Source organism: Canis aureus, chromosome 1 (assembly GCF_053574225.1).
Source record: "Canis aureus isolate CA01 chromosome 1, VMU_Caureus_v.1.0, whole genome shotgun sequence".
In the NCBI taxonomy this organism is placed as follows: Eukaryota; Metazoa; Chordata; class Mammalia; order Carnivora; family Canidae; genus Canis; species Canis aureus.
In genome coordinates, this window is record NC_135611.1 from 103,582,452 (window position 1) to 103,651,343 (window position 68,892).

A 68,892-nucleotide genomic window follows, 5' to 3' on the forward strand; every position below is an offset into this window, starting at 1 on the left:
TTAAGCCTGGAGGGCCTTTTCCTTATTTCTGCCTCTCTCTGCCTTCCAATCTGCAAGCACATGCAATAGCTGGAGCTCTGGCAGCCACCTTGCATCAAAAGGTAACCCCGGTGCTGGTGGCCCTGCACCAAAGCTATGGAGCAGAGAAGGGAGCCTGCAGGCCTGGTGACCTGCTGTGGCCACCGCAAGACCACTGACAGCACCATGAGACTGCTACCAGACTCCACAGAGAACACATTTCTGTGAGACAGAAACAGACCACCAAAATACTCTCTATCGGGTGCAGCAGTTTGGGGAGGTGACATGGAGTAAGGGAAAAGGCCTGGACGCCAGACAGACCTATGGCGAGGTCCCTGCACTCTTTATAAAGAGACCTTCCTCAGTGTCAGATGAGGACAAGATGTTTGAGAGACGAGCAAAAATTACCTCATGGCAGGCAAGGGAGCCGGGTGCTGGAGGTGGAGACCCTGCATGGGAGAGGGTACTGTCTGCAGGGTGAGTGTGGCATGTCTGAAAGACAGAAAGAGAACGAAGGGTCTGGAGATAAGAGAGTTGGACAGAGCAGGGCAGATTAGAGATAGATGTGGTCATGAAAGATTTTGATATGGGATCCCCTGCACCTTTATTCAGTCTGGAAGGGCGTGGCTGGGAGGTAAAACCATCCTATGGGTGTTCTCTAAACCCACCTGCAGGGAGAGAGTGGAGGATGGGCAGATCCTGGCCGGAGAGACAAGAGTAGAAGTGCAGCAGCCCCTGCAGTGCCCCACGCTGCTGGAGAGGCAGGGACAGGTGGAACGGTGGGGACTGTGGGGACAGGTGGGATGGTGGGAATGGTAGGGACTGTGAGGATGGTGGGATCGCTGAGGACTGTGGGGACAGATGGGACGGTGGGGAGTGTGGGGATGGTGGGGAGTTGGGGATGGTGGGGACAGGTGGGACAGTGTGGATGGTGGGGACAGGTGGGGATGGTTGGGAGTGTGGGGACGGTGATGACGGTGGGGATGGTGGGGACAAGTAGGATGGTGGGGACAGGTGGGACAGTGGGGATGGTGGTGACGGTGCAAGTGTGGGGAGTATGGGGACGGTGGGGATGGTGGGGACAGGTGGGACAGTGAGGATGGTGGGGACAGGAGGGACAGTGGGGATGATGGGGATGGTGGGGACAGGTGGGACGGTGGGCACGGTGGGGACAGGTGGGATGGTGGGGACGGTGGGGATGGTGGGGAGTGTGGGGAGTGTGGGGATGCGGGGACGGTAGAGACACCAGGACTTTGACTGTGGAGCAGTCTAGCATGGCTGGAGCCCACAGGAGGTGCAGGCTGACCTGAGACATGAGGGCAGGACCCACAGGGCTTTGAGCTCCGAGAATCCAGGACAACTGTGTTCTCTGGTCCTGGCCAGTGGCTCCCAGGAGAGGGGAGTGAGGGGTCAGTTCAAGGGGATGAGAGTCTGTGTCCACGGTCTCTGTGGGACTTGAGCAGCTGGAAGCTCTTCAGGGATTTGCAGGTGTTTGCGGGGGCTGTTGGGGGGCTCTCCTCTGTGGACCTCAGAGTCTGGGTCCCTCCCAGAAGAAACAGGATTCCCGTGCAGGGCTGCCCTGGGGTGAGAGGGACAGGAAGCAGGTGCAGAGGACTCACCCTCCTGGGTGGGGATCACATGGCCCAGGCAGAGCACTGCAGGAGAAGCCCCAGTGAGAAACAAGCTGCCCAGCTCCTTCCAGGGGGTCAGTGTGCTGAGGGCCTGCAAACCTCCCCTCAGCCACGTGAACTCCCTGACACAGTTCCTCCCCTGTAGCCAGTTCAGGACCATTCCCAGGTGACTCCAAGCAGTCACCGTCCCCCCTCATGGCCTTGTTAATGTCTGACCCACCCCATCCCAACCTCTGGGACACACGTCAGAGGCTCTGGTCCCTGTAACTGTTGGCTTAGGCCCCAGGCACAGAGCCTCACGACCTGCAAGGAGAGTCCTCCCATGGGACCCGCAGGTCCTCAGAGGGGCTACCTGAGAGAAGCCTGGTCCCCACTGGAGTCTCCCCCCACCGTTCCCCACCTTCCCTCCTCACCAAGACCCAGCACACAGGTGGGATTGAGGGACATGGCCGGCCTGTCCAGGTCTGTTCTGTCCTCGTTCTAGGGTGGCAGGACAGGCCCTGTGGGTCAGGCAGTGAGCAGGAAAGGAGAGTGGAGGGTCCTATCTGTGGTCTCACAGGAAGGAAGTGGGCAGGGGCTCAGGCTCAACTGTACCCTCCTCCATTGGATCATAGAGAAGCCTTGGTTTCTGAAAGGCATTTCTAGTGAGGTATTACATAACCAGGTGGAACCCGTGCCCACATGGAACCCACCTAGTATTAAGGGGTGATTATAGAGACAGAGAAATGATAGGTAGATAGAGAAGAGATAGACAGATGATGATAAAGTCATGGATGGTACATACGTACGTACATGTATATGGATACAAACATAAGGATGATGGGTAGCAGGTAACAAATAGGCAAATGCACAGAGGGAGATGATGGGACGGTGGAGAATGACAGATGCATCCACGGGGGATGAGCAGATGCATAAACGGATACCTAGGGACACATGATGGTAGATATGCACACACGTATGACAGATACGACACAGATATCTCATTACAGAGATGGTGTGGGACACAGAAGGTGGAAGTTTCCGGCTCTGCTTCTGGTCCCAACAGGCTGACTATTCTCAAACTATACATTTCCCAAATGCAAAAGGGGATCTGAAATTCTCCGATGACTTCATGTCATTCTGGGGGGCAGAGGGTGCACAGAGAAGCAGGTGGCACATCAGAAGAACACTCAGGCCAGGTCTTCCTCATGCCCTCCAGTCTGTTGGCTCCTGCTCAGGTACGATGCTCTCGCCTCTGCACCCCTCTGCATCCTGTGCCTCTGGGCTGTGCTCTGCACACTCACCCCTGCCTCCCAGCTGGTCAGGTTAGGCTCTGGTTAGGGGGCACTGACGGGGCTGCAGGACAGCAAGAAGATGCAGGACAGGAGGACTTTCCTGCTGTCAAACATCCCATTCTAGGCGGCCTGGTGCCTCAGTCAGTAGAACATGTGACTCCTGATCTCAGGGTTATAATTCAGGCCCCACATTAGGCGTGGATATTAAAACATGACAAAGACTCATAGCATCATCAAAACATGACACAGACTCATAGCATCATCATCAGGGATGGGGCTCTGGAGCACCTCCCTTAGTCACAGTGCTGTGTTCTGTGCCATGAGAGGGTGCTGTGGAAGCTGACGTGTGCAAGCATGCCTCTGCTGGGTTTAAGTGACAAAGCAGTTGGAGGAGGGCCTCTAGATTATTACCCATGCTGGAAAGAAAAATAGATATATATGCGGAAAACTGTGGAGCACTTTGTAACAATAGCACAGAGGCTGCTTTATTCCATCAAGGGTGTTCGTTAGGAAATTCCAACCTGGAGAAATTACAGAGTACTGTGTGTCAGTGTACGTACCGTGGGTGTGTTAGGGGATGTGTGTGTGTGCACTTGTGTGCTTGCATATGTGTGTGCACATGTGTGTGTGTGTTTGTGTGTGGCAGAGCAGGATGCAATGCAGTTCAGCAGAAAAAAATAAAATGTCATTGTCCCTCAGTGATTTGGTCTCTCAGGAGCTGCCCTCACTAAAGCAGGGAACACACACACACACACACACTTACACTCACACACAGTCCCTCCCAATCATTGCAAATACTCCCATATCATATCTTTTGCCCACCTCCATGCTTGTTCCCAGGATGGTGTCCCAGGAGATGCTCTGCATCCTCCTGCTGGTCTCTGGATCTGAGCTGACTGGGATCTGTGGGGTTTGCTGGAGGCCCAGCTGATGTCTATGCTCAGGGGTCACAGGGTCCAGCCTTTCTCTGCTCCCTACGGACCTGGGGACCCTTCTGGTCATCTCAATGTCCCTTTTATCCCAGGGGTTCAGTGGATGTGTGTGGACACCTGCTTCTGCCCCATGTGGCCCACAGGGGATCTCTCCTCTCACTATGAGGGGCTCACCAGGGCCTCCTGGAGTTCACCCCCCTACGCACATCTCAGGGGAATTGGAGGCAGTCCCAGGGCAAGACACATCCTCCCTCCCTGCCTGGGACCCTGACCCACCAGGAATGCTAAATGTGGCTCGCCCTCCAGGCCACGGAGCATGAGGGACATCCATCCTGTGGGACTGTCCCTACTCCAATGTCCCTGAGTCTTGACCCACATGTCGTGGCTGGAGGGTCAAGAAGGAAAGACTAGTCCACAGCTTCTAGCAGAAAGGTTCTCTCCTCCTCTTCCTACCAAGCCCCCAAGATGGAAGAGCCTTGAGCTTCATTTTGCTTTTATTTTCCAGTTTCCCCTAAACTGTGTCTGCTCCCCGCTGTGGTCTCACTGCCTGGACTCATGGAACTCCTTTCCACCAGAGCAGATGCCTGACATGGTCAGCCATTCTTCCTCTGGCAGGAGTAGACTACTCAGGAGTCCTCTGTCTCCCAACACCAGGCTCTCTACCCTTACCTTGCTAAGAATCTGCCTCAGTGCCCGTCTGCCAGAGTCAGGAGTCTCTCATGTTCTGTCACCCTCTCTGATATTTCCCATTTGTTTTCCTTCCTTTCCTCAATAATCCCTTTCACTATTTTTTATATTCCACATATGAATGAAACCATATGATGTTTGTCCTTCTTCAATTGACTTACTTCACTCAGCATAATACCCTCCGGTTCTATCCACCTCAAAGCAAATTGTGGGTATTCATCATTTCTAATCACTGAGTAATACTCCATTGTATATATAGACCACCACATCTTCTTTACCCATTCATCTTTTGATGAACATCAAGGTTCCTTTCACAGTTTGGCTATTGTGGACATTGCTGCTATAAACATTGGGGTGCAAGTTATCCGGCGTTTCACTGCATCTGTATCTTTGGGGTAAATCTCCAGTAGTGCAATTGCTGGGTCATAGGGTAGCTCTATTTTTAACTCTGAGGAACCTCCATACAGTTTTCCAGAGTGGTTGTACCAGTTCACATTCCCACCAACAGTGCAAGAGGGTTCCCCTTTTTCCACATCCCCTCCAACATTTGTTGTTTCCTGTCTTGTTAATTTTCACCATTTTAATTGTGGTTTTGATTTGTATTTCCCTGATGGTAATTGATGCGGAACATTTTCTCATATGCTTGTTGGCCATGTCTATGTCTTCCTCTGTGAGATTTCTGTTCATGTCTTTTGCCCATTTCATGATTGGATTGTTTGTTTCTTTGCTGTTGAGTTTCATAAATTCTCTATAGATCTTGGATACTAACCCTTTATCTGTTATGTCATTTGCAAATATCTTCTCCCATTCCGTAGTTTGTCTTTTAGGTTTGTTGACTGTTTCTTTTGCTGTGCAGAATCTTTTTAACTTGAAGAAGTCCCAAGAGTTCATTTTTGGTTTTGTTTCCCTTGCCTTCATGGATTTATCTTGCAAGAAGTTGCTGTGGCCAAGTTCAACAAGGGTGTTGCCGGTGTTCTCCTCTAGCATTTAGGGGGACACTTGATGGGATGAACATAGGGTGTTATACTATATGTTGGCAAATCAAACTCCAATAAAAAGGTATACAGAAAAATTAAAAGGAATCTGGCTCAGGTCAGAGTTGAACAAGCCAGATTTTAAGGGAGAAACAACCATTCTGACGGTGATGGTTATTTTTAGGGGTCAACCCAACTGGGCTAAGGCATGTCCAGAGAGCTGGGAAAATATAACTAGTGGGTCAGTCTGTAGGTTTCTGAAAGATGAGCATTTGATTCAGTCCCTGAGTGAAGAGATCCACCCTCCCCATTTGGGTGGGTATCCTCCATCCCCTGAGGGCCCAGATAGAACAGAAAGGGGAAGGAGGGCATGAAAGACACAAAAATATAAAGATAAGCTCAGAATACTGGAAAATATTTCATAAACTGAAATTTTAAAAAGGATATTGTCATTAACATTTTTTAATTTTTTCACTTTTCCTGAAATATGTAATATTATGAGCGCTATTTACAGTGGTAGAATGCTATTAGCACAGGAATTTGTTTAAACAACCATTAGGCCAAATTCTCTTTAATTCTCAAAAACACAGTGTTAACAATGGCTTAGGAAGTTATTTTCAAAATAACACCCCTATTTTAAAAATACACTTTAACTTACTATGACACCTGATAATGTGTCATCTATTTAAATTACAAGTACCATTATTGAACAACAGATAACAATAAATTGGCACTTTAAAATTTCACTGTTATGTCAATAATACTTTTTATAAGTTAATACCTTTGACATAGGTTTTAGTTGTTTGCAATCTGTTACTTTCTTTGTTTTATTATGATATACTAGTTTATTAAAAATATATGTAGGGGATCCTTGGGTGGCTCAGTGGTTAAGCGCTGCCTGCAGCCCAGGGCGTGATCCTGGAGTCCCGGGATCAAGTCCCACATCGGGCTCCCTGCATGGAGCCTGCTTCTCCCTCTGCCTGTGTCTCTGCCTCTCTCTGTGTGTGTCTCTCATGAATAAATAAATAAAATCTTTTAAAAAATTAAAAAAATAAAAATAAAAATATATGTAACCTATCAATTCTTGTGCCATTTAGTTTTTGTTATATTTCATAGTATATTAAGGATTGACTCAGTTGACTTAGTCTTTGTTTATAGTACAGTTATTTAATTAGTCATACAAAAAGAAGCTCAATTTGAAGATCAATAGCTTAATTTTGAATCACCTTGCGAGAATCAAAGCAGACTCAGGTCCCAACCAAGAATCCAAAACTTGACTGTTCAGAGAAGATATCCTCTATTCTTCGGAGTCAATTAACATGACTACAACTCTAGAAATATATCAAAGTAATATCACAAAACCTTTAAAAGGTATGAAAATAGCTATAGTCATGATACTTGAAAGACATGCAGAGAACTAATGAAAATTGATTAACTCACAGAATTGGTACAATGGAATATTACTCAGCCATTAGAAACGACAAATACCCACCATTTGCTTCAACGTGGATGGAACTGGAGGGTATTATGCTGAGTGAAGTAAGTCAATTGTAGAACAAACATTACATGGTCTCATTCATTTGGGGAATATAAAAATTAGTGAAAGGGAATAAAGGGAAAGGAGAGAAAATGAATGGGAAATATCAGTGAGGGTGACAAAACATGAGAGACACCTAACTCTGGGAAATGAACAAGGGGTAGTGGAAGGAAAGGTGGGCGGGGGGTTGGGGTGACTGGGTGATGGGCACTGAGGGGAGCACTTGGCGAGATGAGCACTGGGTGTTATGCTATATGTTGGCAAATTGAACTCCAATAATTTTTTTTTAAAAAAAGGAAGCAAATCTGGCATTAGGCATATAAACTGTGAGCTAATTTAAAGGAAAATTACAGTTACTATTTTATGGTCATATAAATATAAAGGGCTACTTATACATCATTCAAATTGAGGCTTATAAACAAAAGCCAATTTTGTAAATTGCTGTAAAATGTATATTTTACCTAAAAGGTAGATATAACTCTGCATTTCCCAAGTCTTCAGAATGAATAATAATTCCAAAAAGTTCAAAATTTGAATTTCTTCAAAATGAGGGTTGATACTATGGGCTATTAAAATACATATAAGTCCTATGAATAAAATGCCACATAAAGCTTTGTAACTGAGGGGATCCCTGGATAGCTCACCTGCCTTAGCACCTGCCTTTGGCCCGGGGCGTGATCCTGGAATCCCAGGATCAAGTCCCACATCAGGCTTTCTGCATGGAGCCTGTTTCTCCCCCTGTCTGTGTCTCTGCCTCTCTCTCTGTGTGTCTCTCATGAATAAATAAATAAAATCTTAAAAAAAAAGAAATAAAAGAAAATCTTTAAAAAATTTTTTAAAAGCTTTGTAACTGGTAATGTAACAGATGGCCTACTGTAGGTACCCATTCTGTAATTTTTTTTAATTTAAATTCAATTTGCCAACATATAATATAACACCCAGTGCTCATCCCATCAAGTGCCTTTCTTAGTGCTCATCACCCAGTTGCCCCATCCCCCCACCCACCTCCCCTGTCATTAACATTTTAAATATTCAAGGTAAACAGCTAAAGAAAGCAGTATGTGTTTTCTAAGCAGGAAAATTGTACAGATAAGCATTTCTGAGGACAAAAAAATGAGAAATATTTCTCTGTGTTTAGTTTCAAATGTAGGGAGAGAAGAAACTGTACATCCACATCATATTTTTTTGTAAAGTTTCCAAAGACACATTCTATTTCTCTAAGAATATGTCTTTCTATCTAAAAGAAAATGCACTTACCAAATGTGATTTCTTGCCAGGACAATAGCTCCTATGATCACAGTCTGTAAAGGTGTGCAATGAGAGCATCTCATCCCTGAGACAAAGGTTTGGTACAGCCACCTCCTTGCTAGTAAGTGATTATCACTTCATCTGTAAATACAGTTATAGTGTCTCCATGGGAGTTCGACATAATCTCAGAAAAATATTTGCGAAATGTTCAAATTACTGAAAGCTGTTAGTGGCTATTGATAGTGATGGATTGAGAGAGAGAAAGGGAAAAGAGAGAGGGATGGTCAAACAGACCCCACAGGTGGAGCAAGTTACATGAAGAAGTGGCCCAAATTTACACAGTCACCACACCTTCCACCCTACCTCTTTCTCACAGTCTTCCCTGATGGCCTCATGGGGTGCTCCATATGATCAGTTTATAGAGGAAGGGAAATCTTGGACATGTTAAATGATGGTCTTGCAGATATGCAGGCAGCCTCTGAAAGCACACACTGCAACACTGTAGCCCCTCCCTGGGACATCCCTGAAGGACGTTGTGAAGGGAAATCCTCACAGTGGGCAGTGCACATAGTTGTTCACTGTGCTTGGAAGGAGAAATGACCAGACATGAGATCATACTGGTGTTCATGGGCTGTGGCCAATGGTTTGGCTGGATGGTCAGGGACTTGGAAAAAACATGATTAGGAAATTGGTGACAAGGAGCCTGGGGAAGAAGTATATGGCTAGACCTCTCTGAATGGGCAAAAAACATGAAGATGTTTGTGAATGCTCACAAAAGGATGACCTGAACAAAGGAGAATTTTGATAATCAAGTGGATAAGAGGCCCAGTTCTGTGGATTCCAATCACTCCTGTCATTGGGTGCATGAACGGCAGGAATGGAGGTTGTGCATGGGTCAGGAACATAGACTTCCACTCAACAAGACTGACTTGGTTATGGTCACTGTCTAGTGCCCAATCTGCCAGCAGCCGAGACCAACACTGATAGGGCATCATTCTCCAGTGGGATCAGCCAGCCACCTGGTGGCAGGATGATTACATTGAACTTCTTCCATATAGAAGGGGCAGCATTTTGTCCTTATTTGAGCAGACACTTACTCTGGATACAAATTTGCCTTCCATGCACATAATGCTTCTGCCAAAACTACCATGGGTGCACTTACAGAATGCTATGACTACTATCATGGTGTTCCACACAACATTCCATCTGACCAAAGAACTCAATGCACAGGCAAAGAGGTGTGGCAGTAGGCTCACGCTCAAGGAATGCACTGGTCTTCCATGTTCCTCACCATCCTGAAGCACTTGGCTTGATAGAATGGTGGAAAGGCCTTTGAAGATTAAGTTACAGCATTAGCTAGATGTCAATACCTCATAGGACTGGGGCATTATTTTCTAGGCTGTATATGCTCTGAATCAGCATCTAATATATAGTTCTGTTCCTCCAATAGCCAGGACTCAAGACTCCACCAATCGAGGGCTGGAAAAGGGGATGGCTCACCACTCACTAATATTCCTAGTGACATACTAGCAAAATGTTTTTTCTTGTCCCTGTGACCTTTTGATTTACTGACCTAGAGCTCTTATTTCAAATGCTTCTACTGGGGGACAGAACAATGATTCTATTGACTCCTCCAGGCCACTTCAGGTTCTTCCTGCCTGGAAACCACAGGCACAGAAAGGAATTACTGATTACCAAGGAATTCGGTAAGGGGAGGAGACTGGACACGGTATGTTGTGACAGAGGTGAGGAAGGGCATGTCTGCAACAGAGGAGATCCCCTAGGACATCTCTCAGCTCTGGCATGCCCTGTGTTAGGATAAATGAAAAACCACAACAATCCATTCCAGGCAGGACTACTAATGACCCAAACCCCTCAGCAGTGTAGATTTGAATCATCACACCAGGTTAAGAACCACAATCAACTGAAGTGCTTACTGAAGGCAAAGAGAATATGGAATGATGGGTGGGAAAAAGGTAGTTATAAATACCAGCTGTGACCATGTAACCAGTTAGAGACATGAAGGCTGTAATCATCATTAGTATTTCCTCTTTATTTTGTTAACAATGTGTTGCTAATCACTATCTATCTATCTATCTATCTATCTATCTATCTATCTATATCTTTGTTTTCTTCCCTCTCCTGTCTTATCATCTAAGATAGATGTGTCAGTTTATATTATTGAGTTTGTTCAAGTATTAAACAAATTACTTGAAAAGTTAAATATTGTTAACTTTATACCATAGTAATGAGTTATGAGATACCAAGAAAAAGAGTGAACATCACCTAAGGACTTTGCCTCCTCTTGTGAGGAAAGGGTTGGTGTATTTCCAGTTATACAGGATGATTGTATCATGTCAGTTGGAAGTATGGCCTCATCATCATATTTATCTGAAGATTAAATATTGTTTAAGAAGCATATGGATGGTAGGCTGACAAAGGTGGACTTATGATGGTTAATTTTATGTGTCAATTTGGCTGGGCCCACGGTCAGATGTGTCATAAAACATTGCTCTGTATGTTTCTCTGAGAGTGTTTTGGATGGGATTAACATTTATTTATTTATTGAACTTTGAGTAAAGCAGATTGTTCTCCATAATGTGAGTGGGTCTCATCCAATCAATTGAAGGCCTGAATAGAACAAAAACTGATCTCCTCTGAGCAACAAGGAATTCTACCAGCAGATGGCCTTTGGACTTGAATTGCAGCATCAGCACCCCTGAGTCTCCAGCTTGCCAGCACAGCCTTCAAATTGTGGACTTGCCAGCCTCCATAATTGCATGAGTCAATTCTTTACAAGAAGTCTCTTGATAGATAGATGATAGATAGATAGATAGATAGATAGATAGATAGATAGATAGATGATAGATAGATAGATATAGAGATATAGAGATAAAGATACAGATAGAGATCGAGATAGAGATTCACACATCTTGTTTGGTTCTGTTTCTGGAACAAACCCTGACTGATACAATGGGCACAGGTTTTCCTTGTGGGATGATGAATATACCCTGGAATTAGTTAGAGGTGATGGTTGCACAAGACTGCGAATGTGCCAGATGCCATTGAATTGTATACTTATAAATTAGTGAATGGTCAATTTTTACATTATCTGAACTTTACTACAATGGGTTGGGGGGAAGCAATGAATGATGTAATATTTGTTTGTAAAGCAGGCGGCATAGCCCTGACATTTTATGGGTGCATTTGTAATCGCACTTAGACTGTACACTTGTATCCAGAAAGGACCACATTATGACCAAACCAAGTCTAGGGTGCTTTGATGTTTGCTGTCTCTCTACCTGCCACAGAGTACAGTAGAAAAGAAATTGTTTCCCTGGATGACAGCGTTCTGTGGTCAATCTCATCCTCATCTACATGTTGAGTTTCTCTGCCTACTGCAAAACTGTCTCCTTTGGGAGTCCCCAACACCCCCGGACCTGTGTATAGACATCCTGCTTATTTCATCCCAGGACCCAACCCCCATCAGGTGGGCTCCGTGGTTGCTGTCCATGGTGCCGATCGGGACTTGGCTTTTGATCCATTTCAGTAACATGGCCAGAGTCTTTGAGGGCAAAAAGTTACCATAGTCTGACATCTGGTTTGGCAAATTTGCCTCATCAAGCCCTCGCCCTCACCTTTGGTCCTCCTATATAGTCCCCATGCAGGAGTCAAATAGAAAATATTCCATCAGAGCTTGAGAGTAAGTTGGAAAAATACAGGGGGACATCAATGGTTGACATTAATTCAGACTCCCTTCACAATCTGTGCATCCTGAACAGAGATAGAATTTAGAAGCTCAGGATGTTGGCCCCACACAGCATGCTAGACACTGGAACAGCCCGTGGTGTCATATAATGTCAGCTCTCCCTATCTACCTCAGAATGTCTCTTACCAGACCAGGTTCAGGGCATCAGCTATTGGGTATGACCAAAAGATAACAGACGTGGGGGCACATCAAACTGGTTTCAAAACCTAGAGCTGCCTCTTGCTAACTCTGTGTCCTTGGGAATATCATTTCACTTCTTGGAGGTTCACTTTTCTTTCCTGTAACATAGCAATGATAATGGTGACTGTTTGGAAGATTGATGGCCAGAGATTATTATACTCCGCCTTTCACAAAAGGCAAAAAGTTTAGCAATGAGGACAGGATCTGGAGCCAGGCAGCCGTGGATTTGATAGTAGTTCTGTTCCATTAACTATGTGACTTAGGGAAAATCACCCTCATGCCTCTGTGTTGTCATCTATAGAATGAGGATAATACTAGAACCTACTTTGTAGAGTTTTGGTAAGAAACTGAACAGTTTCTATGTGTGATGCATGCAGTAAAATGCCTCACATATAGTTAGCACTCATGCAAAAAAGAGAGCCATTCCTACCATTATTACCATCATCATCATCATCATCATCATCATCATCATCACCCTAGAGGTTATATGCCTAGACACAGCCTGATAAACTGCCTGTGTTTGGGAATGATAGCTGCTTTTATAGATTACTGTTAGGATTGCTGAGAGCTGACACAGATGAAGCCATTGGAGCTATGAGTGGAAAGTGACTAGCCTGGGGCCACATGGGCAAAAGTTGGTAGAAGTGGGACACAAAGCCAAACCTGTCAATGCCAGTGAATGGGATTTTGCCACAATCCCACCTGCCCAGATTTACCATCAAGGAGGGAAGGAACTTAGGAATCTCCTTCTCCACCCCAGAGGAAAGACCAAGGCTCATAGTACTTTGGCCAGGAGTTTGCAACGCCTTTTGGCCCTTCGCTCCTTCCTCAGCTTTGCCACTTGTACCAGAAATGTTGCTCCTTTCTTTCACAGAACCTGCAGCAGGCTCCTGAGAACTTTTCCTAGTGGGACTGGGGGTCAGAGGAGGAAGGAATTGTAGACAGTCTTAGTTGCATGAGGTATCAGGAGATAGCTCAGTGGAAGGAGGTGAAACTCATGAGGGAGATCAGAGACAGACTACAGCTGTCCTGGGAGGCTGTGGATCAATTCACTCCCAGTGCGATGGTTCTCCTGGGGCTCCCTCTGCTGGCATGGTCCTCCCTCTCTCTCTCTCTCTCTCTGTCTCCATATTTCTGGGATTTCTCTTTCTCTTACCATCTCTCTCTTTCTCGCTGTGTTTGTGTGTGTGTGTGTGTGTGTGTGTGTGTGTGTGTGTGTGTCCCTGTCCTCTCTGGGCCTTTCTCCTTTCCCTCTGAATCTAGATGGGGATGCTTCAAAGTCCTTTTGGGTGTTGGAAATCCTTTCTGATGGCAAAACCTGACCCTGGGTCATCCTCCCCTGCCCACATCCCTGAACTGCTGGAGAAATCCCCATAGCCTGTGCATTGGTCACTGCATCCTTATGACCTCTGACTCTCCTGGCCTCTGTTTCCTCATCTGCTCAATGGATGTAATAATAGTACCTACCCCATAGGTTGATGTGGGACTACATGAGATGATATTTGAGAAGTGCTTAGAGCAGGGCCCAGCACATAGCAAAAGCTCAACAGATGTTGTCCTGCAGTTCTGGGGCTCAGATCTGAGCCTGCTTCCTCTTCTTATCCAGCACAGCTGAGCCAACACCTTGTCTGCCCACCCCAGCCTCCTTGGTGCCTGGACCCAGGTCTGTGGGGGGAGCCTCATTAGCACCTACCCACCGCCTACCCCACCCCCACATAAGATGGCCTAGGCTGCAGTCATCCCTCCACCTTCTACCTGCTCTTTCAAGAAGCAGCCCCCCTACCCTGGGCTAAACCCACTTCATATGCTCTGGACCTGGACTAGCCAGTACCAGACCACTGGCCGCTACTGGCTATTTCCTCCTCAATCAATTAGAATTAAGTAAAATTAAAAAAAAAAAGAATTAAGTAAAATTTAGGGGCACCTGGGTGGCTCAGTTGGTTAAGCATCTGCCTTCAGCTCAGGTCATGATCCTGGGGTCCTGTGGGGAGCCTGCTTCTCCTTCTCCCTCTGTTCCTGCTTGTTCTCTCTCTCTCTCTCATAAGTAAATAAAATCTTTTAAAAAATTAATGTTAAGTAAAATTTAAATCTCAGTTCTTCAGTTCTGCTAGCCACATTTTAAGGGCTCAGCAGCCACATGTACAATGCAGATAATAGGACATTCTCATCATTCCAGAAAGTTCTGTTAGACAGATCCCTGTCTTCCTTGCTCTGGGAGGTCTCTCCCTTATAGAACATAGCTTCTCCTGTATCTCCTATCACTCCTTCTCTGTCAAGGTCAGCCTGCCTGAATTCAAATCCCACCTGCACACCTTAATAGCTGCTTAGCTAAGTTATCTAAAAATTAAAATTAATTTTGAAATTAATTTTGAAAAGACCCTTCTCTGTTTCCTAATTAGGAAGCCCTCAGTTTCATAATTTGTTTTTTTAAAGATTTTATTTATTTATTCACGAGAGACACAGAGAGAGGCAGAGACAGGGGAAGCAGGCTCCATGCAAGGAGCCCGATATGGGACTCGATCCCGGGACCCCAGGATCATGCCCTGAGCTGAAGGCAGATGCCCAACCACTGAACCACCCAGGCATCCCACCATCAGGAGACATTTGGAAACATTGTTAGTTGTCCACACTGGGGAGGGCAGTTGCTACTTGCATCCAGTGGGTAAAGGTCAGTGATGTGCTGAACATCCTACATGCACAGGACAGCCCATCCATGACAAAGAATGCTCTGGCCCCAAATGGCAATGGCACAGAGGTGGAAAATGCCAGTCTATATGTTTGCAAGGACTCAGCCTGTTTCAGAGGTGTACACCCCAAACTAATTTCAAGGGATACCGGAAATGGAGATTGGATTGGAGGAGGTCATCAAAACCTTACTAGTCAAGGTTTATTTCTCTCTCTCTCTTTACAAACAGGATGTACTCATGCATTGTGTAACTAAAACTTACGTTTTAAAAAACCCAACAAAATAGTACCAAATGTATCCAAACCAACCAAAGAAACAAAACTCTTTTCTCTGACCTTTCCAGATACCTTATCTTTCCTTCCTTCCTTTCACTGCTGGATTCCTCCTGGGGTCTGCATCTCCTCTCTCCCACCCCACCCCCACTACCACCACAATCTGGCTTCCGCTGCCAGCCCCCTTGTAGCTTAACCAGGACACAGCTGTCTCTGGGTTGTTACTGAATCCAGTGAATCTTGTTATCATAGTTGGCCTGCTTTGGGACTGCAGGGAAGGATTGTGTGACTTTCCTGAGTATCTGGAGCCCATCTCTCTCCCTCTCTTTCTTTGGTTACTGCCAGAACTTTGTCCACTTTCCTTTCCTCTCTGTCCCACCAGTGTCACTCTTCTCAGATGCTTTGTCTCAGATCTCTGCTCTTCCTGTGCTTCAATCTAGAACTGGTTACACAATCAGTGGGGTGTATTGCAAGTGAAAATGTAGGGTCCTTAGTTGAAAATTACTAATAATTTCAAGATGGGGGATCCCTGGGTGGCGCAGCGGTTTGGCGCCTGCCTTTGGCCCAGGGCGCGATCCTGGAGACCCGGGATCGAATCCCACATCAGGCTCCCGGTGCATGGAGCCTGCTTCTCCCTCTGCCTGTGTCTCTGCCTCTCTCTCTCTCTGTAACTATCATAAATAAATAAAAATTAAAAAAAAATTTTCAAGATGGTCACAGTAAATCATTAAACCAAGTGCAGAGCCCTTCTAAGCATGAGGCCACAAGGAACTGTAGACCACTTGCCCACAAAGCCAGCCATGCTTCCAATTCTCCTGGGTATAATCCCCAGTCTGTCTCACTGGCCTGCTCCTCCCACCCCATGTACTTCATCTTTATGGCAGCGCCACCATTGCCCAACACCTGTCCTCTGAGGGTTGTTGGGGTAGACAGAATGTACCTCTAAAGATCTCCAGGCATGAATGCCTTAAACATATAAATATGTTGATCACATAGCAGAGGGACTTTGCAGATATGATTAAACTATCTTACAGACCTTAAAATAGATTACCCTGGTGTGATGGTGAATCGTTTTTCATAAAGATTTTATTTATTTATTCATGAGAGACACGGAGAGGCAGAGACATAGGTAGAGGGAGATGCAAAGGGAGCCTGATGCGGGACTCAATCCCAGGATCCTGGGATCACAACCTGAGCCAGAGGCAGATGCTCAACCACTGAGCCACCCAGGTGCTCCTGATGATGGATCTTATATGTCCACTTGGCCAGGCTACAGTGCCTGGTTTTCACTCAAACACTAACCGAGGTGTTGCTGTGGAAGCATTCTGTAGATGTGGTTGATACCTAAAATTAGTTGACTCTAAATAAAGGTCATTCTTGAGAGCATGGGTGGGCCTCATACCATCAGTTGGGTAAAACAACGGTTCCTCTGAGAAAGAAGAAATTCTGCTTTAAGACTGTGAAATAAGTCCATTGGAAAAGGACAAACATTATATGGTCTCATTCATTTGGGGAATATAAAAATTAGTGAAAGGGAATAAAGGGAAAAGAGAGAAAATGAGTGAAAATATCAGTGAGGGTGACAAAACATGAGAGACACCTAACTCTGGGAAATGAACAAGGGGTAGTAGAAGGGGAAGTGGGCGGGGGGTTGGGGTGACTGTGTGATGGGCACTGAGGGGGGCACTTGGCAGGATGAGCACTGGGTGTTATGCTATATGTTGGCAAATTGAACTCCAATAAAAAAAATTAAAAAAAAGAAAAGACTGCAGCATCTGGGGCACCTGGGTGGCTCAGTTGGTTGGGCACCTGCCTTTGGTTCAGGTCATGATCCCAGGGCCCTGGGATAGAGGCCCCTATTGTCATTGGGCTCCACACTCAGCAAGAAGCCTGCTTCTCTTCTCTCCCTCTGCCCCTCCATCTGCTTATGCTCGCTCTCTGTGTGTGTTAAAAAAAATAAATAAAATATTTAATAATAAAAAGACTGCAGCATCTGCTCCTGCCTGACAATTTCCACTCTGCCCTATGGATTTGTGGCTTGCCAGCCCCTACAAGCACAAAATCCAATTCCTTGTGATAAATCATATACCTATATGATTACCTGGTAATCAATAAAAAATAATATTTTATAGACCTTAACTATATAAATATCTAAATTATATATCTTAATAATACATATATCTTAATATGTGTGTATGTATATACAGTGGGACATGTTCTGGTTCCCTGGAGAATCCGGATTGATACACCTGTGTTACCCAGGTGGGCCCAATATAATCACATGAGGCCTTAAAAGCAGAGAACTTTCTCTGGCTAGAAGCAAAGGAGAGATGGAACAGAATGGGAAATCAGAGAGATTTGAAGCCTCAGAAGGATTCAACACACCACCATGAGAGGGGAGCTGCATGGAAAGCACAAGAAGGATTCAGATAGCTTCTACACACCTGCCCCCAGCCAGCAGCTAGCAAGAGCCAAAGACTTTGGTCCTATGGCTACAAGGCACTGAATTCAGCCAAGACCTCGAATGAGCTTAGAAGAAGGTTGTTCCAAGGAAGGGGCACAGCTCTGCTGACATCTTGATTTCAGCCCTGAGAGACCTAAATCCCACTCACACTCTGACCTACAGAAATAAAAAATGGAATAAAAAGGTGGATGGTTGTCAACCATACAGGTTGTGGAGATCCCTCACACCAGCGATGGAAAATCAATATTGTCATCCTTAGTTCTTCTCTCTCCTGCAAATCCCATCTCGCTTGCCCAAATTCCTTCTGGTTGTACCTTCCTTTCCATCCTTGTGGCCCCTGTTCCAAACAAGGCCCCTCCACAGGGTCCCTGCACCCAGCCTCACAGCCTCCCAACCAGGGTCAGGAGGAAGGTGAGGCAAAAAAATAAAATAAAATAAAAGGAAACATGAAAGATTCAGTAACCAAGATTGGCAACAGTGTGATACAACAGATGAATAGATGTAACAAAAACAATCAATAACACATCCATGGTGAACAAAATATCAAAATTTTAAATGAAGATGGCATCAATATAATTGATTTTTTCCCTTTTGTCTCAGGATCCAGTTAAAGCTTATCACGACCCTGATCCTGTCTTTATTTGAAGTTTTTGATTTCTTTGTTCATTATGGATTTTTTTTCCTACATCCATCTTTAAAATATTGTATTAAAATATTTCCTGGGGCACCTTAGTGGCTTGGTGGTTGAGCATCTTGCCTTTGGGTCAGGTCATGATCTGGGACCTGGGATTGAATCCCCCTGCATCAGGCTCCCCACAGGGAGCCTGCTTCTCCCTCTGCCTCTCTATGTGTGTCTCTTATGAATAAGTAAAATCCTTAAAAATAAATATTTATCTTAAACAAAATGTGGTCTATCCATGCCATGGAATATTATTTGGCCACAAAAAAAACTAAACACTGACACGTGCTACTATGTGGATGAACCCTGAGGACATCATGCTCACTGAGAGAAGCCAAACACAGAAGGTTAGGATTCTGTATACGTGAAGCCTCTGTAACAAGCAAATCCACAGAGATGGAAAGCAGATTGGTGGCCCACAGGAGCTGGGGGAGGGGAAATAGGAAGTATTTATGGGTAACGGGTTCCTTTGGTAGGGGAGGGAGTTATGGGGATGAAACCATTTTGGAACTAGATAGAGGTGGTGGTTGCACAACACTGGGAATGTACAGAGCACTGCTTTTAAATAGTTCATTTTATGTCATGTGACTTTAACATCCATAAAAATTCGTAATAAAAATCTGTATTTAAATATATTATTTATCTTGGTGACTGAGTTTTGTGTAAACCACCCCACCCCTGCCCCAATACCCACACCCTAAATTTTGCTCTGGATTTGAACCGCAGCCTTGCTCTGCTTGGTCCCTGCTTGTGAATCCCAGAAAGAACTTTCTAGCACCTGGATCTGACCCTGCTTGATATCCTGCCCTATAGCCTGCCTGGTGCAGTACTGCGGTGTGTAGTGGCTTGTGAGCTGATGTCTCCAGGTAAAAAGAACTCCAATGTGAAGGCCTTACTGCCTTGGGCTCCACCTGGCCTCCCCGCGGCTCTGAGCATTCTTCTTCCTGTCCTCAGCCCCATGGCCTGCCACTTCTGGGAGATTCCCTTCAAGCTGCACTTCCTTGTAACCAGTGAAACTGCAGCCCCACAGCCTCAGCAGAGCCTCAGCACTGAGCCAGGTCTGCCCTGGGCCCTGGGCCTCTGTCTCCACACCTCTCCTCCCAACTGAGCACCTCCCTGGGGGCTCTGTTCCCCTCCCAAGGCCCTCCTCCCTCACAGCCACCAGGGACCGGTTTTTCCCAACACAGATCTGAGACTCTTCTCGTCAGCAAAAGGCCCAAGCGCTCAGAGTCATGCGATGGTCTTTCTAGGAGCAGCTTCGGGGTGGGGAAGAGGGGACACGGACGTTCATCCCGGAAACTCTCCAAAGCAGAGTCATGGCTGCCCCTCGGGGACTACCTCCATCCTCCCGGGGACCAGGGACCCCGACTGTTTCGTTCTCTCTCTTACATTCCCTCTGTGTCTGCCCCTTCCTCTCTCCTGTCCTCCCTTCTCTCTCTCTCTCTCTCTAGCTCTCGCTCTCTCTTTCGCTCTCTCCTCCAACTGCTGCAATCTGTTAGAAATTACTCTTCCAAACAGCCAGACTTCGCCAGCTTCAGGAAATTCCAAGCTGGGCAGGGGGAGGGGCCGGGCTGGGGGGCGCGCCCTGGCCGTCCCCCACCCCCTCTGCGCGTCCTCTGAGCACACCCAGTCCCGGCCTCGGCCCGCCCCACACTCAGCCCGCAGGCCTCAGCTTTTCCACCGCCGCTTTCTAGTCCTTTAAACCCTAGAGGCAAACTTTCGGATACTAAGGGAGGTTGGGAGGGGCCTGTGCCCAGACGGCCTGGGCTGGCCTGGACGGCTCCAGCCATGGCCCCCGAGAGGGGCTGACGCTACGGTCCCCGGTGCAGGTAAAGAAGGGACCCGGGGCCAGGGCCAGCAAGGGGTGCGGGCTCGGACTCCCCGGTCCGAGGACTGAGAAAGGTCGGAGGCAGGACCCCTGGGACCTGCGCGAGGAGGCGTCCTGTGGAGGTGGCCCCGCGGGCCCGGACGCCTGGGTCCCGGGCCCCTGACAGGTTCCGCATGACACTTCCTTTGCCAGGTGAGAACCGCCTGGAGAAAGAAGGCAGAGGGTGCGGACCTGGGACTCGGTGGCCGGGGCGGGCTCCGAAGCGAGGAGACGGGGGTCCCCCCGCCGGAGCCTGAGAGCGCGCCTGCCCCACTCGGGGAGGACCGAGAGGTAAGGGGGCAGCGGGGAGCCGGGCTCCCGGGTCAGCTTCGGGAGGACGCGGGACAGACGGGCCCAGGGACCGCGGGCGCTCCAGCTCGGGGCGGCCGCCACGTGGCGGGAGGAAGCGCGGCGAGCCGTGGGGCGGGGGTCTCCCCCTCCCGGACGCCTCGGGAACCGGTCCGGCCGGGTGTGGAGCGGGCGCCTATTTCCGTTTTGGCGGGGCTGGGGCCCGGAGAGGACAGAGGTGAACCAGCTGTGCCCTCCCTCCTGCAGCTGGAGCGGCGGGCCTGCAGGGGCGGATGGCAGCGGGAGGGGCCCTCCGGGGTCCCACCCTCACTCCTGCACTGTCTTTTGCACATTTGTCACAAACAACAGCCCCTCTGTAGGAGCCTTGGCCGGCTGACGGAGGTTTTTCCTAGAATGACCTCATTGCCTCTAGCACACAACTCTGCTTGCGGGAGGTTGGGGCCTTCTATTTAAGAGGACCCTGGGATTCGAGGTTCTGAGAAGGGGAGTGACTTGCCCGAGGCCCTCAGAGCCAGCAAGAGGCCACTCAGAAGCGATTTCGAAGTCATTACTCTGCCTGGAATGGAGAAAAGAAAAGGCAAACAAACACGGTCAAGGATGTAGGAAATCCTTGGCCTTTATGGCATATCCAAGTGTTTTTTACATTCGGATGCACACCCACCCACCCTATCCAAGGGGGGCTATGAGCAATAGGCTATCATCTGTAGAGTCTCATCAGGTTTAGACTCTGCCTGGTTTCTGAATCCAGACACAACATTCATTGCTGTGTGACCCAAGGCAACTTACTCTCCCTCTCTATTCCTCAGCCACCACCTCTATAAAACTCATTGCATTGTTCCGAGGATTGAATGAGTTTGTGTATTTGAGTGAAAGCATTTAAGTCCTCTACCCACCCACCCCACCCCACCCCAGAATAAGTCCTTAGGAAGTATAACATCAGCATCATGAATGTCCTTTACAAATACCCCTAGCATCAGGCATTCTGACTTCTACTTTTCAGTAGAGTAAACTGAGGTCTAAGGTTGAGGAAGTTAGGTCAGGGTCCCACAGAAAAGAAATGGCAGGTGTGTTTGGCCAGGCACTGGAAAATGGTGGTAGTGATGCCTTGTAGGGCAATGCGAGGATGGGCTGAGGTTACAGGCTAGGGCATGGGCAGGGAGGAAAGCCAGGGACTGAGAGCTGTCCCCAGAGGACTCAGTTCACGAGGCAGCAGGCAGGAGAAGTGGTTAAGTCTGGGCTCTGTGACCTTGGGCCAGTCATAAACCCTCTCTAAGTGTGTCCTCGAGGACAAGGGGGAGTGATCTCAGGTGGCCACTGAGCATTTTATTGAACTTTTGCTCTCTGCTGGGCACTCTGCCAAGACTTACTGGCAACATCTCACCAATCTCGAAAAGAGACTATGAAGTGTTACAGGAAGATCCTGTATTCCTATGTTACATTTTTGAGAGGGGGAAAGAAACCTTAGAAAGGTTAAGTATTTGCCCAAAGCCACACACACACACACACACACACACACACACAGCCAGATGGAAACCTAGGCATTTGGCTGAGTTGTGGTCTTTTCACCGGCAACTCACTGCACAGTAATGACACTCACTGTGACCATGGGGAGAGGGTTTTTTATTTTCAACTGTGAATTGAGATTCATTAATGAGCAGAGGTAAGCATTTAAAAAATAAAATAAAATAGATTAGCATTGAAAACATCACAGTGCCTAGCATGTTGTTTCATAAAATTTTGGTTTCCTTTATGCAGAGGTGGGGAGGAGAGGTGATTGCATGTCATGTTGCAATTAAAATATATTTGTTCATCTAAGCTGAGGTCAGAGAAGTTTGAGAAACACTACAGAATCTTGTAAATCAAGACTGGTTTTCCCAGAGAAATAAATGTAAAGTGTGTGTGTGTGTGTGTGTGTGTGTGTGTGTGTTGGGGTACGGCAAAGGTCAATTCCTCAGAACACACTGGACTATAATTATTTTAAATCCTCTTAGCTTTAATTTTTCTCTGCATTATCAGTGATATTTCCCAGGGTGCTAGTTACTGAAAGAATAGTGTTGGTTGCTTTGACTTCTTCATAGGATTTTATCAATTCTTTATTTTGTTCTACAGTTATGTAAGGACACACTCCCCCCGCCCCACACACACACCCAGCACTAGCACTACCAATTAGCTGGCACTATTACAAATATAGTTTTCTTTAATTGAGATTTACTATGTGCCCTGCAAGGAAGGTACTGTTATTTTACCCATTTTACAGAGAGGAAACAGACATAAGGAAATCACGTAATTTATCCCAATCATACAGCTGGCGAAGGGTGGGGCTTTACTTCAAAGAGAAAGAAGATTATTTATTATGATGATGATGATGATGATAACAGGCACTATTAAAACAAAAGTACAAAGTTATCGGAGTCCCTCCCAGAAATTCCATAAAAACAGCCAGGTTCCAGGATACAGGCAAAGGTTGGCAGACACTTCTATTTATGTAGAATCCAGGGCAGCCATGAGGAAATAGTGCACCTAGTTTATAGTGTGCAACCTGCCAGTTTCAATTTATGCCATTGTTGTTATTCTTAGAGAAATTTGCAAAATGTAAGACAGTATATTGTCTCTTTCTGGACCAAATACTCAAATTATAAAAGGCTGTGTGAGCATCCTGATTCCTGGATTGGAGCTTTTAGGCAGACTTGCATTATCACTTGTGTGTGCCCTAGGCAAAGCTTTCATGGGTATAGATTTTATTTATTTATATTTTATAACTGTTGGTGTGAAGACAGATATAATCCACACATTTTGAAATAAATCAAAACACTTTAACATTTTCCTGGGCCTCTAGAAGTGTGTGAGTGGTGGGCCCTAGGCACTGTGCCTGCCGCACTTGGTGGACAAAGTGCCCCCTGTCTCCAGGGAAGGGTCCTGAAAATCTCTGCCCCGGAGATGCTGGAGTTTCTCTGTCAAGCTTAGGAAACACTCGGGGAGAGCTGGTGAAGCCTGTTGCCTGGCCTGTAGGAAGACCGCAATCTTAGTTCTTACTGGGATAAGCGCGGCGCGTTGGTCATGCGCAGGCCTGAATTGCAATCTGGGACCTAGGGCCTCTGGAGACGCAGTTTGCACACCTGTAAAATGGACGTAACCCCGCCACCATCGTCCCGCGTGTTTGCGAGCGCATCCTTGGAACCGCTGCCTAGGCCCAGGGTGGGTGCGCGGCGTGGGTTCCCCCTCGGGCGGAGGCCGCGCTGACCCGCTCCCCCGCCCCCTCCCGCAGATGCCCGTGCTGAAGCAGCTGGGCCCCGCGCAGCCCAAGAAGCGGCCGGAGCGCGGCACCCTGTCCATCTCCGCGCCACTCGGCGACTTCCGGCACACGCTACACGTGGGGCGCGGCGGCGACGCCTTCGGGGACACTTCGTTCCTGAGCCGGCACGGCGGGGGGCCGCCCCCCGAGCCCCGGGCGCCACCCGCGGGAGCCCCGCGCTCCGCGCCGCCGCCTGCGGTGCCGCAGCCCCCGCCGCCCGCCCTCCGCGCGCCCGCGCCCGCCGACCCGCTGCTGTCCTTCCACCTGGATCTGGGCCCGTCCATGCTGGACGCGGTGCTCGGCGTCATGGACGCGGAGCGCCCGGGGGCCGCCGCCACCAAGCCCGACTTGGACCTCAGCTCCGAGGCGCAGCATCCCAGGGCGCACTGCCGCCCCAGCGCGGATCTGGAGCTGGACGATGTCATCGGCCTGTAGGCACCCCAGTTCCCATGCTTTTACCTTCCGGCATCCTGCTTCTGTATACATAAACGCCACGTCTGTGCCCCGGGTTCTGTCTCTTCGCTTTGCACGGGAAGGGAAGATGGGGGGCGGGGAGTCGGTGATGGGGTCCTGGCTCCTTTAAGGGCCAAGCACGACACCTGCAGCTCGGTTCCTGGCAGACTGGACCAGGCTCTAGGTCGGATGCCGGGCCTGGAGGGGTGGGATGTGACCCCTTTATCAGAGGGGGGCGTGGTTAGACGGTGCCCCTTTAATTCAGCAGTTTTGGCAGAGGGCTTGGCCTGACTGGCTCCCGGAGGCCAAGGGCAGTGGCTCCCGGAGCCTCGACTCCCGGCCTGCATCTCCAGTGAACCCCTCGGGACGAGCTGCTCTTTACCCTGCGAGCAGACGCGCAGGGAAGTGGCCGGGAAGAGGTAGGGTCCCTGGAGGAGAAACACCCCCCATACATGTGTCGGCCCCATGGCGACAGCGGCGTCCCAAGCCTGGGCTACCTAGTCTAGCCTGCTGGGGTACCGTTGTAGAGGCGGAAGGGCGGGGCAGCACGTACAGCACTCCAGGCGAGGGGCGGAACGAAGCCCACTGAGGCCCCGGTAGAGGCCGCCGCCTCCACACAAATCCTAGGTGAGGGCCGGGGCCGCACGGGCGGAGAGCGGCCGAGGGCGCAGCCAGGCGTTCCTACGGCCTGGAGGGGGCGGGGTCGCACCTGTAAATCTTAGGGGCAGAGGCCCGGCTCCTCGAGGGCAGAGGGAAGCGGCCCCCCGCGGGCGGTGCCCAGTCTGTCAGCCCTTTGGACCCGGGCGGGCCACACACGAGCATCGCTGGGCAGCGCAGGCGGCGGCGGGCTTCGAGTACCCGGGCTGCGGAGAGCGCGAGGGCGGCGGGAAGGGGTGCGGCCGGTGACGTCACGGCCCGCGGTCACCGGCTCCCGAGGCGGCGCCCCGCCCCCGGCTGAGCCCGCGCCTCCGCCAGCCTGCCGCTTCGGCGTCCGCTGCCGCCAGTCCCACCCGGGGGCTCCGGTGCCGGCGGGGCCTTGCCGTGGAGCCGAGGCCAGTGCCGGGGGCAAGAAGCCGCCGCTGTGCACGGCCGGGGCCGTCCTCCGGCACAGCCGCTGGGGCCCGCGCCTCGACCCGGCCTTCTCGGTAGGCTACGCCGACCGCTTCCTGGCGTGCGCGCGGAGCCCTTGGGGCCTTTTGCTGGGACGAGCCGTTGGCGGCGCTCGGGGGCGCTACTTCCGCCTTCGCGGCCGCACGGTGTGGGACCCCGCCTCACGCACTGATCTGGACTTCGGCTCGGGCCTGGCGGCGAGAGCGCTCAGGGCGGCGGGGGCGCGCACGATGGTTAGGACGCTCGGGACGGCGGCGAGATCGCTCAGGACGGGGAGGGTGCTCAGCACAGCGAGGACGCGCATAGCGGCGGGGGCGCGTTCGAAGGCGTGGCTGCCCCTCCCGCTGGCACCAGAACCGAACTCCTAGCACCGGACTGGGCTGGGCCGGAAGCCAGGGAGCGGGATAGGGCCGAAGGCCAGGCGTCCCCCTGGACAGAGCTGGGAAGGGTGTTGCAGCCGGCCGCCCCTGGCGGAGCCGCGGGGGTTGGAAGACTGTTGGTAGCAGCCCTGGCACGGTCCCCTGAAGGGCTTCCCTGAGACACAAGCAGAATGGGGTCCTGGAGCCTAGCCCTCGGAAGGCAGAAAAGCCACAGGAGCCAGGGGCACACCACCTCGCCAGCCCCGCCCCCACGCATTTTGTGGCCTCATGGTGACCGATCCTGCAGGCAGGGGTGGCCAAGGCCCAGGAAAAAGTCTGGAACCACACCCGCGAGTGCTGCCTTCCTGGTACCCACGAGGGCCCTGCACCTGACTAGCCCTTCTGAGGCTGATGGGCCCTGGGGAGGTAGCTGCCACAGGCACTGCATTAAGACTTGTGCTCTTGGCCCGGGTTCCTGGCACCCCACAGTTGAGCTTTAGATGCCTGCTTCTCTGGGGCAGCATGTGCTGTGCCCCACCCTCCCCCTTCCCCTCCCCAGAAAATATGGCCCAAGTGCTGAGACAGAGGCTGGAAGAGGAGGGGCTCAGAGTAATAACAGCTCCTACCCTGGCCCAGGTGCCCCAAGATTCTCAGGTCTGCCTCCCTGAGGCTGGTTGCAGGCCAAGGCAGGAGCTGGAAGCCAGCCCCTAGCAGAAGTGTGGCTGTGCCCACATGGGCCGGCAGAGGGCACCCTGGCTGAGATAGCTCTGGGGTGATGATCCCCTCAGATCCGCTGGTGGCCGCTCTCAACCTGTCCAAGCAGGAAGGGACAAAGTGCTCTCTCTCTCTCTCTCTTTAATTTTGGTTTCTCTCAAGCTTCCAAATGGTGCTCAGTGATCCAAGGAAAGAATGAAGGAAGGAGAAGGGAGGGGAAAGGGAAGGGAGGGGAGGCAGAGGAGGAACATCTGGAAAAAAAGCAGCCTGACAGTCCAGCTGTTTGCAAACTCATCGCACATCCTCCAGTTACATGGCAGAAGAGGGGGGAGGGCCAAAAAGAAAAAGGGGAGGAAGAAAACTAACTTAAACACACACAAAAAGAAAAGAGAAGGAAACATGACGTGAGCTGGTGATCCATGGAGGCAGGGAGGGAGGGAGGGTAACCGTTTTACCTGTGCTGAACCAAAGAAGGGTTGGGGAGCAGGAAGAGGAGGAAGGGAAGGAAAAAAAAAACCAGAAGAAACACGGGGGTGGAGGGAGGAGGGACACGGAGACAACTTAATACAACTGTAGACGAGGCGGCCCGGCCGAGGTCCCGCGATGGCCTCCGGAGTCCTCAGTGCGCAGTGTCGGCGTGGATGTGGTGCTGGCTTGGCGGCGGCATTTCTGGCGTGGGGGGCTGAGGGTGGGGCACAGTCTCTACATGGCTCCCCTAGCCCCGAATACTGAGGCCCCAGAGGGCTGGGCAATAAGAGTCTGTGGTGAGGCAGGCAGGTGGCGGGTGGCGGGCTGCTGTGCTGGTGGCCCCGCCACGGGCGGGCACGGGCGGAGTGGCCTGTCTTCTTCCGGCCCCCTGGGCATGGGATGGGCCAGGGTGCCAGGTCGGTACCGGAGTACAAGCTCGAGAGAGAGAGAGAGAAAACACTGAGACAGCATTAGTGGAGGTGCCAGGTGGACACAGAGCAGCCTACAGACCATGCCCCCAACCCTCCGCTGTCCCACCCAATCCTCCCCCAATCCCACTCCTCTGAGACAAAAAATAAAAATGTAGAAAAAATCTCTGTACAGACTCCCCGGTGGGAAAACGGGGACAGGGATGGCGGCTCTTCCTGGAGCCCACTCCCCATGAATTAATTTACAACCCAAGTCCATGGCTCAAAAACAAAATCGGCAAAGGCGGCGCTGGGGGGCCACAGCCCTGCCCCCACCCCACCCCACCCCATCCGCGCTGGTGCTCAGAAGGCTGACAGCTGCGCCAGGCTGAGGCGGCAGTCGATGCTGGCGTTGTCCAGGCCCGTGTATGCCAGGCCCAGGGGCTCTAGGAAGGCCCGGCAGGCGGCCTCGCCCTCGAAGGCCAGCTCGGCCTGCAGGTAGGAGACTGGCAGCGCAGGGCGGAAGCTACGGAGACAAGAGGAGAATGCGATGAGGCAGGCAGTGGGCAGGGGAGGGCCCCACAAGCAGGGAGTGGGTGCCCCCCCTTCGGGCACCCAAAGGGTTTCCTCAGCACATTACCTGCTGACCTCTCACCCATCCCCACCCAACCTCCCCACCTCCAGGGGCTTGGGGGGGCCCGGGGTGGGGTTAGTGGCCCCAGCCCCGGCTGTGCCCCCCCTTCACCCTCACTTACCTGTACAGGGGGGACCAAGGAGGGTGGGAGGGAAGGGCCCAGCTGGTTCCTTTGCTGCTCAAGGGCCCACTGTGGCCCAAGCAGAAGGAGGGACCCCAGGGGATGGTGGTGGGCATGGGCTGGCAGGTCTGACAGCTACTCTGGGGGACCCGCCCTGGCTGTTTCCCCTGCCTGGGTCAAAGTGCCTCCGGAATGCCAGCACAGCTTCAGCCAACATGTATTATGACGTGCTGGCTACAGTCACTTGCGGTTGCTAACAAGACACAGCATGTGCCAGAAGATAGCTGTTAACTTGAATTCTCTCCCAAAAACCCTATCACCCTGCCCTTATATCTCACAGGACATAAACCAGTCCTGCCTCAAGTCTGTGCCTGGTCTTGGCCTGGATATCCACAGAGGGCATAAAAGAGTCCATTCCTACCACAGCTGAGCTGGCCTCCTGGCCATCCTGCAGGGACCTGGTTCTGGGGACTCTCAGACTCAGGGCCAGGGCTGTCCGTGTCTGCTGGTGGAGGGGGGCAGTGAGAGCATGTGGCCAGTGATGGGCCAAGGCCCCTCCTACAAGGCGCTTTCATGGCTGTGGCCCCAACCAAGACCCAGAAGGTATAAACTAACCCGAATGGCGACCTGCCCACATGACACCCCTGGGAGCAGCACAGAAGCTTGGGAGCTGTCCCGCTGCAGACAGCAGACTCTGAGGGACAGCCCACAGGGCCTTTAGACATACCACCTCCCCGACACTCCTGGGTAGGTAGTCAGATTCTGCTCATCCTAGCGCCTTCATGTTTCTGCCCATGTCCTTGTCTACTTCTGTGGCCCCTACCCTGGCTCAGCCTCTGCCTTAAATCTCCTGGACCCAAACTGGAGCATGGAATCTGTGGTCTCATATCTTCAGGGTGACCCTCTCTCCCCAGTCTCACACCATTCCTGTGACTCTTAAGGTAACTTTTGTGGCCCCTTGGACCTACCAACCTCTGACCAAGAGTTCTCAACTTTGGCAAGACTGACACTGGGGCCAGGTGATTCGGTTGTGGGGCATCCAGGGCACTTCAAGGGGTTGAGCAGCATCCCAGGCCTCTACCCACTAGACATCAGTAGCCACCCCTAGAAGAGATCACCTGACATCTCCCTATGTCGCCCAGGGGCATTTCACTGCCCTGCTGGAAAAAACACAGGTTCCCCACCACACACATGCACGCATGCATGCCACACACGCGCGCGCACACACACAGCACACGTGATAGCTGATGACAGAGAAGCATGCTCTTTTTATGTCCAGCCCCTGATCTGCCTAGCCCCCACATCACACCTTTCTCCCTAAATATTTCCTGCACTCTCGAAGGAGCTCAAGTCAGAACAGGGTCTTGTCCTGTTACATCAGAAGCTACCAAGAGCAGGGCCATCTTTTCTAGTTTGTTTCTACCGAGTGTGAGCTCAGTGTCAAGAGAGCCTTGAAAGGTGAACAGAGATCTCAGAGTGAGGGGACCGAGAAAACAAACCAGGGTCCAAGGTGATGCGAGCAGAAAAAAGAGACTCAGGGGTAAAGAGGGAACCCTGGAGCAGCAAGACAGAATGGGGAAGGAGATGCAGACGCAGGCGTGGGAGACACGGTGAACTGTGGGGAGGGAAGCAGAAGGGCCTGGGGAGCAGGGTACGTGTAGAAACAAGGGGGGAGAGGACTACGGTCCAGGGCACAGCAGCTGGAGGCCTGACAGCCCGAGTGTGCAGGGGCAGGAGGAGAAAAGGAAGGGACGGGGGAAGGAGGGGAAGGCAGGCTGCCACAGGGCCAGCAGAGGGGGCGAGGGAGAACCCAGCTTCACATACGTTTTGATCATCGCCTTGAGGGCAGCTTTGCGCTCCCGGTCTGCAAACTTGTCCACCAGGTACCCAGACATGCAGGGCGCATGACAGTAGAGCCGGAAGAAGCGGTGGTAGTTGCCCAGAGCCCAGGCTGCCCTCAGTGCCAAAGCGTGAGCCACGCAAGGGTCTGCCTTCAGTTCCCGAGTCAGGTAGGCCAGCTCCGTGGTGATGTCTGGGGCCCAAGACAAAGGAGGATCAGCAGCGCCCAACCCTGGTGGCCTGGAGCCACCCTGTCCTGCAGGCAGCGCCTCTCACCTCCTGAGTTCTTGGTGAAGATGTAGTAGAGGACCCGGTAGGCAGTGAACTCGCCCACATTGCCTGGCAGGTTCTCGGCATACAGTGACTTGAGCTGCGTCTGGCACTGGTTGAACTCCTCATGGTCACCCTGGCACCCAGGGTGTGGACATCAAGAAAGATGGTGAGGCCAGCACAGGGAGCCCGGGAAGAGCCTGAAAGGGCCTCAGCACCCCACACTCACCTTCTCCAAGGCGATGCGGGCATGTGTCTCATATACTTCCACTGTGAACTCTGTTCGCACACCTTGCACCTGGATCGGCAGAACGAACAATGAGGCCAGAGCAGAACAGGACTCACCCAGGGCAGGCCTTCCCCGCAGCCCCCGCACCGTCAGGTCCTGCCGAATTGACTTCATCTGCTCGCACGCAAAAGCATAGTCTTGCTTCTCTTTCCAGTGGGACTTGACCATGCACAGAGACTTTTTCAAAACCTGGAAAGGGAACCAAATTAAGGCTCAGTGTGATTTCACAGCAGGATGAGCAAGGCTGTAACACCCATTATGATTCCACTAACTCTGTTCTAAGACAATAGCTACAATATCAAACTCCTTTAGTAACTCACTGCCAACTTTGAAAAGAACCCAACACATTTTGCAAGAATTACTACTCTCAACCTCAGCTGCCCACATCTGCGTGTCCAGTCCCCTGGATGGAACATTAGCCATGCCGCTGCTGCAGTCTCAGCAGAGCACAGAGGGGTCTGACTGCCTCCGTCACATGAAGTGCTGACCTAGGAAAGCCACTTCCTTCTCCGTCTCCTAATCAGGGAACATAAGCTCAGAGCTGAGCAAGTCTCCTGATGAGGATATGCAACCCAGCACAAATTCTGTCTCCAAGTCACCTTCAGAGAGCTCCCAGGCCCCAAAGTCCCTGCTCAGCTGCAAGCCCCTGCTGCCACAGCAGTCTCCTGTGCAACCTCTGCCGTGATTCCCGTGTTGGTACCACAGCCTAGTGCCAGCATCTGCCCTGCAGGGAGGACCTGCCCTTCCCAGCACTTACTGCCACAGGGCGCACAGTGGATGGGTCAGGGGCACAGGTGAGACGCAGATAGTGCTTGGTGATGTCAGGGCAAGTGCCCACAATCTGTAGTTCCTGCCAGTCAGGGTCAGCACCACTGCTTTCCAGGCTGCCCATCTGCAGCACCAGGGGCTCGAGGCGCAGGCGGCGGGAATGTCCATGCTGGAAGCGGGCCGCCCGCTTCTGCTTCTTAAGCTCACGCTCAGGGTCCTCACACTCTAGCGTGGCCATCTTTTTGCGGCTGCGCTTGGTGGGAGCAAGATCATGCCTGAAAAGAGATCAAGGTGAATAGGCAGATGTCACAGCATGCCTCTCCCACCACTCCCCAGGAACCCCGATCTCAGCCCCACCCCTTGGGCCACCTGCCCCAAGTCTCACCTCTTTCCACGCTGCGCCCTGCCTCGGCCCCGATCCATGTGGGCCCCCCGACCTCCTCGGCCCTTTGGGGGCGGGTTCCTGCGACCCACAGGGTGACACTCATTCCCTGAGTAAGAACTGTCTGAATCCGAGTGGGAGTCACTGCACAGAAGCAGCAAGAAGGTAAGGCCCAAAATGGCTCCTCCCCCCAAGACCCCACCCATGCCCCTCAACCCCCCCACAGCCCCTACGCCCCACCCCCCCCACCCCAGACCCTGAACTCTTCACACCTGCGGCGGAAGTGGCGGGTGGGGGACCGGGAGGAGGAACGGGAGCGGGAGTCCGTGCTGGAGGAAGAGCTGTTGTCCTTCATGAAGACATTGCGGTTGCCAAACTTGGCGAAGCTGCTGCCCCGGGCTCGGCCAGCACCCCCAGCCCCTGGTGTCCCTCGCTGGGACTGGGCACCCCCGCCCCTTGTCGCTGAGCCTGCCCCCCTGGGAGGATGAAGGCTGCTAGGGGCCTCCCACCGCTTCTTCTTGGGGCTCTCAGCCACAGGCTCCCGAGTCAGCCTGAGGATATAGCAGGGCAGGGCATCACCAATCCAGCGCCTCCACCAACCCCAGCATCTGCCAGCCGCCCCAGGAACACACCACCTCAGGCAGGAAAGAAACTTACCCAGGCGACTCAGCTAACACACTGCAAAAATGGGAGGCAAACCCAAGATTTTCTCTGTCTAGAGAGTGTTCTTCGCTGCTGAGTACCATGCACTCGCCAGGCTTCAGGGCCTTCACCCCACCCCAGGATTCCACCACCAGGCAGTGCCTGGGCCTCAGCTCTACCCTCCTGGCCTTCTACCCCTGGGAGCCAACTTTCTTGCTCATTCTTGGGGCTTCAGATACCTAAGTCTGCAGGTCTCCGCTTCAGCACCCAGAATCGCCCTCCTCCCCATCCCTGGCCTAGACTAACCCTGGCAGGGGCTCCCGGCTCCAGTCAATGGTATAAGCTGAGCCGTCCTGCAGCCGAGCCTGCAGCAGCTCCTTGAGTAGCTTCTCTGTCCGGTCCTTGTCCTCCTCCGACTCACAGGCAGTAAAACAGCGCTCCACATACTCCTTCATGTCCTGTGGCCAATCATCAGGCTTCCCCGACAGGCTCCCCCTGGGTGAAGGCAGACGTGGGACTCAGCTGGGCGGCACCCCACACCCCAGCAAAGATGGTTGTCACTACCACTCACAAAGCAGACACAAACCCAAAACAATGCGAGCATCATCTTCTTCCCCTCTCATTTCATGCTCACAGCAACCCTAAAAGAGGAACCCCTCCCCATCTTGGAGGGGCAGACTGAGGCTCAGAGGGGTGCACAACCTGCCAGTGGACTATACGCACAGCAGAAGGAGAGAGCTGGGACAGGATCAAGGGGGTGGCCATCACCTGTGGTTCTGGGCTTTCTCAGGGTTGGGCTGGGGGCCGAAGCTGCTGTGCTGGCCCTCCGAGGTGGAGCTGAAGCTCTGACTGGTGACAGCAAAGGGCCGTTTCTGAATGTTGAACTTGAGACCACCAGTCCCCGGGGCTGCTGTGAGGGCCGCAAGAGCTGGGGTTAGACCTTACCGTGGCCTTCCTCAGGTTGCCTGATCTCCAGGAATGGGAGACGCCAAGCTCTAGAGAAGGGCTCCAAACCAACTGCATCCAGAGCCAGGGAATGAGCACCACACCCAGAAGTGCCCCACGCTTGGCTCTGTAAGGTGCAGCCCCTATGCCCTCTCCCCAAATTCCACCTCCAACTTACGCTTCATCCGGTTCCACAACTGTTGGCCCTTCTTGGGCTTGGCAGGCTCAGAGTAGGCATGTGGCCCATAGGCCTGGCCTGAGGCAGGCCCTGCCTGGCTGTGCTGTGTGGCTGGGGCTGTTCCAGGCTGGGGGCCACTGTTCAGAGCATGAGCCCCATGCGGGGGGTTGGAGGGCTGAGGGGGCTGGGCTGCTGGCAGCTGCTGAGGGGGGGCCTGGTAGGACATGCTTTCTTCCATGCCAGGGACTGGGGGCTGTTGGAGGAAGCAGGTGCTGAGGGCAGGAGCAGAGCTTCCAGTGCTGGCTCTCACACTGTCCTCATGATCACAGCACCACTCAGCTCTCAACTCCGTCCTGTGACCCTCCCACATCTCACTGCCCCAAGCACTCAGTGTCTCCCTGAGGAACGGAGGTTTAGTGCCCACCCTCTTCAGAGCTGAGAAGGCTCCAGCTTAGATCCTGAGATGTTCTCCCACAGTCCCCAGCCACTCAGTGGCAGCAGTAGGCATCTAAACCTCAGTTAGGCAACTAGTGAGCGCTCTAGTGAGTGCTGCCAACACACCCAGGGGTTATTGTCTGAACACATGCTGTATGCCGGTCAAAACACACATATGGTCACCCACGTTCTAGGGGACCCTGTGAAGAAGTGGTTATCCTTCCCACTTGACAGGACTGGCTGAGACGCAGAGAGGGTATGAGACTTGTAATGACACCAAGGGAGGGGAGCTGGGACTCTGGCCCAGGTCACTCCACCTCCCCTGCACAGCTCTGCACTACTCCACGCTGCACGTTAAGTGCAAGGCCAGACAATGTGCATGACTATGCATGTCTGTGTGCACTGCACTGAGAGAAGATTCCCAAGATAGGCTGCCACACTGCAAACCGCGGCTACCATCAACCCCAACACCTACTCCCAGGCCTTGCCCAAGCCCTAAACCCATCCTGGTTTCATTTTTTTAAGTTTATTTATTTATTCATGAGAGACAAGGAGAGAGGCAGAGTCACAGGCAGACTGGTGAAGAAGCAGAAGGAGAAGCAGGCTCCTGTAGGGAGCCCGATGTGGGACTCGATCCCGGGACCCCGGGACCACGACCTGAGCCGAAGTCAGACGCTCAACCACTGAGCCACCCAGGTGCCCCCATCCTGGTTTCAAAAACTATAGTTTGCCCTCCTCAGTTATCAGATCGGTAGTCACCAGGCAGGAGACTACCCAGAGGCAGCCATTGTAACAAATACAGGGGTCCCCACCATTCACCCACTCAGAAAAACTACATTCCCCATCTTGAACATGCCACAAAGCTGGTGGGGGTGTTACCTGGCTCAGAGTCCCCTGGTGCTGGGGTGCTGATGGCTGCTGGGGTGCGGTGGAGCCATACGAGCTGGCCATGCCATATTGGGAAGGGGAACCATAGCTCTGGTACATGCTCTGCCAGAGGCACAGAAATGAGGATCAGGACAGGCCCAGCTCCCTCCCCTTCTCCCGCCCTCTCAGGTGCCAGACATAACCTCTGTGCTCCACACTCTTACCCCTATCTTTCTCCACTACATAAATCCTTCTTATGAGAAAAACAACAAAAAACTCTATCAATCCCATTCTCCATTTAAGAAATATTTACCGAATGCCAACTTTCCTAAACGCTACAACAGAACCAAAAGTAGAACAGTAAAAATCCACCCTCTCATGAAGTCTGCGCTCAAAACACGTACACAGTTGCAGATGGATACACAGAGTATCTGGCAGCAAGCACTGTGAAAGCAAGAAGGAGTGGGGTGCAACCCTGCTTTAACTTATCCAGTCAGAGAAAGGTCTAACCTGGGAAGCACCCCCACCACCACCACGACGGTGAGAACACGGAGAGGTGTGGGAAAAGGGAATGAGAGCTGACACAGAGCACAGGTGGACGTCATGGGTAACAGACTAAGCATGGGGAGAGGAAGTGGCCAGAGCAGAGAAGGTGGGACCTAGAAAGGGCCTTCAACTTGATCATGGGAACAACATGCTAGTGGAGTGTCTCGGAAGCTGTCACTGCTGTCTTCAAGTCTTCCCCTGGCCCTGGAACCCACCCCCCTACCCGCCCCCGCTGGGCTGGATGCTCACCATGGGGTAGTAATAGCTGTAAGGATAGGCGTAGTTGTACTGCTGGTACCACTGGTAGTACTGCTGCTGCTGCAGAGCTGAGGCCTCTGCCTGAGACACATACTGTGGAGAGAGGCCCACATGCCATCAGCACTGGCAGCAGCACACACCCTCCGGCCCCCAAATGTGGTTAACTACTAAGGAACACAACTGGGTCCATCTCTCTCCAAGAGCCACAGCTTCTACTAACGCACTTGAGGCATCTCAGGGGCCCAGGACATGCCTCCCTCTTAAGGCTAGATTCCCAGGGACAAGGACCACACGGTGCCCTGGGCTCTTCAAGGAAACAGACCTTGCTCCCCCATCCAAGGGCTCCTAGAACATCTTCGGAGCACTGTGTCCTTGTGATACCAGGGAACACCATATATTTCCCTCCCTAGCAACCCCCGCTCAGGGTCCCCAGGTCCTGTGTGCCTTCTCACTTGTGCACTGGCCACAGGCCCATTGCTGCTGGCCTTGCCGGAGCTGCCAGCGGCTCCTGCTTTGCTGATGCTGGCCAGAGCCTGGCGGGCCTTCTCCCACTCCGGGTTCTCATGCATAGGAGCTTCCATGCCATTCTCTCTGCCTGTCCCGGCCACCATGCTGTACTGAGAAGACCTGCAAGGAAGGGACATCAAGTCAGTCTTTTCTCTCCCTGTACATGGCGGGCAAAATGCAGGCAGGCACATACCAGGGCCTGAATCCTAGACTCCTTCATGCTATGTACTAGAGTCTAAATTTTTAAATCTAAGATATATTTTAATCTGTAACATGCTAACAATTCCTTTCTGTCTCACACCTCCCTGAGAAAGAAATCCGACTAAAGACAGAGACCTATGACATTTTTCCAGGTGTCTGACACACAGTAATTGTTAGATACCGAATGAAAAGATTACCAGTGTCCAGAGAAATTAACAGAACCTGGTGCCTACTAAGTCTAAATGTCTTATGAGTCAATTTTCACAGGTCCCCAGCCAACAGAAGACTATCATCATACTGTTTTGGAAAAACAAGGTATTAACAGACAATAAATGAGAGGATTAAGTGTGTTGGAGGATGCCCCTTAATCAGTCCATGGAATGAATCACCCCAATTCTGAGAAATAAGCACTGTTCCATGGACACAATGTTCAGAGAGGTGAAAACCTGCTGTCCACCCAACAACCAAACACTTCCCTTCACCGTGTGACCAGAGGCACTCCTCCTCACCACCCCCACAAGGACTGTTCCAGCACATCCCAGTCATCTCAGGGAACACCACTGAGTCCTGCTTCTGCCTGCCCTCCCCTCCAGCCTCTGTCTCTCTAGCCACACTAACCAATCCGTGCTCCGCTGATCACCCACGTTGGCCGCCATCTGGACCTTGGGGCATAAGGGGTGGATCTCAGGAGCCAGACTGCTTTCTCACTGTCTATGAGAAAAAGGAGGAGTTAGGGAGACTCAGGAAGGAGCAGGAGACAAGTCACGAAGTGGGGAAGAGGAGATGGGCTCACGGGAAGTCGGGCAGAGGAGGAGGTATGAGAAGTTAGGAGCCACTAGGAGACGAGGAACCACTGAAGAGAATCCTGGGTGTGGAATAAAGGGGCTCCTGTAAGGAGCCCCCGGGCTCCCTGCAGTGCTCTGGGTGGAACATGAGGGATGTGAAAACAGGGAAGGCTGAAGGGATTCCCCAAAGGGAAAGAGAAGGACCTGAAACCCTAAGGGGAAATGGATGGTGCAGAGGGCGGGGAGGGGGGGGGCCCTCAGGAAGGAGCCCCAGGCTAGTGGGAAGCCCCAGGGAGGGGGGGAACGACGACCTCGCGAAGGGAAGGTCCGAAGGAGCCCCCGGGGCAGGAGAGAAGGTGCGGGGGGTGGGGGGGTGCTGACAGACACCTCGAGCAAGGGCTAGGACGTGTTCCAGAGGAAAGCCTGCTCCTGAGAGAAAGCACGAGGTCCCGGAGGGTGCTCTGGGGAGCAGTCCGGAAAGACGGACTCTAGCGAGCACTCAGAACAACCAGCAGGCAGGAGGGAGGGCTCCCGGAAGTCGCTCCAGGAAACAAGGACAAGCGCCGCGTGCCCCTGGGGAGCCCTGCACTGTAGAAACGTCCTCTCAGGAAGTGCCCCCCACGGGCAGAGGCACCTCCTCTGCCGGGTGGCCGGGGGCCCAACAACGTCCCGCACACCCAGGACTGCAAGAGAGCGAGAGGGCCTCGGGCGGCCTCAGCCGCGGAGACCGAGGAGCACGGGTGGGCCCCGAGGCAGGCCCTCGCCGGTCCTACTACGACGGAGGAGGTGAGAGCAGCGGCTCTCACGGCCGCAGGGAAGGCCGTCCAGAGGGCAGAGACGCCAGGCGCAGGCCCGCCACCCGCTCCAGACCACCGCCCGGCCGCGCCGCGCCGCGCTTGCGCACCACGGCTCGGGGGTGAGGCGAAGGGAGCACCGAAGCGCAGGGGCTGCGCGTCGCCCGGGGCAACGCCATCCTCCGGGTGGAACCGCCGGGTCACTGGGGGCTGAAGAAGAGGGCGCTCAGGCCCCAGGAATTCCGGGGAGGGGGCGGGGAGCCACGGGCCGACGGCGCAAGCGCGAGAGCGCGCAGGCGCAGAAACCGCCAGTGCCCGCCACACCCTGTCGTCGCTCGCGCGCGGCGTCCGTTGGTGCGACGGCCCACCAGGCCTCGGGACCCGCCGGGCGTAGGCCCGGAAGGAGACGCCGTCCCCGCCGGCTCGCCCGCCGCGCCTCACACTCACCTCAGCCGCTCGCCCCCTGGACTCGTCAGCAGCGGCCCAAGGCGACACCGACACCGGTGCGGAACTGCTCGTGACCCGGCTGGTTCTTGTCTTCCTTGGGCTTCGACGTTCTGACCGCGGCGTCCTGACGTCATGCGGAGGCCTCTCCCCACCTCCCTCGACCTTGCACAGCCAATGGGCGCCGCGGGTTTGTGTTGAGCCCGCCCCCCGCTTACGCAAGGACGCGTGGGCGTTCAAGGCAAGCCGGAAGACGGGAGGGAACGGTGGCCCCGAGGGGACTTGCGCGGCGGAGGGCGGGCCTCCGCGCTCTGCCCGCACACGCAGCCCTAGTTTGGGCTCAGTGAGTGGTAACCATGGTTGTTTTCAGACACAAGCTAGCGTAAGGGGGGCTGTAAGACTGCTGTGCCGCGATGTGGAAGCCCAGGGCAGAGAATGGTGAAATCGGGAAAGGGGATGAGAACAGCCTCCAGCAGGGAAGAGGAGCTTCTCTAGCACGTACATTTGCAGAGGACGCGGCTCGCGGAAACCAGGCGGCGGGCGACCGGCAGAGCCGGGGGGCACAGGGGGAGCTGGTGGCTGCGGCGCAGTAGACGTGTGCGAGGTCCCGGGGTGAGCGGTTAGGTCTGTACATGGGGGGCAGGTGGCAGCCTCTGCAAGGGCTCTGGGGGCCAGGCTGGGGAATGTGGACCTGGCGGGGTCCCGGGGTGAGGGGAGAGGTCTCTACATGTGGGCAAGTGGCGGCCCCCGCAAGAGCTCTGGGGCCAGGCTGGGAAATGTGGACCTGGCAGGTAGCAGTGTACCATGTGTTTCCGTCCAGGCTTCTGACTGATGACAGGACCTAGCTCAGGGACCGCTCAATGCAGTAGTAGTAGGCAATGGAAGTATTTCAGAAGTAGTTTCCTTCCGTTTTTATTATTAGAAATTTTTGTATTGATGACTGGGTGTCATTTTGTTTGTTAACACAGTTGATCTTTTTCTGTCCTTTCACTTAAAAAAAAAAAACTATTCGTTTTAGGATAATTTGGGATTTACAAGAAAGTTGCAAAGGTGATTGAGAGTCCTGTGTACCTACTGCTGGTTCTCCGTGATGCTGTTATCTTGCATTCCTGTAGGACATTAGCTAAAACCAAGAAACCAACCCTGGCACGTTACTCTTAACTGAACTTTGGCTTTATCTGGATTTCTTGTTTTCCATTCACATGTCCCTGTGTGCCAGAATCCAGTCTAAAGGACCTGTTGTATTTAGCATCCCTTTACTTTTCACCATTACATTTAAAGTGAGTTTCTTGTAGATAGCATATGATGGGATCTTTCTTTTAATTCAAGCCAACAATCTTTGCCTTTTAAAAGAGGGGTTTATTTTGCTTGTAAATTTTTTTAAAGATTTTATTTATTCATGAGAGACACAGAGAGGCAGAGACATAGGCAGAGGGGAAGCAGGCTTCTCAGGGGGAGCCCCATGCGAGACTTGATCCCAGGACCCCAGGATCACAACCTGAGCCGAAGGCAGACCCTCAACTGCTAAGCCACCCAGGTCTCCCTAAAAGAGGTGTTATAACTGCACTTTTAACATGATTTTTGGGATGATTACATTTCAGTCTGTTGTCTTGGGATGCCTGGGTGGCTCAGCAGTTGAGCATCTGCCTTTGGCTCAGGGCGTGATCCCAGTCCCAGGATCAAGTCTCGCATCTGGCACCCTGCGAGGAGTCTGCCTCTCCCTCTATGTCTCTACCTCTCTCTGTGTGTCTCTCCTGAATAAATTAAAAAAAAATCTTTAAAAACAATAAATCTGTTGTTTTGTCATTGGGTTTCTACCTGTCCCATCTTTCTTTGTTTTTTTCCCTTTTTTCTGCCTTCTGATTTGAGGGGTTTTTGTTTGTTTGTTTGTTTTCTTTTCTTTTTGTTTGTTTGTTTGTTTGTTTGTTTTTAGTCTATCTTTTAGAGCAGTTTTAGGTGGGGTCTTTGGGAGGTGTCCCACCTCAGTTCCTGGGCAGCCCTGCAGTCAGCCTTGGTTACCGTGGGCTGTGGGAGGTCAGGGCTCACCATGATGTATTCCGTCTCAGGGATTACCCTCGTCCTTTGCCTGGTGCTGAGCCTTGGGCCCTGCTGTTTCCCGTATTTTGTCCAGCCTTGTGGTTGTTCCAAGAAGGAGAGCAAATCTAGTCCCTGTTACTCCATCTTGGTCGGAAATAAAAGTCCTCAAGTGTATGATTTTAAAATAAAGGTAGGTTTATTATTTGTCAAGGTCATGCAAATGTCTTTGGTTTTTTGGTTACGGCTTCTGGGTGAAAGATCACTCCTGCACCTATTGGTGGGAAATCAGGTAGCCTGAATCTTAGGGTGCTTTTGGAATATCCAACACATCAGCTTCAGCTTGCAGACAGGGACTTTGAGGTCACTAGAGGGCAGTGTTTGAGATCTGCGCAGCCAGAACAGCTGCGGGCTGTCCAGGGTCAGGCTGCTCACCTAGCAGTGAAGAGGACAAACTGAGTCCGTGCATGCTCCCCAGAGCCCCTCCCTGGAAAGTGCAGTCCATTTCTCCCTCCCCACTCAGATCACTCCACACAGAAAGCGCCTCGAACGTTCCTTGCAGTGCACAAGGTGGAGACGATGAGGAAGCACAAGAGCACTCCCCCGTGGGTGCCTGACATTGGGCACTCTGTGACCTAAATAAAATCCTCGGATGTGTACTTGAACTGTAGGATTCTTCCGTTTCAAGAGGCAATATGGTTTGTGTTCCACTCAGTACCCAGTACCCGCAGTACCCCGCACAGCACTTGGAAGTAACCCTGTCAGTGTTTCTGGAGGATGGAGATGAGCATTCATACCAAGCAGGACAAGTAGTCTGTTTTTGCTGCCCAGCGGGTTAAGGGAGACCTGTGGTCTAAGAGAGCTTTGAATTTTGGAATCGCAGAGGAAGACCTGGGGAGCTGTCTTACCTTCTACCCCCACCCCCGCCACCACCACCACCATGGGTTGATAAGGCAGCTCAGCTCCCCCAGGTCCAGTGACTGCCCACAGCCATCCGGTGGTGGGTGGCAGGCACGGCCCTTCATCTTAGCCTCCCCTGCATTTGTCTGCTGTGCTTCCACTGCCTGTCACTCCCAGCCTACCTCTCCTCTCAGGCTGTCCCTAAAATCTCAAACCCAAGAGTTGTGTTCCGGAGCTCTGCAGTGGGTGATTTATGGGACCCGCCCTCTCACTGTGGTCTTCAGCTCAGAGTTCAGCCAATCCACTGCCCTTAATACGTGTCCTGAGATTTAGATGCCTCTGCTTTATTTCCGTAAAATGAATCCCCAGAGTAGGATGGCCTGGCCAGAGGGTCTCTGCTGTTTGGATTGGGTCACAGGTGAGCAGACTGCCGTGCGCCTGCTCCTCCACAGCCTTGCCAGCAGAGTAGGCCTTAGCACTGTTCTCATCGTGGCATCGCGCAGTGCTGGAAGACGAGCCTTCCCACTTGTTTCAGATTGCACTTCCTAATTATTAGGGTCTGAGCACTTCGTTCACTGCTCTTGGGGTTTGTACTTTTCGAGTGTTCATCATAATCACTATTTTCAAGTTCAGTTGTCTTTTTCTTAGTTTATAGAAGCTTTGTAGATGATGTAGTAATAATAACACGTTTATCTGCCATGTGTGTCAAAACTGTTTTTACCTAGACTACCGCATTTGCCTCCTGGCTTAGGTTATTTTTTTAGTTCCACAATTTGTCAAATAAATTATTTTTTCCTTGCCGGCTTTAGGATATCTTGCTGGAAACCCTGCCTCTCCAGCCAACGTATGCCACATACAGGAGTCTCCTACTTATTCTTTGCAGTATGTCTGCCCCTTCCCTCATCTATGCTTAGACCTGCCTTGTATGTAGGATGTTTTCTTCCAGATGAAGACCAACTGTATCTGCAGAGCTTTGAAACCATGCAGCCTTTCACCCTGACTGAACACGTGTCTTCTGTCATCTTTCTGTCTGTCTGTCTCTCTCTCTCTCACACACACACACACACACACACATACACAGATCTGTTCCTGGGGTGTCTGTTCTGTGCTGGAAATGCCTGGCAGCCAGGAGGCTGCAGGGAAGGAGTCTCCCAGGCCCCAACTAAGGAGGCCAGAGCAGGGAGGAGACAAATAAGGACCCAGCTGCTTGTAAAATAAAGTTTTCCCTTTTATTTCAAATCAACCCATTCCCAAGTTAGTGCTGCAAATTGAGATCACGGCCCTGAGTGCCCTGGGGCATGGCAGGGGCACTCCTGTCCCTTCAAGGATGGGCCTGGTGGCCAGGGGTGAGGGGTGCAGGGCTGGCTGGCTGCCCCTCCCTGCCAACCCCAGGGCCTGGCCCACCCCCTAGCTTACTCCCAGGGCCAAGGGCGGGAGTACAGGGGGCAGAGCAGGGAGGCCGTGTCCTGTGTAGGTGTCCGTGGCCAGAGGTGTTGTTAGAGGTGAGAGCCCAGTCAGGCTGGGTTAGTGGGGTAGTCTCCGGCAGCCAGGGAAGGAACTGTAGAAAGAGGCAGACAAGAAGCACCAGATGCAGGCAGCAGGGCCACCCCAGTGCCCAGAGCAAGGGGAGAGGTGAGCAAGGGCCAGCTGTAGGAGCTGGGTTGCTGCTCTGGAAGCTCACCGGGGTGGGGGCACAGGCTCCAGTCTGGCATAGAGGAGGGGCTCAGATAGATGACTGCCACTGCACAAAGCGCTTGGATTCCTGTGGGCAGATTGGTGAAGAGGCATGGAGGGAGTCTGGCTCTGTAGTGCAGAGCCCCTCCCTCAGACCAGTGCATCCAGTACCTGAGGGTTGAAAGGGTCATCATCATCTGTGTCATCATAGTCGTCACTGGGGTGCAACGGAGTGGCAGAGAAGCAGGATGGGGGATCCATCAGAGGGCTATCCATCCCCCCAACCCCTGTTGCCTCCTCCCAGGGTCACGCCCTCCCTCCCCTCCTGACCTGGGCGGGAAGAGGGCCCAGGCTCTGGGCAGGCTGCAGAGGGTGGTGGCTAGGGCCCCCGCAGACAGGAGGGAGTAGAGCAGCAGGAAGAGCAGGCCTTCCAGGGCATCCTCACACAGGCCCCGCAGGGCAGCGCCATAATCCTGGGGTGGGCAGGGGAGGGTGTCAGCAGGCAGTGTGACACCTCTCCCCAACACACAGTGTGTCCACCTGGCTGTGCCATGCTGGATAAGTCATGTCTGTGCACCTCAGTACAAGCACATGGGAGGTGCTCTGAGCAGTCATTATACCCACAGGTATAAACCCAAATCTGGGCCTCCCTCCACCTCCCTCCACACCATCTCAGCCTTGGTCTGGTGCAGGGCTTCTCCACCTGGACACCACTGACATGGTGAGCCAGATATGACTGTTGTGGGGTGGCCTGTGCACTGTAGGATGTTAGGCAGCATCCCTGGGCCCTGCCCCACTTGATGCCACGAGCAGCCCCACCCTGGTTGTAACAACAAGACAGGTCTTCGTGTATCACCAGATGTCCCCCGGGGGCAAAAATCTCTGGCTTACAACACTTAGAGTAACACTTAGAAGAACTGCAGACTTGGAATTACATGCTTGGGAAGTGCTGGCTGCCCCTACGGTCATCCCTGGATCAGCACAGCCACGTACTGAATGCCCGGCCATAATTCATTCTCCAGATGAGCCAAGGGCCTGCTCTGTACCGGGTGTGGCTCCATGTTCCAGGGATACTTGAGTAACTGGGCTCCAGAAGGTCATCCGAGATGACTGTAAGTTGAGAGGGGACCAGAAGTCTCCTGGGCCCTAGAGCTGCCTGAGGGCTGCTGCGACCCCTGCAGGGAGAGGGTGCAAGGGCCTGAGGCTAGCACCAGCCAGCGCCCTTGTATATGAGGCTAGGAGCTGGGCTTTAATCCATGTGCAGGGAGTCACTGGAGGGTTTTAGTGGAGAAAGAGCTTGATCGGATTGTGTGTGAGAGGCTCGCCCAGCTGCTGGCTGTTGCAGGTGAGGACAGATGGGGGTGGGGGTGGGGGCAAGCAGGGGGATGAGGAATATGCTCTGTGGTCACTGGGTAGGAGGTGAGGTCGGTGACCAGGGTAGCAGCAGGGGCGGAGGAGGGAGCAGTGACCTGAATCCAGATGGGCTGCAGAGGAGGACAGAACTTGTCTGGTTCTGGGAGGTAAGGACAGATGGCAGAAAGGATGATCCTGGGATTCTGGCTTGAGCCCCTGGGTCGGGGACAGGGGTATCTGGTACTGTGCCAGTGAAGCCCGAGCAAGGGGCCTGTCAGAACCATGAGGCACTGTTTTTACTATATCAGGTACCTATACAGTGTCCTTTCATGGTCCTCCTAGCACTGCAAGGTACAGATCAGGCTTCCAAAATATGGCTGCCTTTTGCAGTGGCAGAAAGTTGAAGCCCAGAGAGGGCAAGCCACTTGCCTAGAGTCACACAGCCTGAAAGGGGCAGAACTGGGCTTGGAGCCAGGTCTGTCAGGCTCAGAGACACCCTCCTGCCACTTTATCCCCGACGTCCTCAATCCTGATTTTAATGCATGGAGATCCTAAGGCCCGAGAGGGGAAAGTGAGGCCCGGGGTCACAGGGTACAGGCATGGAGGGTGAGACTCTGACCCTCCCTTCTCCTGCCTCTCTTCCCTCTGTCCATGGTGAACCTTGGGAAGTGCGATCCAGGCCAGTGTCGGCCTGGACCATAGAGAAATTTGTGGGCCTCTGTTTGTCTTTGAATAAAAGAGCAGGGTTGCCTTCTAGGATTCTGCAGCTCAGGCATTCAGCAGTTCTGAGTATTGACCATCCACCCACTGCCCCCTTGCTTGAGGGCCAATCTGAGAAGCTCTGGGGACAATGGGAGCCATGGAAAGAATATGATCACAGCAAGAGCCAGTTCAGGTCTGTGCTGTTGGACAAATGGATCACTCTGTTCAGTTGCCAGATCAAATGCAGGATGTCCGCTTAGATCTGAATTTCAGATGCCCAGCAACAAAAAAAGTTTAGTACAAACATGTCCAAATTCGGCCTGGAACATACCTACGGTAAAGAGGTTTTTGTTGTTTGCTGAATCTGGCAGTTCTGTTGGAGCCCTTGGGGGGGACAGACGAGAAGGGGGAGGAGGCACGTGTCCTCCTCTTGCAGGGAAGACAAGCCTGAGCGCAGTGGGGCTTGGGATGGGAGTGGGTTGACACTGGGTGACTGCCTGGCCATGGAGGCCACAGAGGGAGAGGTCCAGGGCCAGCTGGGAGACCCAGCCCTCTGCACTTTATCTTCCAAGCCTGTGAGATGGGGTGATGACAGCATGACTAACCAGGGCCCAGGTGCATCCCACCAGTGCCACACCTAGCAAAGCCATGTGCAGGTGAGTCACCATAACAGACTGTGGTCCTGCCCAGGAAAGCAGGTCTCCTCTTCCAGGACTCAGGGATGCTCCCCTGCCTGTAGCCACACAGCCATGGAGGTGGCAGCAGAGTCAAAGCTGGAATGAGTGTGTAGGACACCAGGCCTGCTTTCTCTGGGCTGCTCCGCCTCCATGCTGCCTCAGCAAGACCACAGCTTTAGGGCTACTGCCCCCTGCAGAGTCAGGTTTCTAACTGAGGAAACTGAGGCACAGAGTCTGAGGTCAGGAGCTAGGACAGGAGCATGGGCAGGCCTGCTTCAGAATTCACTAAGCTGCAAGGGTTCTAGGAGGGAGACCAGGAGGGAGTGAGCAGGAGGAGGAAGAGAGGGAGGGGGAGGAGAGGTAGTGGGGGAGGAGGGTGGAAATGGGAGGGAAGGGAGGGTACAGCGGGGCGGAAAGGTGGAGTAGGCAAGGGGGATGCAGAGATGGACGTGGGTAGGCAAAGAACAGCTGTATGGTAGAGAGAGAAATGCTTTCTGGGGCTCCCTGCAAAAATTGGGGCAGGGGGACAGGGCTCACCTTGTGCAGGCCACGACAGTGCACCAGTGCCACCAACTGGTGGAAGTTTCCTTCTGTCACATTCAGCGTCTCCTCCAAGGACAGCAGTGGCTTCTGCGTGGGAGGGGAGGGTTACCCTACCCGCTCCCGCCGTGGGGGGGGGCTCCACCCACACACCTGCCCCCCCTTCCCCTTGGGGTGGGGGGTGGGGAGCGCCCTCTGCCGACCTGCGCAGAAGGGAACTGGGGGACCGCTTCTCGCTCAAGGCCCTGCAGCTGGGAATGGATGTTGGCCAGAGCTCTCTGGGACAGAGTCAGCCTCTGTGGGAAGACAGAGGAGGACCGGGTAGTGGACGCCCCCTGCCTGCCCTCCTCGGCCCCAGGACACAGGACTGGGGTCCCTGGTGCCTGCAGCCTCCCCCAGGACCAGCAGTCCAGGCCCCAGTCCGCCCTCCTCCATCAGGCTCCCTTGCCCTACCTGTTGAAAGGGGTTGGAGACTGCCTGGTTGCAAAGGAAGTAATAGTTCAGGATGTCTGAAACAGGAGGGAAAGGGGGGAGCCTATGAGCCTGGGTCCCCTGATTCATGGGAAGGGGTAGGGCCAGGGCCAGGGGCCTCTCTCCAGCCCAGGGGCCTCTGGTAGTCCCATCGGCATGGCATTCAGGGACAGACCACCCACACCTTCCCCACCCATTCTGCCCTGCCACAGCCCAAACCACACTGCTCTCCACACTCCCTGGAAACCCCTGCTTCTGCCGGCCTGCCCCTGACTAGACTGTGTTCCCATTTCCCCCAAGTGGCCAAGTCCTCTCTCCTGAGTCCAGCATCTGTATCCCTCTTTCCAGCCCACCAGGAGAGGTACTGAGAGCATCTGAGACTGGGCACCCAGCCCACCCCACCGCAGGCAGGACTGTGCAGGGAGGCATGCAAGGCCCACACGGGGTCGATGGGGTCACCTGAGCCAAGCCCAGTCTCCTCCTGGGTCAGGTTCAGGATGTAGGTGTCAGGACTGGAGCAGAAGTCACTGAGGCCCTGAGAGAAGTGTTCGGAAAAGGGTCTCAGACCAGAAACTGCTGCAATTCCACACTCCCACAGAACTCACTGTCTGGCTCACCACCCCCCACCCCTGCCTCCACCATTCCTGGGGAGCCAGGAGTCCAAACCCCTCCTCTAGATCTAGGGGCTCAGTCCCCCAGCCCCTCCTCCCTCAGACCCAGGAGTCCAGACCCCTATAGTTCCTCCTCCCTCAGACCCTGGAGTCCAGACCCCCAGCCCCTCCTCCCTCAGACCCTGGAGTCCAGACCCCCAGCCCCTCCTCCCTCAGACCCAGGAGTCAAGACCCCCACCCCTCCCTCGGACCCAAGTGTCCAAGCCTCTAGCTTCTAGACCTCAGGACCTGCCCCAGGGCCTAGGGGCCTGACCTCCAGCACTCACCACAGCTGTAGCTGCCTCCAGGCCCATGGAGCCCCAGCTCAGGACAAGAACCAGGAGACTCATCACTGTCATCCTATAAAGGGGGAGGGGTTTAGTTTGGGGTTTGGGGGTTCGTAATTTCCCTGCCTCACCTCTTCTCCCTTACCCCAAATCCCATCACAGCCCCACCACCCTTCCCTACCAACCTCTGGAGCCTGGAGGATCAGAACTAGGGGCAGAGAAGCTGGGGGACAGGGGGAGGATGGAGAGTGCAGGATGTAGACCTGTGAGCATTGACCTCAAACTCAATACCTTGGGCCCGCCCAGGAGTGACAGGGAGGACTGTGAGAAGGGCCCTGGGCTGGCAAGCCCGCAGCCCAGAGCCCAGCCCAGCCCCCAACTTGCTCTGGGATTCTGGGAGAACTACTGCCCACTTCTGGGATCTGTTTCCTGGCTTTGAATCCACAAGAGCCCTGTAATTCCCAAGCACACCTCCTAGGTTTGAGCACAGCTTGGTTAGCCTCCTGCTCTGCCCACACTCTTCCTCCAAGGTGTGGGCGCCGCCAGAACTGGAACTGCACTGGAGGGTGGTCACAACCTCAGAGCCTCAGGGTGAGCCCCAACAGGACAGCAGGACTTCTCATCCAGGGTGGGTGTAGAGACTTGTAAGTACCAGCAGGGCCCCCAGAGACAGGGAGGACTCAGGGGCTCCTCTAAATGGGATAGCCCAGCCTGACTGGAAAACCAGCCCTAGGAAGTGCCTGGGTGGCTCGTGGTTGAGCCCCTGCCTTTGGCTCAGGTCGTGATCCCGTGATCCTGGGATGGAGTCCCACTTCGGGCTCCCTGCATGGAGCCTGCTTCTCCCTCTGCCTGTGTCTCTGCCTCTCTCTGTGTCTCTCATGAATAAATAAATTAAATCTTAAAAAAGAAAGAAAACAGCACTTCCTGGCCATGTGGCCTGGGGCAAGTGGCCCAACCTCTCTGAGCCCCAGTCTTGCCCTGTGTTAAATGGAGAAAAGGAAAATGTCTCCTCATAGAGTCAGCATGAGGGTTCCAAAGAGGGCCGGCCACATAGAATGAGCTGTTCAAAGTGTGGTCTTGAAATTCCTGTGAACCACATAATCGCCATGCAGCCTCAGATGTGGTTGCCTTCTGCCTCTGGTCCCCGCAAGTCAGGTGCCTGAGGGGCTCCTCTTTCCCGGATTAAGTCCGTAATCATCCCATCCTCAGTGCAACCGTTATATATTTTTTTCCTAGGATTTTGGAGCCCTTTCCGGGCCTCAAGACTTAGGTTTCCAGGTCTGCCCTGCTCTTCCTGGGCTGTGCTAGGTCTGGTGTCTGTACAGGCAGGCTCAGCCCAGGACCCTCATGGAAGTTTGTGGGACAAGAGAATGAAAGTATGAACCTGGGCAGGACAGCGGTCCCTCTTGTAAGGGCACTATGGGATATAAAGAGGTCCCCCTTGTGCTGTGAAACGAGCCTGCTACAGGGGCGCCCAGACTTACACAATCACCAGCCACTTGCTCTGCTTCGCCAGGCCCAGGAGGGTGAAGAGGCAGACCAGCAGTTCCAGGAGCAGCAGGAGGACATAGGCCAGCCATCTGGAGAAGGGACAAGGGTGAGGCTCAGCAGACAATCCAGCCCTCAGTACCCATGGCCCCAGACCGGTACCTGGCAGAGGGGCACAGCACCCCACATTCACGCCCTGCTCTGCCTGGCCATGTGACCTCCCCGTTGCCATGTCCCCAGGCCACAGCCAGCTGGTTGTGGAACATGCATGCTGAGAGGTGGGCCACTGCAGCTGGTATAGAGCTCAGGTCCCAGGGTGGGGAGGCACCCAGAACCCTACCCTGGCTGGACCACGCACAAACCCTGTATCCAGGCACAGCGATTGGTCTCCTGGAGCCCCTGACGGCCACCTCACCCTGCAGAGGGCAGCAAGTCGTCCCCAGGCACAGGCTGAGTGTCCTACTACATGACCTGGGGTCCAAGCACCAGCCTCTCCACTGCCTACCTGTGTGCAACCTGGTTCCTGTCTCAGGAACTTAGCCTCCTGTGCCTTAATTTCCCTGCCTGTGTATGGGGGGGTGGGGGGTGGGGGGGACAAGAGCATTTGCTCCAAGAGGGTGTTGGAAAGCTAATGAGCAAGAACTCAGAAGGATGCTGAGCACACAGGCACATGTGAGCTTGAACCTTACTCAGGGAACTTTAAATGTTATTCAGTGAAGCATTAATGATGGATTCATGCTGACTGGAGTGCTGGCATGTCGTGAATGCTCCATAAACAGTGTCCCTGTCACTGGCCCCACACAGCTGGGCCCAGGCTGGGCGCCAGACCGGCCAGAGGACCCTCCCTTCCCAGGCAGAGCTGGGCCCAGTGGCTCCCCGAGACCTCCAGGCCTTTGCTCCCAGCATCCCCACCGCCCATCCCAGCTTCACATCTCACTTCCCACACTACTGCCCTAAGCCTCTCTGCACACCTGCTCTCCGCCCCCAGGAACTCGGCCAGGAAGCTCTCCCTCACCTTCATTGAGGGAGGACTCCCAAGTGCCAGGCACTCATATTGGTACATTCAGAGACATTTGCTGGTGGTGGTATGGGTCTGCCTCACCCCAGTGTAGCCTGCATAGCTGCCCAGGACCCCTGAAGGGGGTTGAGGCCTAGCATGTGGCTTAGCCACAGTGCAAAACCTGGACTGCCTGGGACCCAGGCCTGTCCGATGCACCACATGGGCATCCTCATCATAGACTGCTCCAGCCCTGGTGTGCCTCCACCCTGGAGCATAGAAGCCAGGACCTAGTCTCTTGACCCTGCCCTCATGCCTAGGCAGGGCCCTCAGAGCATGTTGGATAAACAAGAGACATAATTCCTAGTAGCTGAAGCAATGAGGACTTCATCATATTGGCTGCTGGGAAGGGTGGCTGCCCAAATGTCTGCATAACTTGTTTTGTCCCTCCTTCAAATATCACCTCGGTGATGGCCATCCCAGACACTCCCTACACACACACACACACACACACACACACACACACACACTCCATGTTCAAACTGCCAGCCTCTGTCCCCAGCCCAGCACCATCCCCTTCTCTTTCATTTTTCGCCAAAGGTCTTACCACCCACCAAGTACATGCATTTTGTCTCTTATTGGCCACTTTACTGGAAGATGGGCAAGAATTGCTGTCTGTACTGCTCACTGCTCTGTATTACAACCAATTACATTTTACACACACCTGTATAGTGCGTGCTGGTCACTGTTGTAAGCACTTAACAGATATGGATTCATCTGATCTGCAACAATCCAATGAGGGGAGTGCAACCCATCATTCCCATTTTACAGATTGGGACACTGAGGCACTTGTCATGTGGTTCCAGAGTGGCCATCTGGCTTTAGAGTTCATGTCGCTAACTACTTGGGCACTCCTCTCTCTCACCACAAGGTGCTAAAGAAATGTTTGTTGAGTGGATACACATGTCAGATGGATGACAGGAGGAAGAGGCAGTCTGGGTTCAGGGAGCGGGTGAATGTGAGGGGAGCATGGGGTCCACCTCTGGAGCTGCAGGGGCCCGTCCTCCGTGTTGTAGGATGCCTCTCCGGACCCTAGGTGCCAGTAGCACCTCCTCCTCCCAGTGGTGACAACCAAACATGTCTCCTGACATTGTCTGATGTCCTGGAGGCACCATCAGCTAGGATGAGAATGCTGGCCCTACAGGGCAAGGAAGAGCCATCACCCACCTGTACTCCTCCACAAAGGACACATCTTCGGCCACTTGCAGGAGGCTCAGGGGCACTCCCCGCCAGAAGGCCAGCCCCTGGAGCTGCTGGGCCACAGCCTCTGCCTGTCGCCGAGCCCCCCGGGCAGCGGCCACCAGCTCCGTGCGCTGCGCAAGCACCTCCTCCAGAGTGGTCAGCTCTGTCCTCACTGCCTCACCCAGCCTCTCCACTGTCTCCAACACCTGTGTGCAGGGGTGAATCGGGGGTCAGAGAAGGGCATTCTTGAGGGAGGCCAGGGGTTGGGTACAGGGTTGTGGAGGTAAAGTAGGAGTGACAGGTGTCTGAGATCTGGGGGCTAGGACATCTGTGGAATGAAGAAAGGAGGGAGGGGTACAGTTCTGTGGCCTCCCATCAGGAGCTCTGGACGGACAGTGGCATGGGCTCCCGAACTGGGATTGGCTCAAACAATGGCTAATTGTTTGAGGCTGAAGTTGGCATCTGCCTGCTTGAGTCTGGGGTCCTAAGTCTGGATTTCATGGTCCAGGGTCTGCACTGGACATGAAATTTGGGGTCTGGGGCCAGCCTGTGTCTCAGCTCTGGATCTGGAACCCTGGGCCAAGGGATGGGAGTTAGGCCTCTTGTCAGAGTCCTGGGTCTCAGCACTGAGGTCCCCCTGAGCTTTCGTGTACACCACAGATCAGGACTGAGGGCCTGGATCTGACCTGAGAGCAGGGGCTGAGGTCCCCAGTGTTGGGTCCAGGGCTGAGACTAAGTGTGAATTAGGGTCCAGATTTAAGCCCCATGATGCAAATCTGGGGAACCCAAGGTTCTGAAAGTTCCATATGCAGTCAGGTTTGGGTGTCAGGTGTACAGTCTGAGATCTACAAGTTGCAGTCTCAAGTTCTGAGTCTGGGGTCTTAAGTGTAAGGTGTGGGGTCTTGGCTCTGAGTCTGGATCCCATTTCTCTGAGAAGTGGACCTTTGTCTGGGTAGGGGGAACCAGTCTGGGTGTGGGTCTGGGGTCCAGCGGGTGCCTGGCCCCTCACCAGGTGGTCTATGGCGCTGAGCGTGTGGTTGGCATGCAGCAGTGCGGAGCTGAGCTGGGACACCCCATCACTGGTCTCGCTGTTGCCATAGAAACCGATGCCAATGCCGGCGCTGAGAGGGGGAGGGACGGGAAATCACAACCTGTCTTGGGACCCCGGGGGGCGCGTCCCTCCACCCTCTCATACACCCACCCCCACCCTATTGGGGTCTCCCACCCCCACCCCATTGGTCCAGCCCGTCGTGGGAAAGGATTGTCTCCAGCCTGGCCCCCACTGGTTGCCAAGGTAACGGGAAGCCCCCCTCCCCCGCCCCAGGGACGTCATTGTGATGCTAATGGTGGGTGGAGGGGCGGGGCGGGGAGGGGTGCAGATTTAACCCGCACCTCACTGGAGCGGAACCCCTGTCACCCCGGGGGCCCCAGGAGAAGCCCTCCGACCAGGACTGCAGGCCCCACACCCATCCCTCCATCCTTTCCTCAAGCATCCGGAGTTCTGTGCATCTGCCCCTTCGGGGTGCCGCCGTCCCCCGCTTCCTGGGGTTTCCTAAGAGTGCTGGCCCCCTTGTCATCTCTTGCGGGACCCTGAGCCTGTAGCTCTCCGCTTACCCCACCCCCGGGACCCAAGCGTCTGGCCAGCTGAGAGCAAGACAAGGGAATGTGGGCCGATGGGCCAGAAGCCTGCGCCCCCGCCCCTCCGCAGCCGGCACACAGAGCTCCATTGTAGGGTCTGAATGTGGGCCCCCCCCACCCGACCTCCCCAGCGTGTCCTCCGCGGAGGTGCCAGGCCGGAGCGGGCGGAGGGAGCCGGACGCCCTCACAGTTCCCAGCCTCGGCCCTGGGATCCCACGCCCGCCCTGGCGCCCCCGCCCATTGTTCACCCTGGGATAAAGCTGCTCTTGTTCCCAGGCCGCTGGGGGCCGGCCGTGTCTCTCCCCCACGGGGCCTTTGTCCACCCCCGCATCCACCCCCAGTCAGGAGAGCCAGGAGAGGAAGCGCTTTGGATATAGGTCGCCCAGCGTCCTCCCCCCAGACACCCCCAAACACGCTGTGCGGCTCCCTGCGGGGAGAGAGTGGGGTAGAGCCCAGCCCGCATCCATCGGGGCGGGTCTCTCTGGGATCCGTGGACTGGGCCGCCTGTCCTGGGCTGGGGGTGGCCTGCAGGGGAGGGCTGTGCTCTAGGGCTGGTGTTCCGACAGTGGTGTAAGGGTGTGTCCTCAAGTACTCTTCTCTCTTCCCCAAGCTTGTGGGGGGTCACAGAAGAACCCTCCCACGCCGGGCTCTGAGAGGGGCTTGCAGGTCTGAATCTCCACTCTGCCACTTGGGCGGAAGGGCCTTGAGGAGATGCTTTCTCTGTCTCCCTGAGACTTACCCAGGGCTACGTTGGAAGGAGTTAGACCAGCTCGGGTCTGAGCTCCCAGAGGTGCTCCTGGACTGTAAATATAGATATTATTTTGCTGTCTCTCTCCCTGACTAGAACCTCAGCTCCATGAGGGCAAGACTCTTGTCTGGCCAGTTGGATATCTCCTATAGAGTAGATCCACACAGTAATAGTTGTGGAATGGATGAATGAATGAATGAGTTAATGAATGACATCACCAGTCACTATTCACAGAGCATAACTATGAGCCCTATACAGTTTCTCATTTAATCCTACCGTAACTAGGAGGTGGGTGTTACCATAATGTCCATTGTAGAGATGTAGAAACTGAGAGAGATTACATCACTCCCCTCATTGCACGAGGTATTCAATGACAAAGCCATCAAACCCTAGCTCTTAACCCCTAACCCCTCCTGCAGGCCTGGCTGTCCTTGGGAAGTCACTCCTCTTGAAACTCAGTTTGTCCATCCATGAAATGGGAGCAGTTCTTCCCGCTGCAAGGCTGAGGTGGGACACCCTCAGGAAGACCAGCCGAGGTTGTGGGGAGCCCTGTCCCCACTCCCCACCCACCCTGGGGCCCCATTACCAGCCGACGAGTAGGGCAGCAATGCAGCTCCATGTGACACAGCCTCCCCCTGGTGGGGGACTCTTGGCCCCGGAGGGCTCTGGGGTCCGGCAGCAGCAAAAGCGGATGAGGTAGACGGCAATGAAAATGAGGCTCAGGCCCAAGCCCAGGCCTGCCAGGGCCACCACCAGCAACAGGGCCTGGGAAGGGGGAGACGTGAAGCCTCAGAGGGGCTCTGCTCCCCCCACCCCTGCCTGGCTGGAGGTCCTGGATCTGGGACTTTAGTGGAGGTGAAAGTAGCCCTGGCTAGAATGGGGGCCAAGCCCACCCTGTGGTTCTCAGGTTTGTGGGGAAGGATGGGGTCCCCACCCCTCCCAGGCTGGCAGCTTGGGCTCAGTGGTTTGGGGCTGGGTCACTGGAGGGGACTTCCAACTGAGAGGCCTAAATCCTGGGTTCCAGTTCTGCTCCTGGCATGACCTTTGGCAGGGGCCTTCCCCTCTGTGAGACTGTCTCCTCTTCATCCCCAACCAGGCAATTAGAACAGAGCATCACCTAGGACCTGCTGAGACCCAGATCAGGAACTGGCTGGGATCAGGGGGTGGACAGGGGCGCCTGTTCCCAGAGATGTGTGCATAGTCAGGGGTGGGAGGCTTCCTCTTCCCTCCTCCTTGCTGGTCACCCCCACTCACTGCTCGCTCTCCCCCCTACTGGTGAGCTCTGCACACCCACCGCAGTGTGAGTCTGTCACCCAGGGACTCACGGGGAGGGGGACGTGACAGCTTCCATGACAGTGTATGTGTGCAACACTCAGAGATGGAGACTTGGAGATAGACACAGAGGCACAAAGAGAGCGGAGGTGGGGTGGGGTCAGGGAGTGGAAAAGTAGAGATGCCGAGAAAGGAGACACAGAGATAAATGGTGTCCAAGTGGAAGGCTGGGAGGAGGGAAGCAGGAAGAGAACAGGTATGTGTCATTGGAAAGCCTTGCAGGACATCGGGGCTCTCTGCAAGACAGAACTTCACAGGGAGTGCTGTGCAGTCCAGTCCCCTTCCCAGGTCCTCAGATGGGGAAGGGGTTTACCTTGAGCCACACAGCAGGTAGGGACACCATCAGGAACAGAATCAGACATGCAGACTCACCAACACTGTTTCCTGTAAACCACAGTGTCTCTGCCTTCATCATAGTATGGAGTGTGTGTGTGTGTGTGTGTGTGTGTGTGAATGACACAAGTGTGTGGGGCATTTGTGTTTCTAGCTGTGAAACTGGATGTTTTATCTATGACTGAGTTTGTCTGCCAGGAGATACTACACCTGAGTGTGTGTGTGTGTGTGTGTGTGTGTGTGTGTGAGGGAGAGAGAATGTGTGTCTCTATGGGAGCACCTATATCTGCAGGTGTGAGACTGATCTGTTGGCACTTGTGTGTTTCTGGGCATGATTGAGTCTGAGTGGTCTCTAGTGGGGTGTGTGTGTATGTGAAAGTGTGTGAGTGTGTTTGTGTGAATGGGAACATGTGTTATGTATGAGTGAATGTATGTGTACATATGTGTGAGTTTGTGTCTGGGTGTGTGGGTGTGTATACAAGTGAGCTTGGGATGTGTGAATGTTGGAGTGAGGGCAGGAACTGTGTGAGTGCGTGTATGTATATGTGACTAAGTGTATACAAGTGAGTGTAGAGTGTGTGTGTGAGTGTATGCATAAGTTTAAGGGCAAGATGTGTGAATGTGAGTGTGTGAGTGTGTATAGAAGTGAGCTTGGGGTGTGTAAATGTGTGAGTGTTGGACTGAGGGCAGGAAATGTGTGTGTGTATGTATATATGACTGTAAGTGTATACAAGTGAACGTGAGGTATGTAAGTAAGTGTATGAGCGAGGACAGGAATGTGAGTGTGTAAACCTGTGACTGTGAGTGTGAATACAAGTAAATGTGTGTGTGTGAGTGTGAGTGTGCCTTCCAGCCTGGTGTCACCCGGTGCCTGACTTTTTTCAGCTGTGCCCATAGCAGTGATCTTCCTGAGGGGCAATGTCCCCTCCTGGGTCATGTGACTTGGTACATGTCCCAGTGCTGTCACCCTGTCTATGAGGGGGGCGGAGGGAGCCTCTCCGAGTGCCTCCGGCAGTGGCTGAGGCCAGCAACCGGTGTGTGGTTGTGTGGGCAGGTCTCCTCGGCTGTGAGCGGGCGTCAGTGAACAGCACTGGAGGTCGTGATTGTGTAAACGAGAGGCTGTGGGCGAGGGGGTGGCCGTCCCTGTTTGGTGGGGAGAGGGCGGCATGGAGTAGGCAGGGAGAAGCTGCTCCCAGCTGGCACAGCCATGACCCAAATAGCTCAGAATACAGCACACATCCCCCTCTCTGCTTTTCTGGGACCCCCCCACTCCTTCTAAGCTTTCCAATCCCCAGCCCTTTATCCCAAGAGCTCCCCAGCACAGACCTGAGGGGCCTAGACCGTATAGGCAGGCCCCAGGACCCATCCAAAGGCTCTGCCAGGACTCCCAGCACCCCCCCACGCACACACTCCCCCACCCTTAGCGGGCTCAGCCAAGCCTTGCTCCTCATTAATCTCAAAGTCAAGGACTTGAATTAAACTGGGTCAGGGGACAGTTCTTTTGCCCCTGTCGGAGCTGACCCAGGCTGGACCCCTTCCCCAGGGACACCCCCCCCCCCCCCCCCCCCGCTTCCGTGAGGTTCTCACCCCAGCCCCACCCTGCCGACCCATTTCTGTCATCCTCTGGTCCCCAAATGGAACCTCATTTTCACCCCCACCCCCACCCCGAACGCGCTGACCACCCCTTCTGTCCCAGGAGTTCCTCTTCTAGCACCTCCACCTCCTTTTCCCAGCCCCGACCCTAAATCCCTCTCACCCCTTCCCCATTTCACGTCTCAATCGTGTCCTGAACCCTGGCACCCCAGCCTTCCTCTCCACCATGACCAGCTCCTATCTCTGCTGAGTCCCACTTAACTAGACTGCCCAGAACCCATCTGGGGAGGGGTCATCTTTTAGGACACGGAGAGTGTACCTATCGCCCTGATGACCCTGGAGGCTAGCTTCCCAGGTAGCTCTCAGAGACCCTGGAATCCAAGGCGCCCCCAGTCCCTTCCCTCCTCTGGGACTAAGGGGTTCAGGCCCCTGCCCCCCCCCCTTATTTAAAAGGAGCCAGGGCTCTGGTCTCCCTGCACCTGTCCCAGGGGAACCTCTAGGTATGGGAGCCCCATGCTCCTCCTCTTCCAGATACCCCAAAGTCCGGGCCGGCCCACGCCCCCAGAGAACACCCAGCCCCCTTCTCCCTCGGGACCCAGAAGCTCTGCCTTCGCCCCCGCCCCCGCCCCCAGGACCCCACACCCGCTCCCACCTGCTGGTATTCTTGCTCTTGGGGCGCGAAACCGCTGGGTACCGGGCGGAGCTGGAAGTCGGCGCGGGGCAGCTGGTGGAGCAGATGCACCCAAGCCGAGGGTCGGTAGCCCGGGGGCGCACCCATAGCCCCCGGGGAGGGCTCAGCGGGGCCGATGCCGGGGCTGCGGGAGCCTCGGCAATGGAGCGGGGCGCGGGCGGAGCGGGGTCTGGCGGGGCTCAGGGGAGCGGAACAGGGGGAGGGAGAGGTGGGGGGCGGAGATTGGGGGAGGAGGGGGGAGGCGCGGGCCAGACGGGGACGGTGCTGCCCCTGGTGGCTTCCGGGGGGACTGCGGCGCCTCTAGCGGGCCCCCAGCGCTCCGCCCCTTAGTGACGGCTTCCACCTGCGGCCGGCGCAGGTACCACGCTGTCCAGCGATATCCTTGTCCAAATGAAGCCGCTCATACTGGCTATAGTCCTACAGCCACATAAGGACCCCTTTATCTCTAGGAAGAACCTTTATGTCTATGCAAAGGTCATTAAGTATTTGCACAGCATTTTACACATGACAGGCATTTGCGTCAATAACCCCCCCCACACACACACACACACTCTGTGTGTAAAAGTACTCTCGCCTGTAAAGGATGTCATTTGGGTAAAATCCCCACCTTTTAAAATCAGTGTAAGAACACAGCTTCTATACACAAACCTTCCTATGTGTACAGACCACTCCAGAATGTACGCTTGCATACCAGTGTTAAGGACCCCTCACATCTGCATAAGGACCTCTCCTACTCCGAGAAGAACCCCGCTCATCTATCTATCTAGGGACCCCTTCCATCTGTATAACAATGCCTGGCATGTGTTTAAGAACCTCCCCAAACTCTTTAAGGATTACTTCAGTGTACATAAACTCTCCCTGCCCCTTGCCATTCACTTATAGTTTACAGAGTATTTTTCCAGCCACTATCTGTAATGAGTCTCACAGAACCCACTGGTGCCATGCTGACATATGGGGAAGTAGAGACACTTGGAGGGCACTCAGCTACCTTGACATCACCATCCAGGCAGTCACTGTTGGAGATAAAACTAAGGTTCTCAGGAATCTGCCCCAGGGAGCCTCCCCACCCTTGCGGAGCTAGGCTAGTCTTTGCCACCTGGAGTCCCCACAGCTGGCTTCCCCTGCAAGGACTGAGATGGGCAGGAAGAAAAAGGGGAAGTTAGTATTTCACCATTCTCATCCTGATATTGTGCCCCAGATTGGTGACAAAGGGGTAGTTGCTCATCCCATTACTAGGAGAAAACCATGATAGTCATGGTGATGATGCCATGGTGATAGTCATGATGATGGTGGTAATGATGGTGGTGATCGATGATGATGGTGATGAAGGTGATAATGGCAATAATGGTGATGATAATGGTAATGGAGATGGTGGTGGTGGTGATGATGATGGTGGTGATGATGATGATAGTGATAATGGTGATGATGATGGTGGTAATGATAGTGATGGTGATGATAGTAGTGCTGATGGAAATGATAGTGATGATGATGGTGGTGATACTGACCCATAGTGACAGGGAAGAATGAGAATAGCTGCCCTCATCTCTCTCTCTCTCTCATCATCTCTACCTTGGTCTTCTCCAGCACACCTCCAATTCCAACTCCAGTGGTTGGAGTCATGTCCTCCACTGTCGTCAACTAGATAGGCTGCGTGGGGCCTGGAGATGATAAAGTTCTTGAGATGAGAAGCCATGAGTTGTGCTATGTGACTCCAGGCAAGTGAATCCCCATCTTGGAGTCTCTGCTTCCATATCTGTCAAATGAAGGGAAAGAAGTGAGATTAGCCTGTCTGAAAACCCCTTGTTAGATAATTTTCTACATCGTGTCTGAGCCAATGTTTGCAGAACCAGCAGGACTTGCTAAGGGGGAGAAGAATTCCAAATTCCATAATGTGTGTAGTTAGGCTCATGTATCTATGGGTGGGCTGAGGTGGTCATTGTGACTCAGTGACTCAAGAGTACTCAGTGGCTCCCATTGCCCATGGGATCAGGTCAAACAAACCCTCTTAGTCTTGCTTTCATGTCTTCCACCATCTGGCCTTATGTCCACCCTCCTCAATATAGATATTTAAGGGTAGTAGATTTCCAACCTGTGGAACCTCAACCACACTGAGAAATACATTTTACAGTGTGATCTGGCACACACATGTCAGAAGTGAAAAGTCTCACGAACAAAACTGACCTCCACTCAGCACGATGCTCTCAGATCTCTCCCATCTAATTCTATTTCAGAAATAAAAATCTGGTCACAACCTAAATTTTTCATGACTGGCTAATGGGTCTTGACCTGCAATCTGAAAAACACTAATCTTGAATTCCAGAGAACAATCTGGGTTGGTGTTAGAAAAGGAGTAACTCCTACTGAAAAGATGTAGGTTACACTGGCTTCTGGGTTGGGGGATGGCAATGGTGCAGTGTTTTATTCCTGCACCCCTTCTCACAAAGTGTGTGCATACATGAACAGACATGCACAAACAGGCACACACCACTCCCTGTCACTCCCCTTCAGAAAAAGGTTTGTTGACTGAATCTCCCACTTTCTCCCTCTGTCTCCTCTTGTATCTCTCTGTCTCTCTCATATGATTTGGGTCCCAGAAGGTTCGCATTCTTTAAGGCTTTACTTCCAACCTTTACTGATTGAGCCCAAGGCATCCATCCCAGTCAATGGGAGAGCTGAGATGCTGTCTGACAGAAATTTGTTCTCTTTGACCTCCTCCTGCCCTTGCTCCCTGAGTCTGTTTCTCATGGGAAAGACAAATGTTTTTTCCAGGGTAGTCCCTAAGCATTTCTAGAGTTCTTGGCTGAATACCACTGCAATGCCATCTCAAGCTCTATAGGTATTAATTCAGGGCTGGGGTCCCTGAGAAACCCCCATTGGAGAAGGGCTCAGAGAATGTGGTTGTTCCTGTCTGGTTTCAGGCAATGATTGCCATATGGGAAGAGGGACCCAGCAATGCCAGATGTTTCAAATTTTCAGGAGAAGACAGAAATTTGGATATTTTTAAAAGCAAAATCCCTCAGCTCTTAAATGTTAAAACTAATTCAAATACCAAAAAAAAAAAAAAAATACTGTGTGGGCCAAATAAAACCTGTCTGTGGGTTGGAGCTGGCTGATTTATAAGCTCTGGTCTAGCCAGATGCTCAGCAGCACCAGCAAACAAAGGAAGGTACCCACAAGGAGGCTGCAGAGGAGCAGCCCAGAGATGCAGGAGGGAAGCCAGAGACAGGCAGCAAAGCCACCTCCTCCAGGAAGGCCTCCTAACCTACCTCTCTCGATGGAAGGCCAAATCAGCTCCTGGCTAAAGGGTTCAGCATGTACTCCACAAGACTCAAACTCTGGGATACTTGCCAGCTTAACAAGGTGGTTGAGTATATGTTGTATGAGTCCAATCTGATGGTGTTCTAGAACAGATGAAACCAGCCTATGATACCAACAGAAATCAGAGCAAGTGTTACCTCTGGGAAGGTGGGGACAGGGCCGACTGGGAAGGGGCTGGAGGGAAGGCATTATTCTGTATCTTGATAAGGGTTTGGGTTTCACGATTTGATATATGTATATATTACACAATGATTATCACAGTAAGGTTAGTTAGCACATCCATGACCTCACATAGTCGCATTTTGTATGCGTATGTGGTGAGAACTTTCAGAATCTCTCCTAACAACTTTCATGGTACTGTTAATTCAAAATCTCTCTTAACAATATGGTATTGTTAATTATAGCCAAATGCTGTACATTAGATCCCCAGCACAAATACATTTTACACCCGCAAGTTTGTGCCCTTCAACCACTTTCACCCCTTCCCCATCCCCTGCCCCCACCCTGGGCTACCACCAATTTGTTCTCTGTATCTGTGGATTCAGGGTTTTGATTCTACACATGATTAAGATCAGACAGTATTTGTCTTTCTCTGACTTAGCTCATCTAGCATCATGTCCTCAAGATTAATGCATATTGTCACAAACGGCAGGATTTCTTTCATCTTTATGGTTGAATAATATTCCATTTTACATACATATGTAAATACATGCATATATGTAAATATATTTGCAATTTGTGTATGCATATATGTCGAAAGATTTACATATATGTCATATATGCATATATCTTTTTTAAGATTTTATTTATTTATTCATGAGAAACACACAGAGAGAGGCAGAGACACAGGTAGAGGGAGAAGCAGGCTCCAGGCAGGGAACCCAACATGGGACTCAATCCCAGGACTCCAGGATCACGCTCTGAGCCAAAGGCAGACGCTCAACCACTGAGCCACTCAGGCCATATATCTTTGAGTTAGTGGTTTTGTTTTCTTCTGATAAATACCTGAGGTGGAAATGCTGGATTATAAGTATTTCTGTTTAATTTTTTGAGGAGCCTTCATAATGTTTTCCACAGTGGCTGCACCAGTTTGCATTCCCATGAACAGTGCTGGAGGGTTCCTTTTTCTCCACGTCCCCACCAATACTCATTGTCTCTTGGGTTTTTTATACTAGCCAATTCTGGCCGGTGTGAGGTGCTATCTCACTGTGGTTTTGATTTGCATTTCCCTGATGGTGAGTGATGTTGCACCCTTTTCATGTACCTGTTGGCCATCTGCATGTCTTCTTCAGGAAAAATGTCTACTCAGCATCTTTGCCCATCTTATAATTGGACTCTTTGGGGTTTTTTTTCCCACTGGAATATTTTTTCAACTTCTTTATGTTTGAAATTTTTCGTAACAAAATATTGAGAAGAAAAGAGTGAGGCTGTAACAAGAGTAACAGGATAGATAAAGCAGTATTGGATTATAAACCAAACACAAAAAATATATATATAATCCAAAATGATATAAATAAATGACTGGATGGTGTAATAAATGTGATAAATGGAAAAGAATAGACAAATCTCCTATGCAAAAAAATCCCAAATAATTTATGTTGATATTTTGCCCCCAGGAGATGGAGCAGAAATCCCTACTCTTTAAGGTTGGGCTGAGCATGTTCCCTTCCTTCTAAAGGGAACAGCATGAAAATTGGGGGAAGAGACTAACTTTGTAGTTGAGAAACCTCACCAACACTGCCTCCCAGGGATTAGGACCAGCATTAACCATGATCAGCCATGTTGGTTATGCCCTCCATATGGTATGCTGAAAATAGTACTTACCTCTGTGGTTTTCTTCTCCGTGACCTTAGTCCAATGATGAGAAAAATATCTGTCAATCTCCAACTGAGGCACATTCTACAAAATACCCTGACTAGTGCTTCTCAAAACTGTCAAGTTCATCAAGAACTAGAAAAGTTTAAGAAACTATCAGAGCCAAGAGGAGCATAAGGTGACTTGGTGACAAATACAATGTGTCCACCTGGGTAGGATACTGGCTCAGTAGCACACTTGGTAGGAACTAAGGAGATCCTAATACAATGTGAATGTTGGTTAACAATAATGCCTCCACATTGGTTCATCAGCATGACAAACATACCATAGCCATAGTGATAGAAGATGATCAAGCAGGTGTAGGGGAGGCTGGGTGAAGAGTGTATGGGAACTCTTGAGATTTTTCTGTAAACTTAAAACTAATCTAAAATAAAATTTTTACTTAAAAAAATCCAAATTAAAAAAAAATGGTAGGATAGTAAAAAAAAAAAAAAAAAAGTCTGGGCTCACTGGTGTGAACAGGAAGCAGCTTTATTCTTTCTCACCCTGCCTTCACATACCATCTGTTTGAGTCCCCTGTCCCTCCCCCATGGCTATATCTGGAGCAGATCTTCCAGATTTTCTTGCCATTTTGGGGTTTTCCAACTGTCCCATTTTTTGGGGGGGTCAATAGTCCAGCCTAACTCAGTACCAAAACATCCATCTGGCATTCAAAATCATTCCCTGTCACCTGGGGGATGCCTAAGCTGAGATCCCACAGACCAAGGGTGTGGAGGGGGCACAGCGTCACTTCGTCCACTCTCCTCTTTGGATCCTTGCAATGCCACCTCCCTTTCTCTGGGTCTATTAAGAATTTCTGCTTCCCTTCCTCAGAGTCAGATTATGGTGCTTATGTTCTTCAACCAGAGACCACCAGAACACACCTGGAGTGGAACACGATGGGTTTACTCCTCACTGTGGTGGCAGGTGGCACACACCCAATGACAGGCTGCCCTGGCTGCCCTGGGTTTCCCCTAAATTCTTGTGTTGCAGTCCTAACCTCCAACTACCTCGGAGGTGACTGTAATTGGAGACAGGATCTTTGAAGAGGTAATTCCGTTAATGAGGTCATATGGTGCGTCCTAATCCAATGTGACTGACGCCCTTCTAAGAAGAGGAGATTAAGACACAGACAGGCAAAGAGGGAAGGGAAGACCGTGTGAAGACACAGGGAGGAGGTGGCTCTGATCCTGACGGCAGTTCTGATGTGTTTTCCTCCCACACCACCAACCAGTTCTTGCATACTAGCTGGGCATCTTCCAAGTCAATTCTGACACTATCTATCTGGAGGCAGAGCCAGGTCCCACAGGTTAGGGGTTCAGTCCTACAAGGCTGCCCCCCACCCCCCGCACCCAACACAGAGCTCAGATTCCAATCCCAAGGCCAGGTTGTCACCCAGCCTCCTGACTCAGCAGCTGTAGATTCCGGTTTCTGTGCCTCCCTCCTGGTTCCATGGATTTGCTAGAGTGGTTCACAGAACTCAGAGAGACATTATATCAGTTTATTATAGAAGGACGTGACTCCACAGAGACCTCATTACATAGAGCCGTTGGGGATTGAACTGTCTCCAGCCCCCTACCCTCCACACTTAGGAGCCATCCACAGGTCACTTCTTTTTTTTTTATTATTATTTTTAAAAATTTCACTGGAAGATTGTTCACCTGGGGCCAACAAATCTACTACATTTCGATTTGCATTGGGATGTGTTGCGATTTATTTTTTAAAATTTTATTTAAATTCAATTTGCCAACATAGTATATATATCACCTCGTGCTCATCCCATCAAGTGCCCTCCTACCCCATCCCCTCACCCACCTCCCCTTCTGCAACCCTTTGTTTGTTTCCCAGAGTTAGGAATCTCTCATGGTTTGTCTCCCTAATTTTTCCCCCACTTCCATTTCCCTCCTTTCCCTTATAGTCCCTATCACTGTTTCTTATATTCCACATATGAGTGAAAGCATATGATAATTGTCCTTCTCCGATTGACTTCACTCAGCATAATACCCTCCAGTTCTATCTATATCAAAGCAAATGGTAGGTATTCATCCTTTCTGATGGCTGGGTAATCTTCCATTCCATATGTATATAGATAGATAGGTAGATAGATAGATAGATAGTTAGATAGATAGAGAAATATAGATATACACACCACATCTTCTTTATCCATTCATCTGTCGAAGGACATCAAGGCTCCTTCCACAGTTTGGCTATTGTGGACATTGCTACTATGAACATTGGGGTGCAGATGTCCTTGCGTTTCACTACATCAGTATCTTTTTTTTTAAAAAAAGATTTTATTTATTTATTCATGAGAAACACAGAGAGAAAGAGGCAGAGACAGAGGCAGAGAGAGAAGCAGGCTCCATGCAGGGAGCCTGATGTGGGACTTGATCCCGGGACTGTGGATCACGCCCTGGGCGGAAGGCAGACGTTCAACCACTGAGCTACCCAGGTGTCCTACTACATCAGTATCTTTGGGGTAAATATCCAGTAGTGCAATTGCTGGGTCATAGGGTAGCTCTATTTTTAACTTCTTGAGGAACCTCCACACTGTTTTCCACCAGCTTGCACTCCCACCAACAGTGAGACACACCTTCATGTCTCTCATCACTTGGGGAAATAACAAGGGCTTTAGATGAAGACCAAATACACATTTCTTATTATAAATTGCAATATGACAGCAGCAATCTATAAGCCAAGGAGAGGTGCTTCAGAAGACACCAGCCATACTAACACCTTGATCTTGGATTTCCAGCCTCCAGCACTATAAGAAAATAAATTTCTATTGTTCAAGCCGCTGGTTGGTGGTGCTCTGTTGCTGCAGCCTGGAGACTAGCACAGGGGGTGCTGGAAATGAGCTCTCATGGAATTCCAATGTACTTGGGTCACTTTGAACAGGGTCAAAGAAGAGTGATTTGCTCCAGATTTGGGTATTGTCAGAAAGTGGGGGGTTTCGATGAGATTGTTTGCATCTCCAGGCCATCCTGGCGGGGCTGAGAGCTGCACATTCATGCTACAAGTCCAGAGCTCTTTTGTCCCTGTCTCAGTGGGAAGCAGCCTGCTGGCCAGGTCCCCACTCTCATGTCCTCTGGTCCCACCCAGGCCCAGAGACTGCTTCCGGCCCTGGAACACCTACAGAGCTGATGGGCATCAGCGTCAGGCTGGACCCAGAACTCCTGCCTGTGTGGTGTGCCTTCTTCCTGGCCACCTGCAGCAGGGTCCAGTCTGGCCTGAGAATTCGGGCATCTGACCCTCACACAGGTTGTGCCAAACCTGGGAAGTGGGCTTACCTGCTCTTTGCCACACTCTGCCTGACTCTCCTGCCCACACTCGGCAGGACACATGGGGTCTAGGGGTGGGGGCTCCATTCCAGCAGCTCCTGCCTTGTTAGAGGAGGCTTCTGCTATGTGCTGTGGAGCCAGCCAGAGCGGTCCAGCCAGCTGCTCACCTGAACCCGCATGCTTCGGGGACACCATGCTCTGGCTCAATCCCCTGCAGGCATCAAGATGCTTTACGCTATGAGTTTTGTTATTATTCAGGTACAGCATGGCCAACAGACCAGGAGGCAGGCAGCTGGTACTAGGAAGATGGTTGGTTATAGTCACAGACTCCAACAGGACAGACACCCTCCTCCTAGGTGGCAGGTGATGGACATCTCATCGCATCCTTCCAGAACAGAGAGAGAGAGGGAAAGAGAGAGAGAGGGAAAGAGAGAGAGAGAGAAAGAGAGAGAGAGAGAGAGAGATTGATTCGGCTGGCATGCTCTAATCTCTTCTCTTCGTATACCCCATCTCATAGCCTTGGCTAATAATCACTTCTGCAAGGCCTCCCTTCCTAAAGGTGTCACATTCAGGGTTAGGGCTTCCACATATGAATTTGGGGCAGGGGAACAAACGTTCAGTCCATTGCACCCTACGAGAAGGGAATGCAGGCCCTACTCTGCGAAGTATACTTCAGAGAATACCATCCTCTTATGAGTCTCACCTCAAAATGTGGAACTGGGTCAATGTGGCACTGCTGGCTGCTAGGGACAGGCTCTGTGGGGACGTCTGAAGCCTCTCCCTCAATGGGAAACATTGTTGAGAACCTCAACCATAGAGCAGAGACGGTGGGGAAATTTCCTCTCTCTTAAAACCAGCTTAATTGAGGTATAGCTGACATAGAAAAAATGGTACACATGTCTCATATTTGGTTTGCTGACTCTGGATGCGTGCAAACACCATGACGTCTTCACCACAATCCAGGTAACCTGTGCTGCCAACACTTCCCAGTTTGCTGCTGTCTCTTTAACACACTTTTAAATACTCTCCTGTGGGAAGGCTTTTGCATCCTTCCAGAAAAACAACCACCGAGCTCTCCAGAACTTTACCTATAGATCAGAGTTTTGTTTTTGTTCTTTTTTATTTTTGCTTTATGCTGTTTTACATTTTTTAAATAAAAAATGTTTTAAATGGAGTCAAATCCACATGACATACAATTTAGCATTTTAACCATTTTTTTAAGATGTTAAAATTTATTCAGTTGAGAGAGAGAGAGAGAGAGTGACAGAGAGAATGAGAACATGAGCAGAGGGAAAAGGGGAAAGGGAAAAGCAGACTCCTCGCTGAGCAGGGAGCAGGGAGCGATATCCCAGGACCCCGAGATCATGACCTGAGCCAAAGGCAGACTCTTAACCCACTAAGTCAGCCAGGCTCCCCCAATCCTAACCATTTTTAAGTGTGCAGCTCAGTGGCATTATATACATGCACAATGTCACACAACCAATTTCCAGAACTTTTTCATCTCACAACACTGAAACTATTCCCACGAATTTTCCTCACTCCCCTCCTCCAGCCCCTGGTGTTCTACTTCCTGTCTCCATAAATTTGACTCCCGGGTGCCTCACGTAAGTGGAATTGTACACTAACTGTCTTTTGTGACTGGCTTGTTTCACTCCACGTCATGTCCTCAAGTGACTCTGTGTTGCAGACTCTGTCACCATGTCCTTTGCAAAGGCTGAATAGTATTCGGTTGTGTGCATGCATGGCATTTGGCTTACCCACTCACCTGCTGGCGGCCTTGGGGTGCTTCCACCTCCAGCTGCTGTGTGTGAACAGTGCTGCTGCGAGCAGGGTACCCAGCTTCTGCTGGAGATTCTGCTTTCCCTTCTCCAACTGAGGGTGCGTCCAGGATGGAAATCACCAGTGCGTGTTTGCTTTGTGTTTGTATGTTCCACTTTTTATTTTGAAGTAACTTTTAGATTTAGAGGAGAGTTGCAAAGACAGTCCGGAGTTCCCGGGCACCCCTCGTGCTGTGTTCCCTGAGGTTTAATGTCTGATGTGAGGAGGGTTCACGGTCACGGTCAAAACTAAGGGACCCACACAGGCACAGGAGCATCAGATGAACTACAAATTGTATCCTGGTACCCCAGCTCCCACCGGATGTCTTGTCTCCAATCCAGGATCCCATGTGACATTTAATGTCCCCTGCGCCGTGACAGTCCTTGTTCCTTGTTTCTCACAACCTCAACAGCTTTGAGGAACAGGGATTCTGTCCAAACTCCCTTAATTCAGTTTTGTCTGATGTTTTGGTGTGTGTGTGTGTGTGTGTGTGTGTGTGTGTTTCCATGATTGGACTGAGACTGTGGATTTGGGGGGGAAGAAACCCCCCAAAGTGATGTGCCCTTCTCATTACACAGGCTGTTTTTCCCTGATGCTGTGTTATTTTCTGGTGGTGATGGGGACCCCTGTGCACAGCACTACCTATGTATAAATTGTGGAAGGAGCTATGGGGAAAAAAAAGGTGGAGAGCCATGAGGAATAAAACCAGAGCCTCATTTTATTTGGTCTGATTTTAAAGGAAGTGATTCAATATTTGGAAATATTTTAAAGGAAGTGATTCAAGATTGTACCTGAAGATGATAAGAAGCTGTGGAGAGTTTCAGGCAGAAGTCATGGCAGATGCAAAGGCCCTGAGGCAGAGATAAGTTTCCAGCTGGAGGAATAGGGAAAAACTATGTGTGGGGGGTGATGTGGACGGAGTGAGCAAGAGGGGCGGGGTGCTAGAGGCTGGCACTGGTGGAGATGCAGCCAGGGCCGCCTCCTGCAGGGCCTGCAGTCTAGAGGAGCTTAGAGCTTCTCTTCATGCAACAGAAGC

General features: G+C 52.3%; 4 protein-coding genes and 1 long non-coding RNA gene across 21 annotated transcripts; 3 read left to right on the top strand and 2 right to left on the bottom strand.

Annotated features, from left to right (window-relative positions):
• Positions 1–19,919: 19,919 nt before the first annotated feature.
• Positions 19,920–24,327, top strand: CDC42EP5 (CDC42 effector protein 5). The gene is made up of 3 exons (XM_077915375.1): positions 19,920–20,180; positions 20,372–20,509; positions 23,793–24,327. Exon 3 carries the CDS (start codon positions 23,793–23,795, stop codon positions 24,252–24,254), a length of 462 nt encoding a protein of 153 aa, XP_077771501.1. The 5' UTR covers positions 19,920–20,180; positions 20,372–20,509; the 3' UTR covers positions 24,255–24,327.
• Positions 24,328–24,360: 33 nt separating this feature from the next.
• On the top strand, positions 24,361–25,931 carry LENG9 (leukocyte receptor cluster member 9). The gene is given in 4 exon segments (XM_077883661.1): positions 24,361–24,378; positions 24,995–25,461; positions 25,463–25,497; positions 25,500–25,931. Coding segments are annotated over 4 exon segments (771 nt in total). The 3' UTR covers positions 25,751–25,931.
• A 648-nt stretch (positions 25,932–26,579) lies between these two features.
• On the bottom strand, positions 26,580–38,380 carry LENG8 (leukocyte receptor cluster member 8). 8 transcript variants are annotated; one of them, XM_077915142.1, is made up of 18 exons: positions 38,239–38,361; positions 37,385–37,585; positions 36,831–36,923; positions 35,957–36,131; positions 35,496–35,597; positions 34,713–34,823; positions 33,399–33,651; positions 33,044–33,185; positions 32,582–32,770; positions 32,291–32,311; positions 31,906–32,184; positions 31,637–31,777; positions 31,241–31,526; positions 30,571–30,672; positions 30,424–30,492; positions 30,201–30,330; positions 29,910–30,117; positions 26,580–27,856 (listed from the first exon to the last, which is right to left on the bottom strand). In XM_077915142.1, exons 3-18 carry the CDS (start codon positions 36,866–36,868, stop codon positions 27,694–27,696), a joined length of 2,409 nt encoding a protein of 802 aa, XP_077771268.1. In that variant the 5' UTR covers positions 36,869–36,923; positions 37,385–37,585; positions 38,239–38,361; the 3' UTR covers positions 26,580–27,693. The 8 variants fall into 8 exon arrangements, with proteins under 8 accessions (XP_077771268.1, XP_077771249.1, XP_077771258.1 ...); XM_077915123.1 differs by lacking the exon at positions 37,385–37,585 and having other exon boundaries at positions 38,239–38,380; XM_077915132.1 differs by lacking the exon at positions 37,385–37,585 and having other exon boundaries at positions 36,831–36,919; positions 38,239–38,376.
• LOC144324131 (uncharacterized) lies at positions 36,739–43,707 on the top strand. Of its 2 annotated transcripts, none has more exons than XR_013389543.1 (2): positions 36,739–40,462; positions 41,979–43,707. It is a non-coding gene; the product is annotated as an uncharacterized LOC144324131 (long non-coding RNA). The 2 variants fall into 2 exon arrangements; XR_013389545.1 differs by lacking the exon at positions 41,979–43,707 and adding an exon at positions 40,793–41,969.
• TTYH1 (tweety family member 1) lies at positions 42,377–57,786 on the bottom strand. 9 transcript variants are annotated; one of them, XM_077915274.1, is made up of 14 exons: positions 57,547–57,779; positions 54,223–54,401; positions 52,260–52,371; positions 51,236–51,456; positions 49,008–49,103; positions 47,524–47,596; positions 47,046–47,121; positions 46,569–46,624; positions 46,319–46,411; positions 46,113–46,205; positions 43,174–43,316; positions 43,015–43,060; positions 42,851–42,931; positions 42,377–42,727 (listed from the first exon to the last, which is right to left on the bottom strand). In XM_077915274.1, exons 1-13 carry the CDS (start codon positions 57,670–57,672, stop codon positions 42,893–42,895), a joined length of 1,353 nt encoding a protein of 450 aa, XP_077771400.1. In that variant the 5' UTR covers positions 57,673–57,779; the 3' UTR covers positions 42,377–42,727; positions 42,851–42,892. The 9 variants fall into 9 exon arrangements, 8 of the variants coding, with proteins under 8 accessions (XP_077771400.1, XP_077771366.1, XP_077771396.1 ...); XR_013389433.1 differs by lacking the exon at positions 42,377–42,727 and adding an exon at positions 45,230–45,471 and having other exon boundaries at positions 57,547–57,785; XM_077915240.1 differs by lacking the exon at positions 43,015–43,060 and having other exon boundaries at positions 42,851–43,014; positions 57,547–57,783.
• Positions 57,787–68,892: the final 11,106 nt, after the last annotated feature.

Coding starts and splice junctions, on each gene's coding strand:
- CDC42EP5 (XM_077915375.1), top strand. CDS start 23,793: ATGCCCGTGCTGAAGCAGCTGGGCCCCGCGCAGCCCAAGAAGCGGCCG.
- LENG8 (XM_077915095.1), bottom strand. CDS start 38,372: ATGACGTCAGGACGCCGCGGTCAGAACGTCGAAGCCCAAGGAAGACAA. Junction 33,186..33,398: donor GTTGTGGAACCGGATGAAGC/GTAAGTTGGAGG, acceptor CGGCCCTCACAG/CAGCCCCGGGGACTGGTGGT. Junction 31,778..31,905: donor ACCCGCCACTTCCGCCGCAG/GTGTGAAGAGTT, acceptor GCTTCTGTGCAG/TGACTCCCACTCGGATTCAG.
- TTYH1 (XM_077915240.1), bottom strand. CDS start 57,672: ATGGGTGCGCCCCCGGGCTACCGACCCTCGGCTTGGGTGCATCTGCTC. Junction 51,457..52,259: donor TCAGCGCCATAGACCACCTG/GTGAGGGGCCAG, acceptor CCCTGCACACAG/GTGTTGGAGACAGTGGAGAG. Junction 43,015..43,173: donor TGGGCCCTCTTCCCGCCCAG/GTCAGGAGGGGA, acceptor TTCAACCCTCAG/GTACTGGATGCACTGGTCTG.